Source organism: Cupressus sempervirens, chromosome 1, assembly GCF_028749045.1.
Source record: "Cupressus sempervirens isolate cs-2001-9-10 chromosome 1, ASM2874904v1, whole genome shotgun sequence".
NCBI lineage: Eukaryota > Viridiplantae > Streptophyta > Pinopsida > Cupressales > Cupressaceae > Cupressus > Cupressus sempervirens.
In genome coordinates this window covers 684,585,149-684,651,331 of record NC_143118.1, presented here as the reverse complement: position 1 = coordinate 684,651,331, position 66,183 = coordinate 684,585,149, and the positions used below count along the sequence as shown (strand labels likewise).

At 32.2% G+C, this 66,183-nt stretch overlaps 1 pseudogene; it reads right to left on the bottom strand.

Annotated features, from left to right (window-relative positions):
- Nucleotides 1-29,413: 29,413 nt before the first annotated feature.
- Nucleotides 29,414-42,313, bottom strand: LOC149579770 (scopoletin glucosyltransferase-like; annotated as a pseudogene).
- Between the last annotated feature and the right edge of the window lie 23,870 nt (nucleotides 42,314-66,183).

Genomic DNA, 66,183 nt, shown 5'->3' with positions numbered 1-66,183 from the left:
TATACATTTTAAGCTCAACTAATATCTAGTGTAAATAGTCATAATAGTATATTTTATTATAATATTAAAGTGGTCATTATTGTTAAAGTTTATATATAATTAAATTAAATATTTATTTAGATATAAAATATCTTAATATGATATTATAGTTGATGATGTTTTAAATCTTAATTATAAGAATAGTCTTGTTTTTGAAGTAGTTGATAGCAGCTAAAAAAAGGGAGGGTTGGTCCTACAGTACAAAAAGGTTGAGAATTTAGTCAGAGGTTACCTCCTAGTTATATAACCTATACCAACTTTAAACATCAAAAACTATAATATGTTTAGAGCTAAATTGTCATTAGCCACGGTCCTTAAACTACCATGCATAAGAAACTGAATAATACACCAACAACATTTAAAAACATTACTATTGTTGGTCCAAGTAATCGACATAGTCCAAAAATCCCCATGGGGTGTAAAGTTCAAAAACATAATCATAAAAATAGCTATAAAACACAACAGAGTCTAGGCTAGATGCCCTCTTCCTTCTCCTAGTTACCATTCTTCTACTCCTCGAGTGCTTTCCTTGCCACATCCTTCTATTCCACTTTCATTGGTTTGTCTAGGATGGTTTTTAGCTAGTCCTCTGCCAGAAACCCAAAGATGGAATGGGTTGTATCAGTTATCTTTCCCAGGTCCTTTTCCTTTTTGTTAGCTAGTAGGAAGTAGAGGGTTGTGGTCGTAGAGTGCATCACCTTGGTGGAGAACTCAACTAGGGTTTTAAATCTGTGGTAGATAGTGGTATGGTTATTTTCTAAGTCCATCAATGCCTTCTCAAACTTCTCCACCTGCATCTTAGTGTGGCTATGTTTACACTTCTTCCTAGTTCCCTTGGGGGTTTCCTTCCTAGGAGAGGTGATGTCTTCCCCCCACTACAAGCTGAGGTAGCTTCCAGGGTATTAGAGACATGGGATGGGTTGATAGAGCTGGGGGTAGGTTTAATATCCTAGTGGAGTCTTTTCTTTTTTACAGGTTTCTCCTCACTATTGAAGGAGTTAGGCTGAAGTCGTACATCAGGGAGGTCTTAAATTTCTCCAACTCAAGATGCATGTTGATTCTCCTAGCACCATGCTTGCCCTTCTTAGTGTCTAAATCTAACTCAATAATGCTAACTTTAACCTCAGGGCTAATTTTGACCTCGGTGTCATGGGATTTCTTGGACCTCTTAAGAGTAGAGCTAGGGCTGGGCTCTAGGGAAGTCTAAGGGATTATAGAGGTGAGGGCATTAATCAGGAAAGGGGGATTCAAAGCCAACTATTGGATGAAGATTTTATTCATGAGGCCCTCGTGGATGAAGTAGAAGGGTTTTCCCTCTTCGTGTTTTCTTCTATCCTTACAAATGTTATCCTCCAGTGAATGTAGTAACAAAAACAAAAAGGAGATAAGTTTGTGGTTTCTGAAATGATTCAGGATAGGAAAGTTATAATAATAAAGTACTTGGCAATGCTCCTCCAAGGTAATGTATCTGATAATCACATAGTAGATGACATCCTACGGCTTAGGCAGGGCAATCTGAACAAACCTATGACATATCTCTTTGATTCCTCTTTGAATTTGAAGAATTTTTGAAAGCTCGCTTCCTCATTAAACTTAGCTTTCCTTCATGATTTCTTTCCATCCAACAAAAAATACCCTGCCCTTGCAATACTTTCTTCAAAAATTTCAAAGCTTATACCATCAATAGTAACTTTTCTATCCTTCTAGGTTTGAAAGATCTACATCAAGATGACCTCGTTGTTTTTAACCATGCCCTCCATATAAGGTAGAATGCCTCCCTCCTGCAAGTAGACCATCACCACTACACTGCTACTAATACATTCCTCCACACCCACTAGTTCAATATGGTTGTTGGTGCCCATGTCATTGCCCAGGTCCACAACCAAGTCTTCCGATGACATATCCTTGCACCAAGTTTTGGAGTTGCAAAATGTAATATGCAAGGACACAATGGAGAAAATGAAAAAGGCAATGCATAGTCATGATGAATCCGCAAAGTTTCCCAAAAATAAAAAATCTCCCAACGCAGTACATGTGGGTAGACCCTTTCCATTTGCAAACAATCATCACTAGCTATAGCAATTGTGGGACTTATCCAACCTATCTTTATGATCATTACAAGATCATTATTTAAATCTCACTGAATCCCCCCTACATCCTTTTATGGTAGTGATCAATATTCAAGGCAGTCAAGACATAATTGTCATAAATGTTAATCAACATCCAAGCATGCCAAGAAAACCCTTTATGAAGTGCCACATTCCTGTGAACACATGTAAAAAGGAAGACCTAGCACTTAGTTTGATAATTCATTTTTCATTATTGAATGTGCACTCCATTTCCATCACAATGAGAATTGATGGTGGAAACAAACTAGCATCATCCCATTCTACTAATCGTGTGACACCATGACCAATTTTACCAAGGTCATCTACCATAGTTTTTCCTTCCCTGTACATATGTGCCACGTGGATATTGTGATAATCTTCCATCATCTTTCATATTTCATTGGTTAGGATTTTAATCGACCAATTGGAATTACCCTCTCCCTTAGCAGCTTTGATGATTAGCATAGTATTCCCCTTTATGACCAACTTAGTGACTCCTTGAGCTTTTGCAATTCTCAAACCCCAGAGAAGTGCAAGCACCTCAATTTTATTATTAGAGCCTCCACCACACTTACCCAAATAAGTGGCCACAAAAATTTCCATGTTATTCCGAAGGATACCCCCATAGCGGTGCTACCCATCAAGGCTGACCCATCAAAATTTAGCTTGATCCAAGACTCAATGGGGGTGCTAAATTGTCTCCTTTCTTGCCTAGATTTTGGAATTGTGAAACTGTGCCATCATTGGGCCCACACTCCAAGCCAAGGCCCAGTTTATATTTGTTTCACTTGCAGGATGAGAGGGAGGTTTCCAATGCCAGATCCCACTGCATTCTTTTAGTAGCTTGATAGCTTGTTGAGCCACCCCCAAGATAGTGGTGGCTTGTTCCTTGAAAATCCTATCATTCCTCTCCTTGCATATTTTTCATGAGAGATAAGGTGCAAGAAGTGACCATAGGTTTTTGAGGTAAGGGTGGATAGCCAAACCATCCCAATGGACAAATTGCTTCATTATCCATACACCAATTGTCCCCCCATATAGAAAGAACCTCACTCTAGACATCCATGGCAAAGGGGCAGTCGATGAGAAGGTGTGAAATAGATTCAACATGTTTGACTCATAAAATGTAGCTATTGGCAATTTGGCAACCCCGATGCTGAAGGTTTTCAATAGTGAGGCTCGACCCATGTAGAACAGACCACCAAAAGAAGTTTATTTTTGCTTGTATCCAAGGGTGCCAAGCTTTTCACCAATATGCATGTGCCCCTTTCCTTGCTAGACTACAAAGATAAGTAGACTTGATCGTGAACTCCCCCAAGGGTGTGAGTTTCCAAACCAAGGAGTCCTCAATCGGGATGAGGGGAATCCTATAGGTGTGTAAGAGATCCTGCAATTCTGAAGCTAAACTCAATTCCCTTGGCTGAAGATTTTGGAAAGTAATCCATTATTTTTCAAGGGTGATAAAGTGTCAAGTCTGAGGGCCATATATTGTAGTGCACATCTCATGCAAAGGAGGAAACATATTTTTCCTAAGGGGGTTATCATGGATCCATTGATCTTCCTAGAAGTCAATTGAATTACCATTCCCCATGATCCAGTGACACCCCTTTCTTAGGATCTTTTGGGTGTTAACAATATTGTTCCAAATCTTAGAGTCTGAGGTAAGAGCCTATGCCCATGTAAATTGGTGGGAAGACAATCCCCCAAATTATTTTGCTATTATAATGTTACTCCACCTACCCTCTAAATTTACCAGCTTCTAGCCAATTTTGGTTAATAGGGCCTTGTTCAAGTGTCAAATTCTTCTTACATTCGATCATCCATGAGCTTTAGGTCTACAAACTTTCTGCCAACTAACCAAGCTCATTCTAGCCTTTTCTTCAATTCTAGACCATAGAAAGTTACACTAAATTTTCTCAATGATGTCTCTAAATCTGCCTGGAAGTTTGAAAATAGATAGAAAATACACTAGGATGCCTTGTAGGGAGGTTGAGAGGAGTTGTAGTTTCCCAACATTGCTCAATATTTTTCCTTTCCATCCCACTAGCTTCCTTTGTAACCATTCCATGAGATGATTCCATAAATGATTAGGGACCTCTTTATTAGTGAGTAGTAGACCAATATAGGTGTCTAGGAGGGTTACCTCCTGGCAACCAAGGATACCACTAACCCTTTCCCACAAACTATTACAAGTGTTAAAAAAAAAAAACTTTACTTTTTTGGTAGTTTATACATTGGCTAGAGACTAGTGCATACCTATTTAAGGTGACTTTCCATTCTTTAGCTTCATGGATAGAGGAGACACCAAATAGGAAAGTATCATCAACAAATTGTTGTAAGACTTGAGGGAGGCACCATGATGCAGGCTTGATGCCCTTAAGTCTACCAGAATTAGATAAAGAGACTAGATTTCTTCTTATTACTTCCACAACAAAAATAAAGAGATAGGCGGATAGGGGGTCACCTTGACGAAGACCTTGAGAGGAAGAGAAGAAGATTCCTAGGGCTCCATTAACAATCATCGAGAAAGTAATAGAAGTCACAACATTCTTTATAATGTTTAGAACCTTCCAATTGAAGCCAAGTTTGATAAGAATAAAAAATAGGAAGTCATGTCTGATCTTATCTTAGGCTTTAGATATATCTTGTTTAAGGGTCATGCTTGGGTTTTTAGATTTATCCATAGAATGTATCACCTCTTGGATAGTTATGACTACATCAAGGATCTGTCTCCCAGGCACAAATCCATTCTAATAAGAACTAATAAATTTTTCTAGAAGAGGTTTGAAGAAATTCACCATAACTTTACCAAAGATCTTGTAGATAGTGTTATAAAGACTAATAGGTATAAAGTCATCCATCCTTCAAGGATCATTAGTCTTATGGATGAGAACAATGAAGGTTTGATTGAGTTCCTTAAAAACATTCCCATTCTGAAAAAGCCCCCAATAGCATGAATAACTTCATACTTAACTATGTCCCTTAATTCTTGGAAGAAGGTAGGGGGAACCCATCAAGGCTGGGGGTTTTGTACTAGTTGATGATGCAGAGGAATTTTAGAACCTTTAGAAAATCAAATGCACGACTTAAGGCTTCACATGCATGAATGCAAATTTCAGCAAATGCATAGAAATTTAATAAAATGAGGGTCAACACATGAAGATGTTGCCCATTCAAATCTGCATTACAACTGGGTTTTCCTGTAACCTGATATGAGACAATGATATAGAAATAAATTAATGCATGAAATTATAGAGGATCCTCCAATGGCTGACAAATACCATTGGAGGATCTTTAGAAAACCCCCATGCAAAGACCACTCTCAAAACAACAGAGAGATCCAGCTGATAGGAAATGAACAATAAGAAAATATTAAACTATTAAGATCTGATTTTCAGATTTTTTCCAAGATGTTGATCTAAATACAAATAGAAAAATGTATGTAGAATACTACACAATCACATCCATACAACACTAGAAACTTAAGAAAATCATAGGAAAACTCATGAACTTCATTCTATTCACTTTCTCCCAAAAAAAATCTCTCTCCAAAAATCTCTCTTCAAAAATCTCCCTTACAATATGCACTCTTTCTCTTTTTGAAAAACCTTCTAATGTAACTCCCAAAAATCCATCATAGCTTTCTTGTGGCAGTTACATTTTGAATGCCTACACATGGTGCTTTAGGAATATTCACCTTCTAATGTAACTCCCAAAAATCCATCATAGCTTTCTTGTGGTGGTTACATTTTGAATGCCTACACATGGTGCTTTAGGAATATTCATCATTTTCTTCATTTTGATTTTTCCCATAAACATTTTCAAAAATTAGAAACCTTTAACACACCCAAAATAATCTAAAATAAACTCATACTAAGTCCTAAGTGGATAATGTTGGGTAGGCTTATAAGAATGCCACCTAAACATTTCCACCACACAAAAAAAAGGACATTTATTTTAAAACATAAAACTCTAAACTCACACACAAACATTTCAAATTTTAGATTTTAAACTCAAAACTTTTTGATATTTGCTTTGTGCCTTGCATTTTAGTCATATTGTAGGTTGTTTTCCTGTCGCAGACGTGCTCCTGCACCATACTCCCAAATTTCAAAAGTTTCCAAGTCCCTTGGAAACACCTGCAAAACAAAGCATTAGAAAAACATATGGATCCCTTCATCTTGACTTTTGGTTTATACTTTTCCTCCATTAGAATACTTGGCCTTTCTTGAACTTGTATCAGTTGAATTTTCTCGTTCTCCTTCATCTTTACCTTTGGTTTTTTTTCCATTGGTAAGATAAAAATTATTTGCTGCTCACTATGCATCCATTTCATCATATTCTGAATTTGTATGGCTGCTGCATACACTTGTAACTTCATCACATTCTGAATTTTTATTATTGCTGCATACACTTTAATTTTTATTCTGAATTTTATGTCCCAAAAATAATTTGTTGCCCTGTCATAAATATATTTAGCCTCATCTTCTTTGTCCATAACATCATCCGATACCTCTTCTTTGGAAATTTCTTCATGCTGAGTCTCCATACTACCACCATTCCTTTGCCATTCTCCCATGATGGCTGTAAACTCTTCCCATAAATCAGATTCTTCTTCAGAACTTGCTGCTACACAATCTTTATCTCCATCCTCATGGCATTGCTCTTGACATTTCACTACACCATGCATTTTGAAGGCTTCATTATTTTCCTCCAAACTCTCTTTCATAGGAGTACCTTTCAGCATTGTACTCATCTCTATTTTCAAAGGACATATTACTGTTCCAACCATAACTTTATCACACTCAAATCCCATAGGACTCTCCTCTTTATTCTTCTCATCAACATTTACTTGTTGCACTGCTTCTTGCTACAATTTATCTTCTTTCTGCTCTTCATGTTCTTTCCCTTCCAAAGGACAACTCACATCTATCATTGTTGAGATTTCTATACCAACTTCACATACATCTGCACTCTTTATGGCTTCCTTCTCTGTAGTTTCATTTTCCTCTACCAAAACTTCTTTCACTTCCTCTTTCACTTCATCATGCATTGGAAATGCTATCCTGTCAATAAGACCTATACTTCTTGATCCCTTCCATGTTGTAGCATCCTTCAATGGAAATAAAAGCATCTTCGTCCCATTCTTGTTGACGGTATATGTGTTTTCTCTACAATCATATATGGTTGACCTGTCATATTGCCATGCTCTTCCCAAAATCAAGTGACAATATTTTAAAGGCATAATATCACATTCAATGGTATCAAAATATGGTCCAATATTAAAAGAAACATATGAATTTTCAAACACATCAATCCACTGTTCATCTCCTAACCCATATGCTCTGTAAGGTAAATCATGAGGTACTCTTGGAAGATTCAATTTCTAAACCATTTCTACTAAGATTATATTTTCAAAGGAACCGCTGTCAACTATAACTTTGCATACCTTATTCTTGCACTTGCACTTTGTTCAGAATATAGAATGTCTTTGGCTATAGCTTTGTCTTTCTGCTTCTTCTTATTCCATTATGATGTAGAGCTACACTTTGGAAATCTTTCGTGGATATACTCAACTCGAAGGGTTGCTTCAAAGGCTCAAACTCATCAATCTGGAAACCTTCACAATCTGCACATTGTATTTTGCTACAGTAACATAATCTACCAAAATTAGGAAGCTTCAAATTTAAGGAATCTTGACATGCATGCAATAGTTTCAACTTCAGATATTTCTCTTTCAAATGATAGTGATTTACTTCCTTTGATTCATCCAAGTGATTTAATAACAAATCAATCCAAAAATCTTTTGGATCCCTTCTCCTTCAGCATTCATAAACAAATATGTGATTTGATTCTTTCCTCCATGGAACCCCATATAACTTCAAAATCAAATACCAAATCACCTTTCCCTACCCAGATCTCTTTCTGGGCTCTGATACCAAAAATGATGCAGAGGAATTTTAGAACCTTTAGAAAATCAAATGCATAACTTAAGGCTTCACATGCATGAATGCAAATTTCATCAAATGCATAGAAATTTAATAAAATGAGGGTCAACACATGAAGATGTTGCCCATTCAAATCTGCATTACAACTGGGTTTTCCTATAACCTGATATGAGACAACGATATAGAAATAAATAAATGCATGAAATTATAGAGGATCCTCCAATGGCTGACAAAGACCATTGGAGGATCTTTAGAAAACCCCCATGCAAAGACCACTCTCAAAACAACAGAGAGATCCGGCTGATAGGAAATGAACAATAAGAAAATATTAAACTATTAAGATCTGATTTTCAGATTTCTTCCAAGATGTTGATCTAAATACAAATAGAAAAATGTATGTAGAATACTACACAATCACATCCATACAACACTAGAAACTTAAGAAAATCATAGAAAAACTCAAGAACTTCATTCTATTCACTTTCTCCCAAAAAAAATCTCTCTCCAAAAATCTCTCTTCAAAAATCTCCCTTACAATATGCACTCTTTCTCTTTTTGAAAAACCTTCTATTGTAACTCCCAAAAATCCATCATAGCTTTCTTGTGGCGGTTACATTTTGAATGCCTACACATGGTGCTTTAGGAATATTTACCTTCTAATGTAACTCCCAAAAATCCATCATAGCTTTCTTGTGGCGGTTACATTTTGAATGCCTACACATGGTGCTTTTGGAATATTCATCATTTTCTTCCTTTTGATTTTTCCCATAAACATTTTCAAAAATTAGAAACCTTTAACACACCCAAAATAATCTAAAATAAACTCATACTAAGTCCTAAGTGGATAATGTTGGGTAGGCTTATAAGAATGCCACCTAAACATTTCCACCACACAAAAAAAAGGACATTTATTTTAAAACATAAAACTCTAAACTCACACACAAACATTTCAAATTTTAGATTTTAAACTCAAAACTTTTTGATATTTGCTTTGCGCCTTGCATTTTAGTCATATTGTAGGTTGTCTTCCTGTCGCAGACGTGCTCCTGCACTAGTTCATACTAAAGACAACCACTCTGACTTCTTCCTCTTTAACCTTACACGTAATCCACTCATTCATTTGGTCAATAATCACAAGTTGAAAGGTCGATAGAATATCACTTTGTAGGTTACTATCAACCTGAGCCAGTGGGGGAATTGTACATTTCCTAGAAATAGGAGTTGGCTATTTCTTCTATTTGTTCCATTTTAGTGACCTCCTAGTTATTATCATCCTCTAACATGTTTATAGTGTTTCTCTTTTTTCTCCTTGAGGCCAATCTATGGAAGAACATTTTGTTTTTGTCTCCCTCCTCCAACCATTAGAGCCTAGATCTTTGTTTCTAGAAGACTTCCTCCTTATTTAGAAGGGAGTTCCATCTCTATTAGCACTCCCTCTCCTCCTGCTATTGCACCACCTGAGTTCCACTTTGCGTGATTTGATTTTGGAGCTCAACCAACTTCTTGTTTGTATCGTTCTTTCCTTTGGCTAAGCTCCCAAATGAAAATTTGCAGCATTCCTTAAACTCCTTATGAATTCTCTCCAGTTTTTTGGCAGTTCAAAACATGGTTGTACCTTCCAATGTGTCATTCCACCAATGTGCAACATAGTCTCTAAAATAATTATGCAAGTACCACATAATCTCATATCTAAAAGGCCTCCATCTAGTTAAATATTGTGTCAAGGAGAAAAGTAGCATGGAATGGTCTAAGATGGTCCTAGGGTAAGAATTTAGTTTAGTATGCTAAAGAATGTTCCATCCAATGGGCCTTATCAAGCCTGACCTAGATCAAGTGTTTCCCAAGTCTATTGTTAGACTAGGTGAAGGCTAAACCCTAGAGATCAATATCTATCAGATCATTTCTTCTCAAGAAATCATCCAAATCCTACATACTATTTGAGAAATCCTCCAATCCCCCCATCTTCTTTTAGGGGTATAAAGGGGTGTTGAAATCTTCCATACATAAGATATTTCTTGGTCTTATGGACTCAACCATAGTTGTGGTCTCATCCCAAATAACAAGCCTACCATTACGAGTATTTGGGGCATAAAATTTTAAAATAGTCTAGCTGTAGTTCGATTGTTGAATTTGGTGGCAACAAAAAGGGTATTGAGAGAGATAACCACTCCCAATGCCTTATCAGGATTCCACACCATGATAATCCCTCCAAAAGCACCATTAGCCTCACAATAAGTGTAGCTAGCACTTGGCCAAACATAACTAGCCACCCCCAAGAAGACCAGCAAGGTCATTTTAACTTCTTGCAAAAGATTCAATTGAGACTTGAATATAATGAAATTTTGTTTGATTTCATATTATTTCCTATGGCTATTCAGCCCTCTCACATTCCAGGATATGACCTTCATCTTTTATAGCTCTAGGTTTCCTTTAGGTTTCTCTATTTTCCCTAAGAAATCTCCATTTCTATTTCCATTTGACAGATGATCTTGGTCAGTGGTCAGCTAACCCTCTTGGTTGATCCAACATCAACTTTATTCCCTGCTTTGTTCTTTCTCTTTGGGACTGTCCATTCAACATCCTTGTTAAAAATATTAAGTTTTGAGCCCTTCAAAATTAGTGAAAGAACTTCAACAATTCCTAGCAGGGAAACCACAAGGATTCCGTTTTCAAAGGGTGAACTAGCTCCCACAGTCAAGGTTGGGCTACATGCATTCCCTTCTCCCGTCAAAGCCATTCCATTGCCTAGTAAACCCTCATCCGACTATAGAATTTCTAGGGTGTGAAAGTCAAAATTCTCACCCTCTTCATGCATAGCTGTCTCAAATACCTTAGACAACTTACCTATTATCTTCTCTCCTTTCCTCTCAACCTAGGATTTCATAGGGGTTCTAGTTTCCCTATCAATATTGAGGATTTCATTTATCTGAGAATCCCCTGATCCAAGTGGTTCCATGCTTTTCAAGGTTTTTCGAATAGCATCTATTTCATTTGTTTTCGAGGTTTCAGCCACCCCAACACCTAGGGCTGAGACCTTATTCTTGAGTTTCTTACTTGTTACACAATCAAAAAAAAAGATCGCCAAAGTTGTTACACTTCTAGTAGAAGGGGGCACCATTTTCATAAGCAAGAGATTGTGAGTAGGTACCCTAGTTAGATTTTAGGTCCACCATAGTGGGAAGGGGTTTATTCATTACCACATTAACATGGATCTTGGCAATGCCAAGCTTAGTCTTTGAGCTAGTGATCAAGTCCACTTTTATGAACTACCGAAAGGAGTTAACAAACCATCTAAAAACACGCTTATCCTAGAACTCCAAGGGTAGCCCAAAGAGGTGTATCTAGAGTGGGGTGGATCTATAAATATCACATTCTATGTTTAAACTAGGTTTCCCCTTGGCCATCATCAGGTGGTGTTTTCCAAAGCTCTAGGATCCATCCATGATTGAATCCCAGTCCAACTCAGTAGTGAACCTAAATAAGAAGAGGGCACCCACCGTTGTAGAGATGGAAATAGATCCCATTAGTTTCCATTTTGTGGAGCACCACTTTCAGACAATGTCAAGACAAACTTGCCAATGAGGCTAAGGGTAAAATCCAGGGAGATCAAATTCACCACAGAGTCGGGAAGTGAAATTTAGGGTCTAGTGGGTCCTAAGGAGAACATGGGTTTTGCATTAGAAACCATAGGAATCTTGGAACCAACAATAGCCCTAAGCCAACTTGGCTTTGGGATCATCGGTTAAGTGACAACATTTGAGGGGATGCTTAGGGGTTTGGTGCCCAAATAGGTGTAGTCATTGGGGATGGGACTAGGTTCCACCAGGATAGCAACATCCTCCTGCAAAAGAAGGTGACTATTTTGAGATTTCATCACCAGCTCCAAGTCTGAGCAAGTAGGTGCAAGATCTAGAGGGGGGGGGGAGGGATCCCTCCCTCCCAAGATTGAGAGGGCATGGAAGTAGGATGAGGGTATGGGTTCATAGTTGTAGGCGACAAGAAAGGCAGGAAAGTTGTAGAGCCATCACTAAAATATGTAAATCATCTAAGAATTGTCTTGTTAAGTAATTTATTGTAAATAATTAAAGATGAATAAAATTTTATGTAAAAAAAAATAAATATTAATTATTTCTTAGATATTCAATGGGGGAGATGAGAGGGATGGATTTCTACTTACTATTGGTTGTCATTCTCCTAAGTTTTTTCTCGTATCAGTATTTAGGAATTCTGTCACTACTTTAAGTATTAATATTGAAATGTTATAGAGGGGGGGAAGAACTTGTGATTTTGTAATGAACATGATAATAAATTTTTATCACTTTTGGCAAAAATTATTGGTAGAGGATCTAACGATTTACAAATTTGAAGCCAATAGACTATTCTCCACAAAAAAATTTAACCAGATCGATCAAACAATTTGGCAGTCTTACGTCACAAAGTGCAAAGAAATGATGCCAAGAAAGTGAAACTAACAATGGAAAAGATCTTCATTATGGTGAAAGGCACTAGGATTTGAGGCACCTTCTATATGGAAGGAGAGGTGGCATGAGTTTTGGAAGGAGCAAACATTTCCCAAATTTGTGGAGAATAATGTTTCTACAAAAATATAGATGTCTAAAGAAGCAACTGTGAGAAGTACAAAATGTTCAAATATGAGTGGCAGAAATCATATTCAATATGCATTATGAACACAACTTTTATATTCTCATTCATTCATAGAAAAGTAAATACTTCTCTATTTGTAGGTTTGTAAGTTTTGGACTAGTAGTTTTTTTGTATTACTAATTAGTCGAGGGGACTTAAACATCACACATAAAGACTTGATTACTATACTAAAAGTGATAAATAGTCAAAGTTGACTTACTTTCTCCAAACTTAATTTTTCCTTAGTATGTGATATTTATGGATGACCCTAATTTGTAAGCATGTTGTCATAAACAAAAGAATATATAATACTAAAGTTTAGATCAACATCAAAAGTAATAGTCACAGACACAATTTGACGGCAAAAGATCTGAGTAGAATAGATTACTTTGTTCATTTTTTAAAATAATGTTTAATATAATATAAGATATTAGAATAAGAAAAGTGTAGTGGAGTCATTGTTGGCATGAAGGCTGCATTATTTGGGAATGGGCTAGCTCCTTCTGATCTAGACTTTTGGTTTCGTGGAACCTATATTTGATTTAGATTGTACCAAAATGTTCTTTTTTGTAACACTAAATCCACTAAAGTATTTGAGAAACCTTGGATGAATATATGTCCTAAACATTGTTTTTTAGGCATTTTTTTTTCAAGCTTTTTTAAAAAGTAAATTAAGAGACAAAGGTTTCAACAATATTATTCATTGGATTTAGGACATTGATAGTAGTAAAGGCTAACCAATTGAATTCCTAGGTTTTAAATTTGAAGCACATTTTGTAGAAAACTAATTAAAAGAAATTTTTTTCATTAAGTATACTCTAAGACAAATTAATACACCACGATTGCAATATATTAGCTATTGCTTTATTAGCTGCATTGCTTTAACAATGGTTGAAAAATTTAACCACCCAATTTCTTCTCTTTTTTTGGCATAATGCCATAAACATTTAGTTGGTAATTTGCATTAATATGTTTTAATATATTCATAGATAGTTTAATCTTATATGGTATCAAGCAACTTCTTTTACATTTGTAAAAACTCTTGTGCAGTCATCTCCTACTTTATATGTGGATGCACACACTTCATTATATTAATCATATTGTTATATTAATTATTTCTATCCACACATTCATCCCTATGCATTAACACTGAAAGTAAACATTTTAGTAACATTCGTAGAGTGTGATATTAACTTTTAGCAAAAAACTAACGTTTCCTTCTACAAAATCATGTCAATATAAATTTAAAGCAAAAAAAGAAAAGGACAAAATGAGATTTAGGGTTTTCTATTTAAAGAAAATGAGTAATCCTAATAGGAAGGCTCAAACCCTTATTCTTGTGATAGAGAAAGTGAAAGGTCCATTAATGAATGTCCACCTATTCAAACTACACCAATGGCATCAATGGCAATTTTTAATTGTCCATAATAACCCTTGGTATCCAATTAAACAAACTGCACTCATCAATCATCGATCTTTGATTATATGAAATATTACAACATGATATAAGTGAGAAATTTTTATAGGTGATTAGATCGATAAGATTCAAAGTTTGAAACTAAGAAAGATAAAGCTATTTTATATGAAAGACATGTCAAAAACTCATAATGAGCTTAGATTCTTATTTTTCATGTAGATTTTGATGTTAAGTAACATCATTTAACAAGGGGTGCAAGCGCCAAATTTCTTGCCTTTATGTTTGTTTTGATTGGAGAAATGTTATTTTTTTGAACAATGAAGGTGGATAATATGACTATTCAATTGAGCTTTCGGTAAATAAATAGTAATCTTTGAAACTTTCAAGTTTTAAGTAATGTCCAAATTAACTACTAAATGTCAAGCTGGTTGAAACAAGGAAGAAAGGGGAGTGAGTGAAGAGAGGGGGAGGGATTGGAAAAAATAGGTAGATTTATTTGATTGGTGGCAATCATATATGCTTTTGGCCAAGCCATATCCTCTCCTTACCAACAATAACCAATATTTAAAAAAAAAAAAAAACATAAAATCTAAGTTCAAAATACATATTAGTCATAACATTGATTTTGCAAAAAATTGAATCTAATATATATATATATATATAGACACACACACACACACAAATAATATTATTCATCAATATAAATATAAATATTTATTAATTAAATACATATTCTTGATTTATTTTAGTTTTATTTTATCATTAATTTATTTTTATTAGGTATGCATATTTTTAATAATAGATATATAGAAACTTTTAAATTAATATAATTATCATTATTATTCAAATTAATATATTTTAATTTTAATAAACATAAAATATAAAATATTTTTATATTTTAAATCAATTTAAACTACATGTGGGGAGTGATTTTAGTATTCTGTAATTACATTTGAAAGAGCTTAGTTACTAGTTTTAAAATAGAACACATAAATATCATGTAATCGAATGATATTTTATGGTGGATGAGAGAGATGCATATTTAAAGATATTAGATTTTTCTTGAAAATAAATTAAAATATTTCTTAAAATGGAATTCAAAGTGACAAATTTTTCATTTTTATTTGGTGGAAATATGTTCATTTTGCCAATTTGTCATGTTATTACTCCACGACGGTTGTCTCTCTTTGCACTTATCTAGGAATGCAAATATGTGCACCAATGGCTAAATTGATATGTGGAGAGTGAGATTGCTTTATTTTTACTTTTTTTAAACTCACCTGGTGGCTATTGCTCCAACTCCTAAGCCTTCAAAGTAGATACCACATACATTAGTCCAATACATGTCTAAAACAAAGTGAAGAAAACCCAAAACTACAAATAATAAGACTAAAAAATAAATTTTGTACTTTTCAAGTATATGACCTTCGACAAACAATAAAGTACCTACACTAGGAAGACACAAAAAAGAGATGAGACTTACATTGAAAAACGTAAAAGAAAATTAAAACAAATAAACATAAAATAAATAAATTTTAAAATAGAAGTAAAAAAATTGATCTATAAGAAAAGAAAAACTAAATTAGAAAAATAAATAAAAACTCAACAAGTTACTAAATTTAAACACTAAGAAAAATACATTTAAAAAATCTAACTTATCAACAACATTTAATTAAGAAAACTAAATCTAATTAATTAACCTAAATCTAACTAATTAAAAATAATCTAATTAAACAAAAGCTTATTTAAAAGCTGACTAAAAGACAAATGTTAACTAAGAAAAAGAAACCTAAGCACTTAAATTAACGTAAGCCTTAAAAGGCTACAAAAGTCATATTTTTGTGTTTTAACATGAGCCCTAACCTTATTGAATGAAATCCCCTTAAAATGGGTGTCCATAACTTTTATTGAAGTACATGCTAATGTACCTATTGCCCTTAAGTATACTATCACTGATTGATTTTTTTTTACTCTTGCGATCCCTTTGACTATTTTTTTGGGATAATCCTAGACTACTCCCATAAAGTATGACATAGTCTCATTTAATAACATTAACTTACATCATCATCATTGTTATTAATGATACTATTTAATGTGAAAAGAGGCAAATTCACTAATTTTTTTGAACAAAAATAATTTATTGCATTGCCTTTTTCTTCAAAGGCCAATATGATTTTTTTTAAAGAAAATTTTAATTTTTAAAATACATTCATATCAATAGTAAACTTGAAAACATTAGGAAATCTTCAATTTTTTGAAAAATATTATGCTCCCAACTAATACCATGGAATCTAATGATTCCATTAGTTACCTGCCACAGGCGGGAACTAATGAGAAAAAGCTATTTTTTGGTTTATTTTACCACTTCAAATAATATTGTCAGCATTGAATATTTTTTTGCTTCCTCCAAAGAATTTATTATGTTTTCTTCCCAAATTCAGATAGAAATCTCATGTTACTTGTAACAATGGACAAAACTAGCCACACAATGAAATATTAGAAAAATATACAACCTCATAAACAAAAATTTCACCATTTCATAAAATTGGCACATGCATGATAACATGATGAACTTTAGGACAAGAGAACATGCCCTATATATACACAACACTATTTATTTCCTCCCACTATGTAATGTCCCCATTTTAGCAATTGACCAAGTGTGTGTGCATTAGCCTTGTTCTACATGGTCCCGAGGGCTAACGAAGGGTTTAATGGGATCTTGGAGTGTTTTGGCCTAGTCATGTCTAGTTTGGGCCAAAACGAAGTTGATTTACTCAGTTTCAGGCATACTTACTATTTTTAGCAAGTTGGCAGGACACAGTGCAGGTCAATTTTGGTGATTGGATTTGATACACCTTGGTGAGAGCTTTTTTATGAGCTATCACTCGCATTATTCGGAGTTCGATTGCTAATACATTTTAATGCCTGAAGTTTTATTAAAGTAATGTCTAATTTAATTGTAAAATATTAAAGTGTTACTTTAATATTTATTTTATGGTGATGTGTACCCAAGGGAGACATAAGGGGTATTTTAATATATGTTTTATATTACACATATTTTATCCCACATTGCCCATATGAGTTGAGCGGACCCGTGGGAATAGAATAAAAGGAAGCATCTGTGGCTTCATTAGACAGGTTGAATATGAGAAGAAATTGTTGTGTGAGTTGCAGCTCCGTTCTTGGCATTTGAGGACGTCTATCCTCTCTTTTAACATTCTAGACGTCATTCCCTTGGGGTTTGGCCTTTGGAATTCTTTGTTATTGGCTTCATTATCAGGCAGTTTAGTTGCATTTTCGGCTACAGGCAGATTTGGTATTTTGCTCATATCTTCTTCACTACTTGTCCGACGCTTATGCCGCTTTGAGGGAATGGTATTACGAAGGTAGTGGATTGATTGAAGGACAAAGTATTGTAGCAGCAAGTTCGAAAGCATGGGATGGAGTATTATGTCAATACTGCTGAAGTAATTAGTGAGTTGTTAAATCTGCCATGTATTTGGTTTTATGAATTCTGAAAAGAACATTTTATTAGCAGCAATTCATTTCCACTTTGCATATTATTGTAGTTTCTTTCTTTTTTATGTTGTAAGATACCAATTCCATGCACAAAACACAACAAAAAATAAATGTTTGATTTTCGGAGTTATAAGGGGTTTAAAACATTAAACGGAGAAATAAGAGGTTGAATGCAAACTGTTTGACATTATTCTTTTCAGCAATTTGGTTTAGTTTTTGGGACATTCAGGGGTGCCCATTACACACTACATGTGCCTCCTTTCACTGGAAGTTACAAAACCTCTACGCACCCTTCTTGCTACAAATTTTCATCTCTACAAGTCACAAGGTATTGGCTTCTCCTCATTATTATTTTCCATCAACTATTTCTACAAGGATGAATCCTTGATCAAATTTTGTTTATTTTTAACTATCTTGTGGTACACCAGTTGTCAGAATGATACTTTATAGTCTGAACTATATGAACTATTTCTTATGTCTTTTCAATCTAGAACAATATATGATATAGATAACATATTAAAAATGATAAACTACCAAGAACATAACATGATTTCTTAAATTGATTTGAAAGTTGTGATTAAAAATTTAAAATATTTTCATTTGCATGTTGAATAAGTTGTTTCTATACTCCTAAAAACATGATTTTCATTTATGAATTCATTAGAAAGGAGACCTAACATTTCAAATGGAATCTCCTTCATTTTTTCTAGAATTAAAACTAGTATTATGTTGTGTGATTTTCTAAACAATAGATGATAATTTTTTTTTTGCTTTTCTACGACCATATTCTCACCTTTATGAATGGTAGTTGGGGCTAGTTAATATCACTAAACTTTAGGATGGATTTGATTTGGACATTTGTTTTTTTTTTAATTTAATTTTTTCCACCAAGGATCTTTGTAAAATTAATATTTGAATCATAAAGACAGTGTAAGAATTATTTATAGGATAGGAAATTGATTTTGATAGATGCAAAATACATGCAAGTGAAAGTTTTAATATCTTTTCAAAAAAATCAACTTTGTGGATTACTTGAGGTCATGTGGTATTCCAATGTAGATATATAACTTGAAAAACATATGCTATGAATATTTCTCATATAGTATAAATCCACATGTTTATAGTATTTTATCTAATATTAATAACTTTATCATTGGTTAAATAATTTTAGCTTTTGATAGCATGTATAAGATAATTAGCATTAATCAAAAATAATATTTAATAAATTTTCATTACTTTAATAATAATTTGATATTATTTCATAATGAAGACTAATTGTTAGATTTAGTTTTCCATTTCTGAATGGTTCTATTATTACTTATTATTATCTTTATTTTTTCATAAAGATGGAAAAATTAATTAACTACTATTCTTTAAAAGCTTTTTAAATCTATAATAGGAGAACATGATGAATATATCAATGATCATTTTTAAAAAAAAACTGTAATAGAGAAGAAAATAGATTGGATTTTCTATTAAAGATTGAATCTGTTGACAATTTGTTAAAATGGACCACTAATGGATGATTGCATAAGAATTATGTTAGGAGATATTGCATAATGATAAATTCATGTGTAAAATATTAATCTTCTTCTTAAAAAACCCAGTAATTAATATAATAAATTTGTAGTTCACTAATTCTAGCTAATATAAGTAAATGGTTAAATTTGCATATTTTTACCATCATTCAATTAGTTTTGGAGAGTGCTTGATTACATAAAGATAAATTGAAAAGTAGCATAAAATTTTACTTATTCCTTATGCTGACACATGTTTTTCTCAAAACATTTTATTTAAAACTGTTCAATGTAGAATTTTAGCTGATCTTACTAGAAATGTAGAATCCTATACCACTTAGTGTTGAACCTCTTTTTCACATTAGAAGCGACTCATTCATTGATATTTTTCCCTTATTGGTGGAAGATTTTCTAATTTCATATGCTAGAAAGGTTGAATTTATTAAATCTAGCACTATGTTGTATTATAATTTATATGAAATTACATGTTCTCTTAAGAAAAATCAAACATTCATTCATATCAATTATTTAAACTCTCAAAATTCATTGTCATCATGTCCAAAAGAGGGCAAATTAAGCATGAGAGCTAGATATATTTAAGTTCTTTAAAGTCAAAATTCAATGTGCATATGTAATTGACCATGAACCTGACTTTTTCATTTTAAAAATACTTTGTACAATCAATTTTCATGCAAAGATTAGCATGGGAAATATTTATTTGCATTCATTTCTTTTGTACATCATATATATGTATGTGTGTGTGTGTGTGTGTATGTGTGTGTGTGTGTGTGTGTGTGTGTGTGTGTGTGTGTGTGAGTGTATATATACCTATGTCACCTTTTTATGAAGGAAAATGCTAACACAAGTATAACTATTCATCTTCAATGACTTAAAAATCGTAGTATTATTTAGAAATTGATAATGAAGTAAACTAATGAAATGTGTAGAAATCAATGAATTTTAGAATTATCATTTTTAATAATTATTTGGACTAAGAATTGATATATTCTTCAAAATTTTAAAGACAACATTTAACTTGTAGAAAAATGTTCAAAATTAGGGGTCTAGTTCCCACCACAAAATAATGTGGAAATTAACTTATTTGCCTTCAATCTTAGATTATTTTATAGATAACATATATAGATAGAAAAATATAAAAATAAATAAAGCTTTGGACCTATATTTTATCTTTTATAATGATTCAAAATTAACTCATTTGAAATCAATAGTTTTCATCTCCAACCACATTTTTAAAAACAAATCTTTTCTAACGAAAAGAAAAATTATACATTCTTGAAGAAGACTCTCTCCTCTAGAATTTCATGTGTTTTTAATTTTTTTTTTATATGATTTAATTATTTTTTCCTTTCTCAAACTTGACATCTTCTCAAGTGTTAAAATACATACTTGTAGAATTTTTTAATTATAATATACTACATCTACTCAAAACACTATAAACTTTATATGAGAATATTCTTGATTTTGAACTTTATAAATTAGTGTTTATATGTTATTAAAAAAATCATAAAAAATAGTAAGATTTATTGAAATGTTAGTTTTTTGAAATAATTTTATTTCTTTAGTAATTGGATACAAACTAGTATAAAACATGCATTTAATTGACATTTCCAATTGGAAAAGTGTGAGACTATATATAACTTATCTAGAGTGAACTTGTCTAGATCATATGTTAAAAAAAAGAAATTTAGTAGAAATACTCAAATTCATTCATTCTGATAAGTCAGCCTAAAAGGTGACACAACTTTGTACTTTTACCTATATAAATCTATACATACATACATATAGATATATGTATGTATGTATGTATGTATGTATGTGCATACATACATACATAACATGGATGACAAAGTGAGAGAGGGAGGGGGGGAGGTTGGTAAGGAAAGAGAGAGAAATATATAATTATTTATATAAAACATTGAGGACAAATAGAGAGAGGTGTGGTAAGGAAAGAGGGACAAATAGATAATGATTTATACAAAATCAATAAAATTGAGCAAGTTGGAAGAGATTTATCACTTACATTACTTCTCCATAAAACTGTTGGTGTTGAATCTATCATTGTCTAATATTCTAACAAGCAACTTAGAAGCACCTTGTGAAAGCTTGAAAATTAATTTCTCATTCTATTATGTATTATTGTCTTCCTCTACAATATGTTTACTATGTAAACCCTTATGAAAAGTATTTCCATGATGTCCATCACATTTTTTGTGATTCTTGGCCAGCATCAAAAGTCAAACTTTCACAAAAATTTGGTATGTATTTATATTGAAAATAAGATATCACATTTGGGACTTCACTTTGCCCAAATGGATTTACCCTTTTCAAAATCATATAAATAATATAATATATTTATTAAATGTGACCTTAGATGTGATTATTACCATGAAAACACAAAGTTCTACTGGAGTTTATTAAAAAAAATGTAGAAAATAAGATCATCAATCTATAACCTCACAAAGTTCACACCATCAATCAAATGGATTTACCCTTTTGTTAAGACATATAAATCATACAATATACTTATTGGATGAAATTTTTCTCTAGTGATCCTAAACATAATGATCCATCTTATCTACAAATTAAAACAATTGAGGTCTAGGTCATTAATATATTTGATAAGACATAATGAAATTCCTTGGTAAAAAAATCTCATAATATTTGAGATTTGCATGAAAATGGGTTCTCATATCATAGCTACAAACATGAAAATTAAAAGGAGATGTTTAATGAATTTTTATACTAAAATTAGCATCATGCAATGAGAAAACAAAATATAAAAATGTCAAGTAAACATATATGTAAAATAGAGGAGGAAAAGCATATATTTTGCACATAAACTATTTTTCAAGAGTTGAGTGCAAGTGCAAAGTATGTATTTTTTTCCCTAAATTTATTAGCAAAAATACTTCCTAACAATTAGGAAATAAGAACCTATATTGAAAATAAATTAACATATCTACTTTGACTAAGAGCAAGGGTTACCCACAAACAATAATTTCCTGGCTAAAATCTATAACATTAGATTTCATATATCAATAAATAGATTAAATGAACAAATGATAAAATTGTAAATTGGTTCATTCCATCAACTAAATCCCAAAATTTGATTTCGCTTCATGCCCAAATAAATAATGAAAGAACACCTAATATATAATTTAGTTGATTTGATCAAACTACTTGCAGATATAATAAAACTACTTACATTTTTTTTGTAAAAGATGTTGATAAGCTAATATAGTTTTTTAATTAAAGTACTCAAGTAAAGCTAAAAAAATAATTCTTGATGTTATTATTTCAATCTCCCACTGAAGCATGACAATAAGCTGAGTATGTCACTTCAATAAGAAGAAATACCTTAATCCTTTGTAAGATTTTCAAAATAGTTTTAATTTGTTCTAAAATTAACATGAAAAAAAAGACAAATACCTATAAAATCCAACAAGTCCTTATTAGATTTACCTCAATCATAGTAAATTTTTTTTGAGAAAAGGCAAGAGAACTAGAATTTAGAGAAGATTTAGCTATTCTACATAAATTGTTAAAAGAAAAGGATTGTTCGAAAATGCATTGAAGTTGTACACAACAACTATTGCAAATGCACATGAGAAAAGTATTTATCGAGGATATTTGTATGATTGTAAGAAATCTTTAGATCTCATTCTTAAAGTTTTGTGAAACCAAAGGTTGAATAGATACAAAGTAAACACAAAAATGATGGAACTGAAAAATATCTAAAATAACAATAGAAAAAATGATAAGGATGAAGATTTTTTTCACTTTTATGTGTCTTCTCAGATATCCTCACATAAGTAGAGTCACCTAGAAGATTATAAGGATTGAAAAAACTTTCATTTCTACTATTAATGAGAATTTGATATAAAAAGGAGCTTTGATATCACCTAACACAATCTCCATGGTTTTGATCATGTGTATTCATAGACGATGGGATTAAAACATTGAATTTAAATAAAAACATGGTAACAAACAAATTTATGCAAGACATTATTACAAAACCTTAAATTAGTATTTAACTCTATTTGCAATTAACATGTCAATTCAAAGATAATGAAAGGGAAACAAAGACACACATCAATAGGAAATGATTCATACCATTAGCCCACACTAGAACACAACGCAAGTAAAATATTTTACTATATTACACAATCTACCATTTGATTTAAAATTAAATTATCAAATAAAATATAAAAAATATTTATAATCTAATTTGAAAAAATTTATAATGACAAGTATATTTTGTTTATTAAATATACATTTAATATTATATAATTATATTAATATATGTGGGTATATATATATATAATCTATATATCATATGACCATTTACTATTAACTGTCATGTTCAAACCACTTTAAAGTTTAAACAATGAGTTTATATTTTACTTTTTTTAATGATTATGTAATTTGATGCAGGTTGTGATTTGACATTAATGCAAAGAAAGTACAAGATGTGCATAACATATGATGGCATGGCATAGAGGCATCCAACCATGAAATAACTAAGTGGATTGAAAATATAGGGTTTAGGAAATTGATTATTAGATGGAAAGGTGCTAGCTCTTGAAGTCAGTGCTTAAAGTAACATCTAAATATATATTTCTATGCCAATATTAATTGAAATAGTGATTATTTAGTAGATGATTATTAAGATTGTTAGTAATTGTGAAGTGATAAATGAAAAATAACTAATTGTATAGGTATAGTGAAAGCTTTTGGTTGAGATTGTATGTACTAACTATATTGTTTGTCCTTGCCCTTATTCATGTAATTTTAGGACTATTTTTGCTTTCATAATGCATATCAACTATTTGAGAAGTTTAGAACATGTCTTCGTTCATTTTTAAATAGTATTAATTTAAAATTTGTGTTTTAAGGGAGAAGAAATTCATTTTAGGTCCCAAGAGGTGCATGCATAGGCATATTGTGATTGTTTTGTGAGTAATTATGTATTAATAGATGTTTAGATACATGTTTTATTTATATGTTTATTTTATATTTTATTGAGGAAACTTAATGTCCAAGCTTATTTGATTAATTTTAGTTGAATTAATATTATTATAGGTATTAGGCTAATTATGATCCTTGTCATGAATCAAAATCTCTATAAAGTTGAGACCATCTTCTCCTTTATTGGCTAGTTCACCCACAATTCTATTTCCTTCTCTATATATATGTTTAAATTCTAGATCTAAGAATGAACAAAGAAGATCTAAGCTATGTTCTCAAATAGATTAAAGTTTCTATTATGGAGTTCTACTAGTTCTTGCAAAATATTGATGAGAATATGAGAATATCCTATTTCTATGCTTTTAATATCAAGGTCTTTACATATTTTCAAGCTTTCTATTAATGTTGTGATTTTAGTTTTATTTTTAGTAGATTCATTTAAGAAATTTGCAAATTTAGCTACAATTCTTCCTTCCCAATCATGAATAATATCTACAATACTAGAGACCCCTAAGCTTGCTCTAGATGCTCCATAAAAAAATAGTTTTTACAAATCCTTCTTAGGGTATTGGGTTTATATCTCTCTCAAGTTGGATGGTTTTCCTTAGATAAATATTTGTGCCTTATTGTTCTTTTTTATTTTTATTTCTTATCTTCATTTCTAATGTGAAAGTTCAACAAGGAGTGGCTCCTTTTAGAACTTTAGTCTAAAAAGGGGATCTCAACAAGAAAACTCTAAAGCACCATCATTGTAAAATTTAAATTTTATATTTCCTTGCTTTGTGTTGGGTTTTTGTATGCCAAATGATATTGAGTTATCAAACTTGTAGGTTCTCTTGCGAAAAAAGAAACAATGTCATTAGTATGGTTTTGAAATTTGAACATAACTAACTAAAAATATAGTATTCTTCAAATGAATAGAAGAGACCTAGAATAAAATGGACTTAGATCACTAGGTCTAAAATAAATGAAATGATAGATATGAATGAAATGAACATGAACATGAATCACATATATGTAATTGCAACTTTCTACAAATGGAATAAAACATTGAATTACATTTTTCTTCAAATAGACTTAGGTGACATGTACATGGAAAAATAATTTTCCTAAAATGGAATTGAAAAAACCTAAAGTAAAATGAATTACATTGAACTAAAAAATGGAATAAGACCAAACCTAGACCGAAATGAAGTACATTGAATTGCAATACAAAATATAATAGTCTTTAACTTGGATTGATTACAATTTTCTTCTGATGGAGGTCTAGAATGAAATGAGCTTGGGTCAAGTTAAAAATTACAAGTGTCCTCAAAAGACAAATTTGAGGTCTTTGCTTAGGCATTTTCTGAAGCATTTTCTTTTTAAAAGATAAACACTCCTTTGGTAGTCTTTCAAAGTTTGGAACGGGATGAGAAATCTAAGGAACATGGTTCATTTAGTTATGAATGCAAATCCACACCAAAAAATTAAGTGGCATATATATAATCAGACCCTCTCTTGTATTGATTTTCTTCTAGCCTCTCATGGCCTAGAACAAACCTGGTCAAAAAGGACTTGGGACAACTACTAGTAAATGCAACCCCCCCAAAAAAGTTTAATTTTTCCTTTTATGAGACAAACCATAAAATTAAATTCACAGGAAAGGGTTTTTGATGACTCACTACTTTCATCTGATTTATATGACTTGATTGTATTCTATTTCAACACATGAGATATTTAGGGTGCATTACAAAAGAAGTGACAATAAATATGAGTTCAATTACATGTCCTTGCATCAACAACTAAAATCCTATTTAAACCAATACAATCAGTCTTATTAGTTTTTGACAAACATTACAAGATTGAAGATTTTTCTCAGCCTTTTTTCACTCTCTACAATTCTACATCTAAAGCCATGCTCTTATAGGTTCTCCCATTCCCTGTTCATGACACCAAATTAATGGGACTTTAAAAGTACATCCTACCTTCTTGTAAAATTGATGCAGAATAGTAGAGATAATCTCTTGAAGTTCCTAAATTTTTTTGGCTAGGTCTACTCAATTTTTGTTTCAAAAGTTGCAACTTTGAAGCAACAAACAAAAACAAATAAGATCTTAGTCAGAACTTTTCAATATTTCGATAGTAATTTGTCCTATGTGAAGATCACATTGAAGTTGCAAGTTTTTAGGGTAGATCTAATCGAATGTTGTTTCAAGAGTTTGCTTCAAATTTTATATAAATTCAAGCTTTATATGAAAAAATTTATTGGAAAACAAAAGCTTATTAATTTAAGTATTATATAACAAACTTTATTGAAAAAAAAAAAATTGTTATTTCATATTTTTAAAAATTATAGAACAAAACTTTATTGAAAAACAAAAGCTAACTAATTTAAACTCATTTTATTTGAAATAAATATTTAATAATTTTTTAAAATAATTCAAAGAATGGATAAGTTTTCTTGAAACAATAAAATAAATAACGAAAATAACTATTAAATTATAAAAATCTAATCTAATTTTAAAATGAAATCAAAACTCAATTTTATTTAGTATTAAAAATATTTTAAAGACATCAATTTTCCACAATCCATCATGTATAGCAATAGTTTTGGAAGAGATTTTGTTGGAGTTTTTGCATCAACGTTTTGGATCACACTCGGTGATCCATCATTAGGAAAAAAGAGAGCTGAAGGATGGGTAAGAACATAGATTACCTTCCAAAAATGTTGATGCAAAAACCCAGCACAATCTCTTCCAAAGAAACTATTGCTATATATTAGAAATATTATAGAATTTTGAATTTTTAAAAATAATTTTTTTTTAAATAAACTTAATCATTTAAGTAACTATAGAAAACTTTAATTCCTAATGCTCACTTAAATTATTTTTTATACACAGTGAATATAGGTTTAACGCTAAATGACAGAATTGTTTGTATATAAGGTAAATAAAATAGATTATAAAAAAATGAAAAGAGAGTATCCTTCAATGTAGACAAACAGGGCAAGTACTGTCAGGAAGTTAAAGAAGCATGGCGCATTCACATAACATGGGCGTAGGCATGAGCATCTAGCCAACAAAATTCCTGGCTAGATAGTCACTACCATCTTGGAATATCATGACTTCCTTGAAATTCACTACTTGCATGTTTGGAGTCATCATCAGTCATATTTTTGGAATTATGCTCTCATTACTGACATCAAATTCGTCATGCACGATGAAAGCTTATCATCTTTGGTAGCAAAATATCAATAATTTTACAACATAATCCACCTTTACAACTATAATTTAATTTCTACAATGTTTTTGGGAATACGAAGATAAGTGGGTTTGAAAAGCCCCATGTTGTGGTAGTTTCATTTCTACCACTAGAAAAGTTTAATATATTTTATACGTGTTTGGATGTTCCTATGCAGAAAGTGCTAACTATAGTCTGATCACTTTAGTCCTATTCCTACTCTCTTATGTGAAAAGATCTAATATTTTGTATGGATATGTTTGAATTTTTTTTATTAATCGAGTTTAAAAATAAATAACAATATGAAAAGATTCCATCGTTACCTCACCTACACTTGAATATGCTAACAGTATATTTTTTTCAAGGCATTTGATTACGATAAGGGAGGAGAGAAACATGAGCAAGGCCAACAAACAAAAATATTATTTATGCAAAAGGATGATTAACTCATTATTCTTAAATAGTTATTGGTTGCCCTTATATTAAAATTAATCTACCCTCTATCTATTTTGTTGCTACGTCTTATTTTTCCACCCTTATCCACCTCATTTTATGAATTTTTCATTGCCTTCATAATACGTACCTCTTTGGTCTCATGCACAATATATTATAAGCTTTGGCAGCTACCCTTTATTTTATTTAATACTTTCCTCATTATTGGTGGCTTACTTTTTATCTATGGCTATTCCTCCTTTTTATGTCCTTTATTCACCATTTCACATCCACTTCTATACCATATGTTTTGACTCAATAAAAGACGTGTCTTTTCATTCATTTAGTAATTACATTAGTAACTAATAAGTTATCTCATAACCATGTTAATGAGTCACCTTAATTCCTTACCTTTCTTCAAGATGCATGATATGTGGGGCCTTAAAGTAAGACACTATACTGTAAGACTGATGACAGTCATATTTGGGATCATCATTCGTAACTGTGCTATATTAATATTAGTAATAAATTCATCGGTGTCTTAAATGTCTTTGTATTTGTGTTCTAGAATCAAAATTATTATCTTTCTTCTATCAAGTATTTATGTTGGTAATGTTCGAATTATGATTTAAGTAGTGAGTTTGTGATCATTAAGACATATCATCTCTTTAACTTTGTCACTACTAAGGAGCCATAAACATTTAAAATGATGCAAAAATGATGAAAACAATCCAAAAGATCTGTACCATCCATTTGTCGAGTCAAAAATTAGACTGTTTCAAAAAAAAACTTTAAAAAGTTTTGGAATTAGGCCAGTGATTTTAATGGAATCCTAGGTTCGTGTGAATAAATACCTAATTTTATCCTATCCCAATCCTAGAAAATTAAGAAAGGCTAGAGATGTGTCCATCACATTCCAAACAAAGCACCCTAAGTAGATACACTATTTAAAAGAAACAAGAGGAACAACAAATAAGAAAAAATGTCAAAGAGCCTTATGCTAAAAAAACATTGTCAATTGAAAGCTCTGCACTTATGTATCCAAAACATAAATATCCACATTTCGAGAGAAAAACAGATCCAGCAAAATTCTATATGTTAATAGAGAAACCCATTTAAACAAAAATCACAATCCATGTCATGTTGGGGAATCAAATTGTCATTCAGTTGTTTGATAGATGGCCTTTATAAGCATTTTATACCATTTCCCAAAGATTTCTGCTGCATGGATGAAACCTCCAAACATATTGCCACTATTTCATGCCATTTCCTAAAAATTTTATCGAAATGATTTGCATAGACACATTTTATGCTTCCACAATTATTTATCCTCAGAAAACCACAAAATCTAACAAACCATTCATTTTATATTTAGCTTCCCAAAGTTTGCAAGGGTAAAAGATGGTACATAGAAAAAGGTACGGTCTGTACAAGGCAGGGCCAGGGACTCATTAATAGTGCTGCATAAAATTTAGGCTAAACAAATTAGAGACAACGTAACGGATAACTAAAACCAGACTACGGTAGAGAAGCATTATTTATAAAAGTGATAGAAGTCTTACTCGAGATTTCTAATCAAGAGTTAGATTCACTCTCGTTTTCTTTTGTTGATCCGGTATTCAACTTGTGCATTGCACTCACAAAAGCTCTCAAATCTGTGGCAGAAGATCCTTCCAGCTTGACAGCATCTGAAGCCATCAACTTCAATTTCTCTACGCTCTCTCTCATCTCTTCTCGTTCGTCTCCATGCAGAGCCATTGTGAGAGCTTTATTTATACTTTCCTCTTTCGGAATCTCGCCTTTATTCTGGCAAAACTGGATTCCAACGCCCAACTCAGCAAAAAGCTTAGAATTGAAGTGCTGATATCCAGACATGGGCCATGCAAGAATTGGCACACCGAGAGAAATGCTCTCCAGTGAAGAATCCATCCATAGTGGCTTCATAGTTGCCAGAAACGTGACGACGAAGCCCCGTTTCATGTTGCGACGTGCGAAACGGGTTTCCCGTCACGCAACGGTTGTTTCTGTGTGGAAAATATAAATTAAAAAACTATTAATAATTTCTGTGTTGTGTGACAATAATGTTATAAATAAAAAAACTATTAATATATTTTATAGTGCACATAGGGAATTTAACAGTCCGTGAAGTAGTAGTTTTCTTTTTGTTAAACTAGTTTTAGTGGTTTTAGTTTTAGTATTGTTTTAGTTTGTGTTTCAGTCTTGTTAACAAAGTAGCAGTTTTAATTTTGTTAATATTTAGAAACTTGGAGTGTTATTAATCAAGTTTCTTTTTAAAAGTTTTAAGATTTTATAAAATCTAGAGAATTACTTTAGTAACAGTCAATTATTAGTTTTTTTGTGCAATTGAATTAATAATTTATTAATACAATTTAAAATAGAATTAAGAATCAATTTCTAAGAAATAAATTAGTTTGGTTATATATATATATATATAACGTTTCTTTTACACAACTTTTCAAAATTTTCGTTTCTCGTCATGTTTACGTTGCGGTTAGGTTTCTTGTTTCTCGTTTCTGGTAACAGAGTGGCTTATGAAGGCACCCACCAAGGGATGAGAAAGAATTACCAGTTGGGGTGCCCAACCCCGTATGATTAACCCTCTCTCTTTCGTTCGCTCTCCAAAGCCCTCTGGCAGAAATGTGCTAATTTGATCAGTTATTGAATCTGAACTTGAAGACGCTGGTTCCTTCTTTGGGGGTACTTTAATAGTCCGAACAAATGGCTGTTCATTGGCTTCCAGACCTCTGGCCAAGGCATGTGTTTGCTCTTCTGGCAAGGTAACAAAGCTTCCAAATGAAACATAAATTACAGAGCGCGAGCTATGCGAATCCAACCAGGAAACCAACTCTTCTTCATTCATGTCCGCCATTTTCCCTCGCGTCATATTATTTCCCGTTCCTCTAGATAAAAAATGGGGATTTACAGGGCCTATTGCCCATACTGGTTTAGCGGTCAAAGTTTTCAAGTGCTAGACATACAAAGGCTCGAGCTCATGGAAAGTATTGATCAACATTCCCGATCCTTTGCCAATATCTATGTAACACTGACGAGCAAAACCCATAAAGGGGGTTTGTGTTGAAGAAAACAGGGGATACCTCATTTTTACCCTATCTGACGGTGCGCGGCATATTGAAGTTCATCACGAGGCTCTTGTTAATTATTGTTAGTTGGACAGCTGTTATTTCTGACCCGGAAATAGCAGTAGTATTTATGGGTAGCTTGGATAGCTGTTCGTCCTTATCTATGAATAGCGGTTGTATTTATGGGTGGTTTGGACAGCTGTTTGTCCACTTGCCAAAAATTAGTAAATGGTTATTATTTTACTAATTTTAGTGATTCCTTTTGGACACTTTGCAACCAATTCTATTATTGGCTGTCGAGTTGTCTTAATCTCAGCCGTTGGTTAGATTTAATCTCAGTCGTTGGTTTACTAACAGGAGTAGTGTAGAAAGGGGTCATTGGGTCATTTGGGGAAGAAGCTTTGTGAAGCAGTTTGCAGTGTTAGCAAACAGTCTTGCAGTGTTAGCAAAGGCGCAGTGTTAGCGCAGGGATAGCAGTGGGGAATATCAGTGGGATAAATTAGGAGGTTGTCGGAGTTCTGCCAGTGAGGCAAGGAATTTTGTATCTCTTGATTTGCTGAAGTTTAATATAATTCCTCATCTGTAGAATTGGTTTTCCCTTAGGGATTTTTCCAAGGACAATTTGTGCGAAAATATTGTGTTCATTGTGTTGCGCATTTCTTTCCGTATTTTATAGGTGAAATTGCAGTTGTGTTATTCTTCGATATTAGTTGGGAATTTATTTTCAGCAGTTTAATAATCATTTGTGATAAGAGATTAATAATCAGTGACTGCAATAGTTTGATTTTTCACAGCTCTCTTCCTCCTCGTCTTTCTCCAAGTTGTTGTCACGCATTGAACACAAAAGTAAATACATCAGACTCGTTGCGGAGGCTCCGCAGGTGTTGAACAGAAAACTGCCAATGTTGAATTTTTGGGCGGTGTCGACAGCCCACCCCATAAATATATCGTAGACAATACAAACAAGAGGTGCTACTGTTTGGTGGTGAAATTGGTGCTCCACCCAAATGTCGAAAGGGTGAGGCCGTGGGAAGCGAGGAGCTTTGCGAGGTCCAGAAAAGGGATGAAGTGGCCCAGGCCTGGGAATGGCACTGCCACTACATGAGGCTTCTCACTTCTACTCATCTTTTGGACACCAAAACGAATCTACCCAACCGAGTTCGTCCTCCTCTACTTATTCGATCGGATCTCTTCATTGAAAAATTGAAACATTTGAAGTAGTGTATTCCCAAAGCAAAAGAAAATGCTTTCCTACGTACTCCCGGGCCCCACTCTCTTTCGCCACGCCTGACGGTTGAAATTGGCGTATAACATTTCGCATCTTTAATTTCACGAGTTCCTCAATCAATGGTGAGATGGCCTGAACCTTGTTTCCTCCAACAAAGTCAAAATTGGTGGCGGTAGAAAAATGCCAATCCCAACCGATGGGACGGTGGTGAATAATAATAGGAATATTCCATAGAATGAGAAGAGCATCCTACCTGGACTCCACCACCAAACACAAAGTAAAAGTGAAAATATTATTGAAAAAGGCTGACGGTTAGCCTACCACTCCATATTCATGATAATTAATTGTACAAATTGTATTCTTGAAATAAGGACACAAGCATAAAATTTCCTATCTATAGTGTGATGTCGGTGAAAAGCAAATACATATGTTCAGAAGAAATATGTTTCAATATAAAAATTAATATAATACTTGATAAAGAAATTATATTTGACAATAGAACCAAACCAAATAATGAGCGAAATCCCACTCAATTGTACATGTCTGTTTGGCAATGGGAATACAAGTGGAATAGGTATATGTAAATTCTTAAAATTTTAAATTCTTAGTTTGGATGCACCAAATTAGAATTGGAATATGAAATAAAATAAGAATATGTATTCCAATTTTAGCCCAAAAATGAGGTTTTGCAATTCCATCCAAATAGGTGGAATTAAAATATGTATTCCTATTCCAGTTTTATTTATTTTAGAAAACATAAATTTTTGGGTCCGCAAATTCCCCATCAAATTCTGGCTGAACGAAACAAAGAATAAGAATATGTACCCTCATTTTCTATTCCGAGATAGCTATTCCTATTCCCGCAGCCCAATGGGCCTGAAGAGTTAGGGTAAAGTTAGAATCTCTTAAACCAGAGAGTAGAAAAGTCATAAATAACACTAACACTAACTTAGAAAAGTCATTTGGAGAAAATGTTCCCAAATGCTAGCACAATTAAGATTGTATTCACAATAGCCAAGAAGACATAGTAGAAGCATGTAAGCCTAAAAAGAACTAATAATAAGAACGACTAAACAAAAAAACACTAGCATCTTGAGGGCAAGGCCAACCCTATGAACCAACAATATTTTAAATTGATTTTATTAGTTTAACTTATTTAAATTTTTAGTCAATAAATACAATATGTGAATAATATTTGTGATTGCTTTAACTAGTTTGACTATATATTTTTAATCTTTTTTTACAACTTAGTATTTTAATAAAAAATAATTGTGATAGTTTTGTTAACTTAAATTACTTTTCTTCTAGAATCAGATATACTAAGTATAATTTATATCATCAACTATTGTAAAATGTTTTGGATTTTTTAAAATTTTGAGAATGGTAGACATATAGTTATTAGTAAGAAAAAGATCTAAAACTTTTAATGATTGCTAATTTACATTTCTTTGAGTGGACTAAACTCTTTTTTATTTTTCAATGTGAAACATTTTCTAGCAATTTCATTCCCTATGGTTTGTTTATGTGCAATTGATGTATCATAATTTTCCTTGCATCTGCTATTTAGAAGTACATAAGTTTTTTTTTTCACAATCTTGTGAAATATTTTGTTCTCTTGCTTGAGTTTATCCAACCAGAATAGAAAAATTTATGGAGGTTTAAAAATAATAATTCCTTAAAGTCCTTTTTACAGAAAAGATTGTTTTTCTCCCTATTTTGGTCAGTTCACTTTAGCATTTCCAAATTCTGTGTAATGGTGTTATTTTCTATCTTATATGGTGGTGTTATTTTCCCAAACACCAATTTTATTTTGAGTAACATGCTAAAATAATTCCATGTATCCTTAGGCTTTTAAGAATTCCATGTACCATTAGGCTTTTAAACAAGTCCTAGAGAGTAGCCAATTACAAGCACAATTCTTTTCTATATCCTGTAGTAACCCTAGAGAGAAATGACAAACCTAAACAATAATCTTAGCCCTTCAACTATAATTGTTCTTCAAAATCTGATAAAGACATGGTCTTACAAACCCTACTTGTGTCTTTTCTTATACAAAAATAAAAATTGAAAGCAATGATAGCCTTCCAGATTCTTGTGTAGAAAAAAGGAGAAGAGAAGAAAAAAATGAACATTTTCTTAATTATCTTTTTGAGAAAGTGACTTATGTTACTGAATGTAATTAATGTTAGCTTTTGGAAAAGATATGATTTTATCACACTTTTGTAAAATGTTAGAGTTGGTTAGAAAAAAATATGAATAACCCCAATACTCTAACCTAAGTAGTTACCAACCCAAATGGTTAGTTACAGGAGGAGTTTATAAATACAAATCTTTCGCAATGTAAAGAGAGGGATAATATTACAGAGAGGGGATACTATGGAAGAATTTTAGATTAGATTTTTGGATTTACACCATGCATAAAAGATTTTTAAATCTTTTTTGTTTGCAAAGGGATAGTGAAGAATGCATTTAGTAGCAAGTCTTGAATATATTTATGAGTTATTATTACTAGTTTTTTATTTATCAAGTTACTAATCTCTTTAAGTTGTGGTGAAAACTAATGTTTCTCTAGCCTATGTAGTTGATGAGATAAAATGATTTCATTTATGTTATCTTGATCTGAATATTTGGGAATAATATATCATTTCCTATGTCAGAATACTCTACCTTTCTTTATCTACTATTCAATTTTTTTCTAAACATCATTTTGCAATTATTATCCATTGTGAAATCCTATTTGGTATTCATATGTCTATCATCGTTGTTTCTTTTGTCCATCTTGTTCTAGTTTCAATGTCTTCTCCTTTATGTACTTTTAGGTAAAATATACACCAAAATAAAAGTATGGCTATTATATGAGGAAACTTCCCAAGTCAAACATTGAGGAAGAATGTGAGAAATTGTTTTTGATATTAGAAGTAGTAAAAAATGGGTGACTAGCCTAGAAGGAACATTAGCAAAGTGAAAAGATCACTATCAACCTCTTCATGAGATTCGATTCAACCTCTCTCTAGAGCTTTGTTGGTTTGGAATTCAACTTATACACATCAATTATAGAAGCTTTGAAATTGGTGACAAAATATCTTTCTCCTCTGGCAACATCTATAGCCATCTACCTTACTTTATCTATGTGCTCTCTAGATCTCTTCCTCATTTCTTTCTCACCAGAACCATTCTCACAACCTCCTTTACCCTTTCCTTTCTGGCATCCCCTCTCTGTGTTCACAAAAATGATTTCATATGCCCAAATTTGTAAATAAATTTGAATTCACATGTTTGATCTCTGGACATGGTCCATACAAGAATTGAAACACCACAAGAAATGCTTCTGAGTGCAGAATTCCATCTACAGTGACTGATGAAGGCACCTACTAAGGGATGAGGAAGAATTACCAATTGAGGCACCCAACTAGGTATGATTAACCCTCTTTCTTTTGTTCACTCTAAAAAGGGGATGAGGTCCTCTATTTGTGGCTCACTAGTTCATAGCTCTATATCAAAAGTATTTCAAATAGAGTTGAAGGATGATTTGTGCCAACTATCTCGATCATGTTAAAAAGTTTACCAAGCTTTGATTTTAAAAGAAATAATAATAATTCTTGAACATACAATGTAAATGAAAAAAAAGAAAATTTTCAAGTAAAATGAAATAATTTTTTTTAAATATGTAAATTTAGATAATTGTATAAATATAAATAAACACAATTGCATGTATTCATAATTTTTTATTAAGTTGAAATCAAATTCAACCATAAATTTTAAATTTATTTAAATTAAAATAAAATATATCTATTTATAACACATGTATATGTATATTAAAATAAAGTGTCCAAAAAAGTTTCTAAAAGATGAGACCAATACTTGTACACTAATACTATTTTTTTAATGTACTATTATAATATCACAAAATTTGTTGCTTTTAAATTTGGGAAAAAATTTAATTCAATTTTAAGTAATATTTATCAACAATAACAACTTTAAAATAACATAAATTTGACGTATCACAATTATTAAGAAACACAACTTAGAGAAGAGACTAACTAATAAAGGGTTCAATAAGTGTGATAGTTTTTTCGTAGACACCCCCAATTACTACTCATAAAAGAGCCACAAAAATGAACACATGTCATAATCGATCACTTTTTTACCTTTTTGGTTGGTGATTGGCCAATTTGTGCGCCACTATTGAGACATTTCATAAGAACTATGTGACATTTAACCACAAGTACTAGTGTTTTCTGAGTGAGTAACCATTGGTGGATGAATATAAAGCTTCAAACATTTTGACATCACACTTTTTAACAACTTTGTACTTCACACAATTCGTGTAGAGAGATCCATAAATACCCAAAAGCTAAAATCGTAAGTAAGATCTTCATTTAGAAATGAAAGTATATTAAAAAACTAACAAAATCCAGTTTATAATTTAAGATCATGAAGATAACCCACAACCTCAAAATTGACCACTATAAATAAGATTGAACCATGTCTCTTCTTTTACCTATGCTTATAGTGATTGCTCTCCACAATGACATAGGAGTGATATGCACATTTTGTAAGCGGAATTGTGCATAAGATCCATGTTATGAGGGCTTAAATATCATACACTAAGCTTAATTCTTAAGCTAAAAGTATTAAATAATCAAAGTTGAGTTTCATTTTCTAAGCTTAATTCTGTCCTTAGTTAGTGATGTTTAAGGATGACCATTTTTCACATGTATTTTGTTAAAAATAATTAGAAAAGTTTGAGTGCAAATTTGAAAACAAGTGGTATGTTTAGCCAATATGAAATAAGAGACGCAACCGTCAAAGTTTCTGCCTATAATGTAATTTGTAGAGGTAAATTACTATGAGATGATGACCTATTTAAGATCAAATGAGAAAACTCCATCACAATGTTGTAGGAACCATATTGATTTTAAGTTAATAAATTTTTTTTAGTTTGCATATTAAGTGGAAACTGCTTAGTAAAAGTGTGAAATGGTTAAATATGATGCAAGGTAGCTTAAAGACAACAAAATTAAAAATACACCCATAAATAAATCTACAAAGACATTTAATTTCAGTAGTGTGTTCATTAAGAGTAAAGAATATCATTCATCTAGACTTTGATTATAGTTTTGTTGCAGTATTTTTCATTTCTCAATCACACACATTGCCAATGCAAATTCACATCAAAATATCTTCTCTCTCCAATTAAAAATAATTGTTTGATTTAAGATAGTGGAAAATTAGAGGCATATATAAATGTAATAGGAATGACTAAAAAACTTAACGGTCCATTTGGTAGCTAGAACTATAATGTAATTGGCATTCAGAATTCTAAAAAAATTCAAATCCATTGTTTTGGTCTACACAATCAAAATTGGAATTGGGAAAAAGTAGAATCCAGTAGCTATTTGATTAAAGGCCATAAGCATGGAAACTTTGGGGCAAAGAATGCACATTCATTTGAACACATAGGCATACATATTTTTATCTACTTCTATTATCCAACATCAACATATCTCTTATAGATACCCAAGGAAGATGCCCAAACACAAACAATGCAAAAAATGCACTTAACTGTTTGACAGAATGCCTTTGAAACACATGAATCTTGAGGTGTTTAACCAATCTTTTACACCCTTCTAGCCTGCAGAATTTAGAATGGTGGTGAACAATAAGAAGGCATGTTAGTTGTTTGCTAAAGTGTTTTTGGACCAGTCTCACCATATACAAAACACATGGATTGTCAAAAAAAATTCTTTCTCTCATTCCTTTAGCCATGACATCTAATGGAAGCATAGACAAGGCATGTGAAATATTTAACCAAATGTTTTCAAGTCAATAAAAGCCACATATATAAAGTTTTGAAATGATAGTATTGGCAAGCACACAAAATATTTGATAATACACTAGTGCATAGTTTAGAGTGCATAATATGCCTAGTGCAAAGTTTGAAGTGCCTTACTTGTAGATGTAATGCAGAATTATCATGAGGTGTAGGAGGGAGATTTCCTTGTGTTCAAGTACAATTCAAAATTATGTTTTATAGTGAAGATATTTGATAGAATAGGGTGTCAAAAAAATCAAAGAGAAAATGGGAAGTCTCTTTCCATGGTAATTCATCCATGAACTATGGACATTCTTAGAGGAATGCCAAAATGGAGTCAAATGGTGCATTTAAAGCTAATAAACCCTCTTGTGCAGTGGATGTATGATATAATCATGGGCATAGTTTAAATCAAAGAACAAAAAGGAAGTCCTCATTCCTTTACAATTCATGTTCTCATAAGTACATGTAAATGGATTGTGGTGGCCTTTTTCAAATCAAATAAGCTGGCCTCTTGTACAAATGGGTATGAAATCATGGAAGGAGGATAATTTTGTTAAGGAAGAGAATGATGAGGCAAATGGTGCTATTGATGAAGATGATAATGTTAATAAAGAAAATGGTGTGTTTGTAAGTGAGGCTAATAAAGATGATGCTGATGATGACAATGATAATGACAATGGCTACTTTCGAGAAGACTTTCAAAGGATTATCAAAAGAAAGGCATATAATGATAAAAATCAGCATCAACAAGATCAATGATGTTGTTCTCCTCTAAGGTCATGGTTTTCAAATTATCTTGTTGTAAAAATGACTTATGTCATTTCTTGTATCTCATAAGTTAGGATCTTAGCTCTCTTTTGGTTAAGGTTAAGCTTTAGAAGTCAAAATTTGCATGAGTTAGAGTGGAAGTTGGTTTTCAAATGCGTTCCAAATTCCAAACTCTAAATTTTTGTGTGGTTACAAACCCAAAAGCTTAGTTAAGCTAGAATGGCTATAAATTGATGAATCTCAATGTAATAGGGGACTTTTTTGGATTTTGGAATAAGAGAACACTTATGTTTTCAATGATAAGACAATTTTTGGAAAGTATGTACAAAGGTTGTCTTTGTAGTTAGTTTCTTCTTATGTTCTTGGTGCAAGGAAATAAATGAACGTGCATTTTGTATTCTCTTTTCTTCAAACTCTAAATTTTTTGAGTGTTGATTCTGGTTTTAATTAATGTTTTCACGATATGGTGTCGATGTTAGTGAATGATCGAATCATCTCTAAGCTAATGCTAGCCTTCAAGTGTAGTTCTTGATCGTTCTTATTAGTGGTTTAAGTTGTTCAAGAAAGCTGTGAAGTCGTTTGGTGTATTTGTCGTCAGTAACTTTCTCTCTAACCTTTAAGTTTTAATTCATTTATGTTGAAAAATAAAAAATTTATCTTATGAGGGAGTTGCCCCTCTCAAATGCAGAGGAAGATTGTAATCTAGTGATGATCAGTTTCAATCTCTCCAACTATTGGCATAGTTGTCACTATTCACAGGGCGAATAGGGTTAGTTTTAGAAGTAACTATCACAGTGACAAATTTGTTTACCAACAATAATATAACATAGTTACATTTTAGCATATTTAAGATTTCTAATTATTATGAAAAAATATTTTTAAAATAAAATAATTGTAAAATCAAAATAAAATAATTTAAAATTATTATTAATAAAATTATATTAATTTAATTTAATTTTTTTATATAATATTATGAAAATTTTATGTATCATTTAGATTTACTTTCTTGTTTTGTCTATTATACATTATAAACATATATTAGTCAATTGTGTTTAATTTGAAAGATGCAATCATGATGTTGGAAAATTTACATTTTATTACAAGTAAGTAAAGAACACTTATATAAGTATTTTAATTATTGAAAAATCTAACTCCAACTAAATACAACAACAAAGAAAACTTACAAAAGAATTAAATTAAATATGTATATCTTGTCAAATTATTTAATTTAAAAATTAACGTAAAGGTTTAATATTAAATAAACTAATAATATTTTCATTAAAATGGTAAAATAATTTTTTTCAAATAATATATTATCTAAAATATAATAAAAGAAAAATAACCTTTTAAATGAATTTACTTAAAAGTCTTTACAATAATATTTTTTACCTACAATCAAGATTTTTCTATTAAAATAAAAGACAAAGTTAAACTTAAATTCTAACACCCACACTTTGTACAGGGCACGACTACTATTACTATCATCACTAGTTGTAATAGAAAAACAATTAAAGTGCAAGGCAAATATTATTTTAGGGACTAATATAATCATGTTTTTTAAAATTTAATTTAAATAAATTTATAACTTTAAAATTTAAAACTTCTAACTAAATTTATTGAAAGAGTTTTTCTTTTTTCCTTGTAGTATATAATTTTAAATTTAGATAAAATAAGTTTTATTATTATTTTTATTACAATCTATCATTAGTTTTTCTTTTAATGTTAATTTTTAAATTGAATAATTTGAAAGAGTATGATAAATAAATTAGTTAATTTTCAAGTCTTTTTATTGGTGTAGTTATATTCATGATAGAATTGAGTCAGATCTCTAAATAGTTAAAAAGTAAGATAAGAATGTCTTGCTATTTGCTTAAAGGAGCATTTGGTAAAGATAAGAACTTGGAAGGATCATTTGGTAAAGATAAGAATGTAAAAAAAGACTGACAGTAAATTAAAAAATTCTTTAACAAACTTTGACATTTAGTTATTAATAAGTGTAAATTATTCTAAAAATATAAGTGATATAATCTAAAAATGTTTCTAACTATTTAAAAATATATAATCTTGTTAATAGTTAAATATTTATAAATATATTTGTCAATTATTTTAAGTTTCTATACATAAATAAATAGTTTGTGATTTTATAGATTTGTATTATCTATATTTAAAAATCTATATAAAGATACAAAATACATTTAGAATTTTTTTTATAAAAATATAAACAATAACACACACACACACACACACACACACACACACACATATATATAAGTTGTCACTATATTAATACATTGCACTTTTCTATTTATTTAGTTTTCACACATCATATATATAATCTTTAAAAGTCTAAAACTGTTTAAATAAAATATTAAGTTTTAAAAGTATATAGAAATATAACATGAAGAAGAAGAAAATAGATAAAGTGTTGTAATTTTTTTTCATTTTAATACATAAATGAAAACATAATTAAATTTTGTCAATGTTATATATTGTTATATAAAACTATTTTTGTAAAAACTATCTTACATATATTTATTTTATTTCTAGATTGATTTGATTTAAAAATGAACTTGTAGATATCCTCCAAATTGTCACGTTTGTGATCTATTATGAAATTCAAACTTAGAAATTATATAAATATAAAATGAAATATAGATAATACATTGTGATTAAAATAAAATATTTTTTTATAAATTATAAATTGTAAACTATCTAAAATATAAATTTAATATTAAGAAAAAATCATTTAAAATTATGGAAAAATATACAAGAAAAATTATAAAGCTAAGTAAATAAATAAAAGAACACATTGAATTATTATAAATTAATTTCATTCGTAAAATAATGTTCATTGAAAAATATTACTTAAATAAATTACTTAAAATACAAAATAATTACTCACAAAAACAAATAAAAATAAAAATAAAAGAACATGTTAATTCCAAAAACAATACCTTGCACTTTTGGCAACACGTGCATTGTATGCATATATTCTGACAGTATTTATTTTTCAAGTGCAGGTACATGATGGCCATGACTATATGCATAGGGCATGACAACCATCCCCTCGGTAAAAATATGTTGCACGGTACCGGTGCCTCCAGTGCCGGCAACTCTTCCAAAAGAGCAAAGCCACGAATACCTAGCCTAACCAGCTTAGGAAACCCCCCACCCTTGCCAAACTTCTTTGGTAGCGCTCTGCATCTCTGATCATTATGCAAGACCAATTATTGCAAGTTGGCAATGTTTGGCTGACACAAATAATCACTGCACTGCTGCAATACTAGAACTCTAAGATTTACCATACCACATATCTAGTTTGGCACAGAGAAACATCCAAGAGTAAGTTCTTCGAGGTCTTTCATGACATTCATTTTCTCTGAGTATGCTGCAAGAATGCCATCCTCACCTGTGGAAGTTTTATTCCACACTCCAATAATCCTCGTTTTCACCAGTAGCTCAAGGACACCATCTTTGACACTTCGCCACCCACCTACGTCTTGTAAAGAAAAAAACATCTCCTGGAGATTGATCAAATTGCTAACGTCTTTAACGGCCATCCTTAAACATCACATACTAAGGGAAGAGTTAAGCTTGTGAAAAATAAGTTAACTTTGACTATTTAACACTTTTGGTCTAGGAATTAAGCTTAGTGTGTGATGTTTAAGCCGTTCCATCTTGAACATTCTAAGAATTTATTCTCTTCAGTAGAGAGCCAGATGTATTCTGATCTCAGTGTCCTCAGCCTCAAGAGATTTGATATTCCTTTGGGCATATGACTATGAAGGTCTCTTGAGCAGCGTCTTCTATCGAGATGGGAAAGAGATGTGAGGTCACCTATCCACTCAGGCAGGCATAAAATGGGAGTACATCCAGAAACATCTAAGAAACTGATGGCACCTGAATTAACTAAGACAGTCTGGCACCTCAGTCATCTTTGTTTGAGACAAATTCAAAAACTTGAGAAGCTTTAGCTTCCCAAAACATTTTGGCAAGGCAGAGACGGAAGTCCCTCTGAAGTTGAGAACCTGGAGTAATCTCAGGCGATCAAACAAGTGTTCTGAAATACTTGTAATATCTGGATTATCAGATAGTGAAAGAGTTCGAAGAAATTGCTGAAGGTGAAGAGGACTTTCTGAAACTGTATCATTGGTTATACCTTTCTTGCCCAGTAGAAACCGGTGGCAGGTTATTTCTTGTAAGGGAAGACGAAATTCGCACTTGTTTTCTTTACTAACATTAATAGCCAAATCATGTAACAAATCATGCACGGTGTAACAAGAATAAACTGTGCTTAATTCCACCAAACATAGATTGACAAGTTGGTTCAAGCTCAATCTCCCATTGGTGCTTAATTCCACCAACTCTAGATTGACAAGTGCTCAACTGAACACTCATCAATAATATCTTGTGCATCGAAAACAATATCTCTCACCTCTTCCATCCATGATTTCACAGAGACTTTCTTCACATTTTGGTCATCTGCATTGTAGTGCCTACCCCTAAGTCGCATTTTAGTCTTCATTGCCAAACTCTTTTAGGCCAGTTTTATACTTGATGTTTAGTAGCATTACTTTCAGATTATTAGATGTTGTTTTACACTCAATTTATTAAATGATGAGATGACTTGGTACTCTATATTTCATGCATGTATGATGATTATTCAATGTTTTCAATTATCAATGATGATTAGTTATATGGTTTATTATCACACGTGCTTTCTTATGGATACTTACCCCATACTGCATGTGTATGGTGTGCGTGTTTATTTTCTTTATGTATGGTGTTTCTGATGTGGTTAAGGAAGGGAGTCGTAGTCACCTGCTAGTCGGGATCTACACGATGCACCACTTCCTGCCATTGTCTGTTTAGCTTAAAATATTGTGTCTGTACATGCATGAATTTTATGCAGGTTGCAGGTACCGGGTATCGACTTCCCTGAATTGCCAGGATGAGCGTACCCTATCGCATTATCTCAATGGTAAGAGAGAGGAGATAAACTCTTAAGTCCAAATTCTAAACCCTTTAGCCAATTGTCCTAATTGATAATTAGGACAAGTATCTGAGTTAAGTACCCTCCGAATGCATCAAATGATGTTATTTCGTGATTATAACCCTTTTTGTTTGATTTAGTATGTGTTCTTCTATGATGGGTTTTCATATGTTGCTTTATGAGTCCTTGATGTATTTTCTATTAATTAAGTTTAATTAAAAGGATTAATTAATGATATAATTTAATAGAAAATTATTATGATATTTTAATATTTAATTATATTTAATTAATTGAGAAATTAATTAAATAAAAAGTATTAAATTTGGAAATAAAAGTTTTAAGTATAATTTTAGAATGTGATAATATTTATTTAATTTAATAATAATATATATTTAGAGTTCATTTTTAAATAAATGCTAAATATTATTATTAATTGAATTAATAAATATTTTATCAATTAAAGTTTCTTAAATAAATTAAAAGTGGAAAAGATATTAAATTATTAAAGGTTTCTAGATCGCATGATCTAAGCATGAGTTTAAATATAAAAGAAATTAATTAAAACGATTAATTAATGATTTAATTTAATAGAATATTATTATGACATTTTAATATTTAATTATTTTTTTATTTAAATTGAGAAATTAATTAAATGAAAGGAATTAAATTTGGAGATAAAAGCTTTAAGTCTAAATTTAGAACGTGATAATATTTAGTTAATTTAATAATAATATATTTAGAGTTCATTTTTAAATAAATGCTAAATATTATTATTATTTGAGTTAATAAATATTTTTATCAATTTAGTTTCTAAAATAATTTAAAAAGTGAAAATATAATTATTTAATAAAAGATTATAGTTCGCATGACTTATGCATAAGATTAAATAAAAGAAATTTATTAAAAGATAAAATAAGTGAAAATAATAATGTTACTTTAATTTCATAAAGTGCGCATGAGATTTAAAAGTAATAAAGATTAAAAATAGAAGTCAAGTGGAATATTACATAAAGTTATTTATTAATTCAACTTAATGTGCATGAAAGTTGAATGCAAAAAGAATAAGAAAAGATAATAAAAGTTAATTTGGAGTTAACTGAGTTGTGCATAGAGTCTTCTTGGGTAAACGCACAATTAGTGCCCCGAATTGAGGAGAAATGACTTATCACAACTTTGGGGGTTCATTTTTGGGAGATACGAAGTTGGACGGGAAATTTTGGGGAGACATCTTTTGGAAGCGATTTTCAGAAGGCAAATACCAAAGAAAGATTTTGGGAAGAAGGTTATTGAGAGGAGCGAATTCTCTTGCAGTGGGGATTTCATAATAGCATCAGGATCAGGTAGGGTCTTGTGTTGTTGATTATCGATTAAATATGCAATTATCCTTTTCTGTCTTCTTCGTGTTTGGGATTTGTAAATCCGAATTCTCTGTGATGAAAGTTTTAAACTTTCAATATTGTGAATTTATTAATTGTTCGTCAATAATTTCTGTATCCATGGAGACTAGATGAATTATTAGAACCCTTGTTTTCTTGATTTAGAAATTAAGATTTATTTAGGTAAGGATTTTGAATGTAAAACTGAAAGTTCTAAGTTATATATATATATATATATATATATATATATATATATATATATATATATATATATATATATATATATATATATATATTCCTTGGAGGATATTGTCTTAATGAAAATTAAATCAAACTAAATTTAAAATAAACATTATTTATTATATATATATATATATTTATTGTTTTAATAAAATTAAATAAATCTTATTTAAAATAAGATTAATTATTTAATACTTTTATTAAAATCGAAAATGGAGATTTGTTTTAAATTATAATTAAAAAAAAAAAAAAAACGTTTTAAAAAGAATTACTTTATTTAATATTGTTATTAGATAATTTTAAATTATTAAATTTTAAATTATATTGAAATTTTATTATTATTTATTAATAATTTTATAAATAAATAAATTATTAATAAATATAATATGATTCTTTATGTATCATTAATTAATCTTAGTTATAGTTTGACTTAATTAAGATTAATTAAATTGAATATTTGTGTAAGCAAGTTTAATATTATAACATCGATTTTAATGGAAGCTCAGATTATTGTAATCAACAAGGATTATTAATAATTTAATTATTACCTTAGATTTTTTTAGGACTTTGACTTAAGATCAATTAAGGGTAATTAGGTGTTTCATTTGGAGTTAGGAACGGGTTACTTTGTAAAGGTGAACTATGGGTTCTATCTGTTTAAAACATACGTTCAACTGGAAATAGAAACCTCAATAGTATATTATCAATTAAATTGAACTATAAAACTTTTTATTTGAAAATAAACACTGAAAACTGAAACCTTATTGTTTAACTCAACTGTATATTTCAAATCAAAACCAATTGTGAGACTATGATGTTTTCTATATATTGTTTATGTTTGAGTGTTATGGGGTTGGTTTAGCGTTGACCAGTTTAGGTTGTCCCTAGAGGCTCGGGGTTGTGAATGTGAAGTTATGATGATTTGTTCTCGATCTTTTCAAACCAACCAAGGTAATGTGATAGTATGCTCTATGATGGATGTATTTATTGTTTGTTATTGCTTTCCAATTTCCTTGTGTGAAGCTGAGGTGTATGTATTTGAGATATTTGACTTAACCATTTTCGAGTCTCGATCAGTTATATTTGATAACCATTTTTGAGTCTCGATCAGTTATACTTGGTTTGCTTTTCGGTCGCTTGAGAGGACTGAAGTGTTTGTTATGTTCTTGATGATGTCATGTTTTGACTTGACCATTTTGGAGTCTTCGATCAGTATTGTAATTTACTATTGGGATACTTTCTGGTTGCTCATTGGAGAACCATTGGATTTTGTGACTTATCATTGATGCCTTCAGTTACTGATAGAGAACTGTCGTGATCATATGATTACTATTTGATATTATTGGTTGCTCATGAAGAAATGATGTAATTTTGTGGCTTATCTTTTATGATATTTTTTAGTTGCTTGTATAGGACTGAGGTGATTTTATTATGATTCTTGATTTGTAATTTCATGAGCCTAGGGTAGGTTATCTATGTGTAGTGTCGAGAAGTGGCTTGCAATGGGGATCGGGGCCCTAAGAGGCTGCTTGGAGTAACCCATTGTAAGTTGTTTTAATAAGTGAAAACATTTACACTAAATAAGGGAAAATGAACCTAATAAGATAATTGTATGTTCTCTCCCATGCCTTGAGTGCTAGTACAGACTAGGATGGGGTAGAGAGAACACTTGGTTACGACATTGCATTCCATAGTATGCCTCGTCAGTACGAGAGGATACTAATGGCCACAGGGATCAGTAGGGACCCGGGATTCCTAAGGGATTGCTCGGGTAACTTCTACGTGACTTTTGCGATGACACTTTCCCGCTTGCATATTAGGTTTCCTACGTGTCTTGTGGTACCTCTGGGATTTAGATGTCGATCTTTTTAGGAACCCTTGAGTTAGCATACTTATAGGATTTCCTAGACTTAGAGAGTATTTATGATTATAGGTTTTGTTATCCTATTTGGGACTTGAGACTATCTCCTCAGCGCGGTGGGAGTGGACCATTTAGGTTCCACGCGGTCGGGTGGTAGTGCTTTTACTCTTACCATTGAGATCCGTACCGTGGTCACCGTGGCTGGAGTTTTCGTGATTGGCATTTACCTACACTATGTTCTTGGATTAGTATGATGGATGGTTAGATTTTATGATAGATGTTTTATCATTATGGATGTATGGATGTATCATGTATGGTGAATAGTTTCATATATTTTTACTGTACCTTGTATCATGGATTTGAGGATGTTGTATCTTGATCTTTACATATGTATATTCTTTTAAACTTTTCATACCCTGTGACATGTACAGTGGATGATGGAGCATTTCGAATTAATTTGCCAAGGAGCATTTGGAACAAATTTATATTATGGACATTGGAGTTTCTGATTATTCTTTTATATGTATGTGACAGTTAAACTTAGAATTAATTAAATTTAAACGTGACTCAACGTCTTGGGATCTTTAAGAATTGTAACTTGCAATGTATGGTTGTCGATGATTACATGTTATTGTTTCCGCTACTATGTGTTTGATGTGTATGCTATTCATTCTTACTTTAAAAAAAAAAAAAAAAAATGTTTAGCAAACTTAGTGAAACTTTAGGTTAATTCTTTTGGATCCCTTGGCGGGGCGTTACATGCATCTTGTAGAGCAGCAGATAAGAGGCAAAACTTCTTCTGCAGCCATTTGAATTCCTCTCTGAAGCTGAGCTGCAGCGATGCCTCATTCAAAACTTGCTCCGCTGCAATCTCGCCAAGCTTTTCAAGCACACCTTTGGCAAGTGCGGTAGCCATCTCTAATTTGTTGCAGGCTTTGGATTTAGAGAAGAAAACTGAACAGGATTGCAATTCAAGCTTTGCTGAATGTGAGTAGAAAAGCCTGACAATTCTCAAAATTTATAACAAGAAGATCAGGCCTCTACCCAGTCGAATCTAAAGATAAAGTTTAAAGTTTGGGAAAGAAATGTATATCACTTACGCCATATGCGGACTGCGTTAAACAATTATTGGTGCTTCGGCAAAAGCAGACCACAAGTGTGCTCTAAATGTTTTGTCTGTATCCCAACATTATCGAACATCTTTGTTGCTTCTGTGTTGCAGTGTATAAACAGGATAAATTTATGTATTTTGCCATTTAATTGGAACTGATGAGCCTGCTTGTTAATTTTTTCTTTTCCATATTTTATCCTTCATTTGACATGATGAGCTAGATTGATGTAGAAACATTTAAAAGATCCATGATCTAAAATCCTTGGATCATACTCGAGCAGACAACAAATTACCAACTGCACGAAAATGAATTAAATCAGTGCCAGTTACTTTGGTACAATGAGTGATATGGTGTCGGGCACATAACTAATCCCATCTCCTAGACATCAGAAATCATCTCGTGGTATTTTACCCAGGGTAAACTAGCAATCGCACCCGAAGGTGCGATGGGTACGCCGAAGAAACATAATTTAAAAAATCTATCGTGCCATGTGTGATTAAGAGATCAGAAACATTGTGAATACATTTTCAATGCATGACACTACTAATGTATGGTACTACTTAAACCATATCAATGTGAATACCAATATTTAAAATTGTGCCGACCAGATTTTGCTCACAGGATTCTAAAGCATATACTGATGCTCACATTCAAATCAAAGCTGGAAAAATGGTTAGTATTTTATAAATATCGGAATACATTATAGAAACTTTGAATTGAAATTGTAGCAGAATGTTCTTTAGATAAGGATTTTTTTTCTGTGTTTACCCAGTGACAATTATTTGGAGAGGTTGTTGGTTCGATCATTTCAAATCAGTACAGATGTCCAATTATATGTCATTGGACACCCCAATGGTCTATTGCATGATTTTATGTTAGATAGAATGTACATGTTGTTTGGATCCATGTGGGTAACTATTGTTGAAGAATTGTCTGTAGTTGTTCACGATGTGACAATGTTAAATAAGTGCTCTGTGGCCCCCACCTTTGCACAACTTGATGATTCCGTAGGGTATTTGATCTAATGCAAGTTGTAAATGATAGCTACAACCATAGTAGTTTTAGGTGTTGCAAATCAATAGTATTTTCCTATGCATGTGAAGCAATTATTCTAATCATGTTGGCCTAATTCCTTGTAGGAGAGTGATGTACTAAGCTTTTGTTGCAATTTATTTACTATTTTTTTCTAAATTACAATAGACACCATTTGAGGACAATTGCAATTCATATTTTAAGAACGCTCTACCTTGAAGAGGAAATGTTCTTGTAATTGGGATGGAAAACAATGTCCAATGATATATTAAACACTTCTCCTTATCTACCAATACACATTCTTATATCTTAACATTCTATCCACATGACATGTGATAAGCTATTGAAATTGGTGAAATACTGCATGCAATTCATTATGTGTTGTTAACCCTAGAAACACACACACACACACACACACACACACACTTAGGAAAGCTTCCCAAGTGCAATTCCTTTTAGGTGCGTATTAAGGTGAATAATATTAAATCTTACAAATAGAAAAAGCTAGAATAGTGTTTATCAAAGACTTATTTGAAAATTATGTAATCTTATGAACAAAAAATTTAAAATAATATAATATAATGCAATTGACATTGTTTTGAGTATGAGTTAGATTTTTCCATTTGAAGAATGATGTTGGTGGATGGTTTATAATTCATATGTTGAGTCTCCTTATTAGTAACTATGCAATGATATATTTTGAATGTGTGCATACTTAATATATTGTACTTGATCTTCGGTTGATATACATTTCTTAGAACAATAGTACAATTTACTTTAGAGAAAAATATCTTACCAAAAGCTAGTGTTTACTTTTTCTCTCCTAGATAACTAAACACCCATCTTATGATAGTTAGAATTTAAAAAGAAATTATGCATTAAAATTATTTTATTGATAAGTTGTTTATAAATATAAATAAGTAAAGAAATTTAGAAGGATTTTTCTTTTTGGTTTTTTTATTGTTTTGAATCTTCTATTCACCAAGATTGGAAAAAGGAGATTCTTGAGGTATCTCTCCCTACACTGTTTGATTTAGCTCTTCATTTCTACATATCTATTAAGACTTTTCAAAATTATAGTTCCCAGGAGTCTAACTAATCATCAATGTCTTCATAGCCAACACTAGAAAACATCCACAACTCTTTCCAAGAAATTCCATCTCCCAAACCCAAATTGAATATTATTGTACACAATAAATATATATCAAATGTATCTATACAAAAAACACTTGGGTGGTTACCCTGAAAATCATGCATGCTAGCGCTACCACCTTTTGCACGTTGTAGGGCAAGATTCCCGATGTGGGTGTTACTTAGGAAAAAGAGGCCAAGGAACCTTTTTAGTTACTTAATGAGAAATGGGAAGACATTTTTCAGTCAAAGAGGCTTGGTAGGAGCTAGTTTTCCCTATGGTGGGTTTTTTTTGCTTGGATAGCTTGTGGGGCTTCAATACTTTTAATATGATGTTTATGTTCAAAAACTTGAACCCTCTATGGCTTAATATTTAGTTTACTATGTTATGATGTGTTGGAAATAATCAAGACTAGCTAGGTTACTAAGAGGGGAGGGGTGAATCAATAACCTCAAAAACTTTAAATCAATTGAGCACTTAACCATATAAATCATTCACCATTCATTCATCTAATCTACTGCATGCATGAGAAAATATAAACATTCATAACACATGAACACAATATTTTGGTGACCTAGAAACCTTCCAAATAGAAAGTAAACTGGGGTGGGGATGATACCCACAAAACTTCACTACTATAGTATAAAGTTGGCCTGTTAGGGCTTACATTGACCACTACTGATGATCTACCCTATTAAGAGCAATTTGGATTGCTAGGTCCACCTTGTTAGAGGTTTTACAAACATACAATGAAGTATGCACTCTATTAGGAGATTTGTACAAAGATTCTTAAGTCTATCCTATTAAAGGATTTAGAAAATTGATTCACTAGTTAGGATGAAACAGTAGATCTGACTTACAACTTAATTGTTGAATAGATCTTGAAGTACAAATCACCTCTTGTGACTGATATGTCTTTGCTGCTCCTTAATGACCTTGCTAAAAACTTCTGCTATGCTACTGATTCACATTCACTCTTCTCAAAACATTACATGTCCATCCCTTAACATACTCATGATAATACATTGCAAATGATACAATACATTACATATATACCATTTCAATATTTACAATTGCAATGTTGGCTATAACATAAGTAAACAAAACATTACTAAGTCAGCCAAATAGTAGAAAACTCAACCTCTTCAAGTCGACTTGGTGACCTTCTGATACTTGACATCCATAGCATTACTCAGCATTGTCATGCACTCGATAGAAGTAGAAACTCCGTCCATACTAATCCCACAACATAGCTTTGAACTCAGTAACCATTGGAGACTCGGTAGATGTATTGTTACTTGGTAAATACTGAATCCTTTTTTTACCTTGCTGTCACTTAGTAAATACTACAAATCCATCACTCGGTAGAAACTGGCTTCATATCATGCAAACTGATGACTCGATAGACACTATGAAGCTCGGTGACCATTACCTGTTCAGTGAACACTGTAAGCTTGGTAAACACTGTTGAACTACACATTCACTTGGTAGCTTCAAGAATACTCAATGTGAACTATTTAACTAGTGAACTTACAAGGTAACCATTGAATGCTTGGTATAAACTATGGTCTGAGTGATGGTCTTGATAGCTATTCATAATCAAATAAGTGTTGTCACTAATGAAAAATACAACATAATGCCAACAATCTCCCCCTTTGGCATTAGTGACAAAAATACTTATGAGCCAAAACTTATGTACACTGACATTCTGATTTTTGATTTTTTTAAAATTGATCTTTGTAAAGCTGTTGTATATACATATCTTACATATCTCCCCCATAGATATGGAATAATATATACATAGCTTTATCTATACATATATCAATCTATTTCCTCCCTTATTTCTCAACAAGTCTCTTAGTATCTCTTTACTCCCATGTGATCTTACTATCTTCATAGTCCCCCTTTTTGACAATAATGCCAAAGGGTATATGCAATATATTCAATATATTCAAATAGAGACATCAAAATGTGAGAAAAATTTGGAGTGGAGCTTAAGAATAAGAGACAATGGCTTATCCGAATTATCTTGCAAAATCTTGTAGGTAGAGAGTGCCACTTGAACTTCTGAAAAAAGTTCAATCATGTGATCTACATTGAAAAGTTGTTATCTTTGACCAATGTTTTTGAATATGTAATATGTTTTTGCATTGGGTCCATAAATGGAAGGATCATATTCTAGATATCAATTAGTGTAGACCTAATCTTGGCTTCCTCTCTAAGTATCTCTGCCTACATTTCTGACAAAAATTTCACCTTCATGTGATGTGTTGAGGTTGAACTAGGGTCAAACTAAAACCTTTGAGCACGAGCCTTCATATCCACATCAATCTTACTCAATTTCTCCTTTATATCCTTGGTATACTTGGTAACATCACAAAGCTTGCCAAAAAGTGATGTTACATTTGTGAAAGATTGTTCAAGATTTCTCAAAATTGTTAATAACTCTACTTGATTTATTGCAATGTGCTCAAGCACCTTATTGTAAAATTTCTTTTTTGGCTTCTCAATGAGCTTCTCTTGGCTAGAAGTGTCCTTATTGAACTTATTCATAGCCTCTTCCAATTGTCACAAAATGTGTTGAGATGAATCAACTTCAACACCTATAGCCTCAATAATTATGTTTTTGGCATTCTCAATTATTGTAAATTCTCTATCTCTCTCTTCTCTAAGCTGCTTCTACCTTGCTTTTTTCTCTAAAAGCTAACTGACCAATCTCATTTCAATAGCTGTGACAGTGTCCAGATCTATCTTAAGAATAAAAATTTCTTTGTCTAAGTATATGTCTTCATCAATTGCCTTGCCAGTAAGTAGAAGTTTTAGAGGAGTCTTTGGTTTTACTTCTATGCTTACTTCCTTGGACTTAGAAATGGAAACAATAGTTGAAGTAGTTGGACTAGTAGTAAAATCTTAAATTGGTCCAACCAGAGGAAAATTGAGAGAGGTACTAGTTGTATCCAAAATTGATGTGCTTCCCAAAAATGATGTACCAATAGGTAATGTAAAAAATGAAATATTTACAACTAAAGAGCTAACTAAAAAAAAAATTGGTGTAGTTAAAGCTATAGTTGAGAAAATTGTAGAACAAACTGGAAAACTTATTGAACATGTTACAGTAGAAGTTGACATAATTGGAGAATTGGCAGCTGTGCACACTATTGAGGTAGATTGCTTGGGTGCTGATGAAGAGAGCTACAACTCGGTAGATGAAGTGACTGACACTTACATTGAAGATACTTGGAGCTGTGAGGTGGTAGGTGCAGATGATAATTCTGATGTAGTTGCAATCATTCTTGTTCAAGCTAACTCCAACCCTGATGATGTTGCTAGCTTAGCTGGAGAGTGAGGAAGGGAAGCAATGACTTCTTCTGCAATTTTCATTGGATCATCTTCTTCATCTACTTCCTCCTTGTCTTCCTCTTCAGCTTCTTCCTCTTTCTCTTCATCATCAACCCTTAGTGCCTGATAGTCTTCAACATCAACAGTAGCACATGGAGTGTTATCATCTTCTTCATCATCACTATCACCATCATCGTCGTTGATCTCAACTAGACCATCACTAGGATTGTGTAGATGATAGATGTTTTTCCACATGTTTGTTGCATCTCCAAAAACATGCTTTATGTCTTTGATTAAAATCAAACATGTGTGGAATCTGATCATCATTTTACCTTTATTGTTCTTCATGGTTGTCTTTACTTCTGCATCAGTAAGATTTGGTAATAATTTCCTCAACGATTATTCATTAATATCCTTAGTTGTCTACACAGCAGATTCCCACCTTGGTTGCAATCTCACTAATAATTCTTTTGAGATTTGGGGAGCAATCTAGTTTGGGGAATACTTCCATTTTCCCATTTTGGTGAGTACCAGCTACTCAATCTGCATCTTCTTGGCATTAGTTCTTGTTTCAAACTTTAGAGCCTTGAAGTTTGTGATACCAGCTCCTTCTTCCATATATTTTAGTCTTTCCTAGAAGGTAAGTGGGGGCTTTCTTAGCACAACTTCACCTTTTCCTTTGCCTCTCCTAGTGAAAACATCTGTGGAGGCCTTTGGTGGCTTGGTAATAATTACCCTACCTTTTTTCTTTACTGGCTTTGCCTCCTTCTCGGCTTCTTGCTCTTCTCCTTCTTCTTCTTCTTCTTCTTCATCCTCTCCTTTTCCCTTGGTAAGCATTAGAGGACCAGTGGCAGTTTTCATCTTAGCTATTTTCCTCTTGCCTTTGTTGATTGCTTGAGGTAGCTTGATTTGCAATTCAATTTTGTCTTTTGCCTCATCATATATGCCAAAAATTGGTTGCTTAGGGTCTACAGGTTCATTTAACAATGCTTCAATAATATCCTTGGTTTCATCAATATTGACCTCATAAGGGAGAGGTTTCACCCATGCAACTTGGGGCCTAACTGCCTGAATGTATACTTTATCATAGTCAACAATGAAACACACATCATCTTTATAATCCTCAACAAGTTTAGGAGGAATCCTAAACCTGTTGTTCATCCTTTCCTAATTTTCAAAATAATTGTCCATAATACTATCAAAATTTACAACCATTTCTGCAATATACTCATTTATCTGATACAAAATAGGAACATCCTTCCTCCACACGATAAAAGAAAAGGCACGTCAACAAAGAACCAAATTTACAAGGATTTTTCTTTGATGTTCGGATGTTGTCCATATTCTTGTTTAATTGCTTTAGTAGTAACTCTAACAAGTCAAATTCCCTATTTTTCTTTACAACATTAAATGCTATTTTTTGTAGATAAAAGAAAAGGCATGTCAACAAAGAACCAAATTTAAAAGGATTGTTCTTTGATGTTTGGATGTTGTCCATATTCTTGTTTAATTGCTTTAGTAGTAACTCTAACAAGTCAAATTCCATGTTTTTCTTTACAACTTTAAATGCTAAGTCCACTGCTTCACATGGCATGTTGTTTAAATGACTGGAGCTATAAATATTGTGGGCAATTACATGAATACCAAATCTTAACTCCACATCAGAAACAGTGCTAATTTTCAAGCCTCTACCGTCCCACTCGACTAGGGTTTTCTTTTGGAGTTCATTCTGACCTAGGGTTTTGGTAGATATTTCTTTGCTTAGTATGGAAAGGCTAGTAATCTTGTCAATCATATTTTTGGTTATCAACATGGGTTGCTCTAACCATAATTGACCATTGTGTACAAGACTAAGAATATACCTAATCCATTTTATCTGAAAACTCCTTGGCAGGTGTGTGATATGTGTCAACCCTTTTGTTTCAAGATGCTTATGCTCGGATTTCAATGAGCTATCAACACACATTTCCTCAAAAGTACTATCCATTTCTAGGGTTCCCATCTCTTGAATAGAACACTTAAAATGAGTGTGGATGTCATTAATTAACAATACCTTTGGTGGAATTTGAGATTGCACACCATTAGGGTCGAGTGCCTCCACCATTGCTAGAACTAGCTTGAAATTCGGCACTTTCAATTCCACACCCTTAACCAACATTTCTAAACCTCTTTTTGCCTTTCTGTTGCTGGTGCTTCCGGATGCCATTGTTGCTTGGTAGGTGATGGAAATTTTTGACAAATTCTTTTCTACAAATTCGCTCAAAATCTCTTGTAATTGCTTGAGTGCACTTGGAAATCTCTTTGCTTTGTGAATATTGAAGATGCAATGAAAAATGAAGTTGAATTCTGCCCCTTTTGATGAAAATTCACCATTAATGCTAGGTACCATACTGACATAGTGCGTGACAAACTATCATCCACTCACTAGCTTAGTAGAAACTTGTGAGTCAGTGATCAAATAAAACTTTCATTACTCCCGACCTAGCTCGATTGAGTTTGTGACTAACCTTGCTCGGTATGAATTGAACTCATGTGATCCTTTTGTACCTAAAATACTAATTTGGATCTTCTACTTTCTTTGATTTGGAACTATTTAAGATTTAGCTTGAAGATGCAGTTCCAATCCCTCCTTTGAAGAATCTAATTGGAAATGTTGGAATCACCCACTTCTTGAGTCACATTGCTATCATTTGGACTGTTCTACTTGGTAGATTTAAGAATCCACTATTGTCTCATCTGCTTCTTGATGTTATCAGCTTTAGCTTTCTTCTCATTTTCAACTCTTCCTATGTTCATGTAGTTTTTAGCTATATGATCAATTTCAATGCATGTATAACATCTTACTATTGAATCTCTTTTTCTTAAGTAATGCATTGTGCAGTCTATGCCAATGTGTCCATATTCTCCACAATAGTGACATCTGCACCAAGTATTGTAATCCCAACCAAATATTGTTTTGACAATTTGTTTAGCTAGATTGAATGGTTTGGATCTGCATTTAGATGCCTTGTGACCTTGTTTCTTGCATTTGTGACACTTACCTTCAAATTTTGGTTTCTCATTGCATTCATTAGCTTTATGACTATGTTTACTGTAATTGTAACATTTTCCATTAAACTTTTCCTTTCCATTTCTCCAACATTTGTTTGATGTATGGCCTAACTTACCACAGTGATTACAAGTAGGTTTTTGATTCCTTTGGGCACCTTTCTTGGAAGATTCACCTTCTTCTTTGTAGCCAAGTCTAGCTTTACCTCTTTCCCTATAGAGATTATGCTCACTTTGTTGATTCAATTGATCCATATCTTCTTGTGATTTCATCATCCTTTCATTTAGTTTCTTTTTGGAAATTAGATCACTTGACAATCTTTCATTGATCTATCTTTCAGTGATTAAATCATTCCTTAAGCTTTCATTATTAGATCTCAGATTCATGATTTCTTCATTTGCATTGGAGAGCTGATTGATAAGACTTTTTTGCTAAAGGGTTTGGTTTTAATTTGCATTGTTCCTTGCCTCCAAATCTTCACTTTCCTTATTCCTTTGTTCCAAGATTTTACACATTCTTATTGATTGAACTTCTTGTTATCTTTTCAATTTTCTTACCTCTTCTTATAGAGAGCCATTCTTTGATAGGAGTTCTTTGATTGCTTGATTTTCTTCATCTGAGCTACTTGATGGGAAAAAGTCTTCAATATTTTCTTCAACATAGTGATGGTCATTCATTTGTCTTGCAAGTTCCTTCCTTCTTTTCAAGGATTGGGAAAGATGCTCTTTCACCTCCTTGAGTTGAGCTATGGCCATTTCCAGATCTAGCTTCTCATTCTCAATAGCTTTGTCAAGTTTGAATATCTCCATTGCCCTTGATCTTTGCTCAAGCTGTCAAACTTTATCTTGAGAACCACAAAGCTCTGATACCAATTGTTGGAAATAATCAAGACTAGCTAGGTTACTAAGAGGGGAGGGGTGAATCAGTAACCTCAAAAACTTTAAATCAATTAAGCACTTAACCATATAAATCATTCACCATTCATTCATCTAATCTACTACATGCATGAGAAAAGATAAATATTCATAACACATGAACATAGTAGTTTGGTGACCCAGAAACCTTCCAAATAGCAAGTAAAACTGGGGTGGGGATGATACCGACAAAACTTCACTACTGCAGTATAAAGTTGGCCTGTTAGGGCTTACATTGACCACTTCTGATGATCTACCCTATTAAGAGCAATTTGGACTACTAGGTCCACCTTGTTAGAGGTTTTAAAAACATACAATGAAGTATGCACTCTATTAGGAGATTTGTACAAACACTGTTAAGTCTACCTTTTTAAAGGATTTAGAAAATTGATTCTCCTATCAAGATCAAACAGTAGATCTGACTTACAACAAAATTGCTGAATAGATCTTGAAGTATAGATCGCCTTTTATGACTGATATGTCTTTGCTACTCCTTAATGACCTTGCTGAAAACTTCTGCTATGCTACTTATTTGCATTCACTCTTCTAAAAACATTACATGTCCATCCCTTAACATACTCATGATAATACATTGCAAATGATATAATGCATTACATATATACCATTTTAATATTTACAATTGCAAGGTTGGCTAAAACATAAGTAAACAAAACATTATTGAGTTGGCCAAACAATAGAAAACTCAGGCTCTTCAAGCTGACTTGGTGACCTTCTGATACTTGGCATCCATAGCATTACTCAGCATCGACATGCACTCGGTAGAAGTAGAAGCTTGGTCCATACTAATCACACAATGTAGCTTGGAACTCGGTATCCATTGGAGACTTGGTAGATGTAGTGTTACTTAGTAAATATTGAATACTTTCTTTACCTTGTTGTCACTCAGTAAACACTACACATCCATCATTTGGTAGAAATTGACTTCATATCACGCAAAGTGATGACTCGATAAACACTATGAAGCTTAGTGACCATTACCTATTCGGTGAACACTGTAAGCTTAGTAAACACTATTGAATTGCACATCCACTCGGTAGCTTCAAGAATACTCGGTGTGAACTGCTTAACTGCTAAACTTACAAGGTAACCATTGAATGCTCGGTATAAACTGTGGACTGAGTGATGAGCTTGGTAGCCATTTAGAATCAAATAAGTGTTGTCGCTAATGACGAATAAAATATAATGCCAACAATGATGAACTCTCACACTTTATATTGGATTCTATTTGTTGTGCATGCTAGAACTCAGAAGCTTAAATCTTTCCATAGGTTAGTTTTTGATAGAAGCAAGTTACTATGGCCCCCTCTTCTTTCTGGCATCTAGAAGTTATTGATCCTTTGTTAATGTGCTTCTAGAGTGTTGTTTGTACCATAGACCAAGACCCTCTTCCTACCATTTTTATTAAAAATACTTAGGTGTTTGTATTTTAAGAAATGATTTTTCTTTAGTTGGTGGGTGTAAAATTGAGAAGATTGGTTCATCTTGTTTAATTTTTCATTTGTACTCCTCAGAACCTTTCTTTGCATCTTGTTAGGTGGTTGACTTAGCTGTTTGTTTATTTGGAAAATGATTTTTTTAAGTTGGTGGGTGTAGATCGAGAAGATTGGTTTAGTTTGTTTAATTTTTCATTTACACTCCTTCGAATCTTGCTTTGCATCTTGTTAATTTGCACCAATTCAGGAGGGCATAGAATAGTTATCCAAGATTTAAAGGTGAGACCATTTGTGTTTTTTGGAAAATGATTTTTTTTAGTTGGTACGTGTGGATCAAGAATATCATTTTAGTTTGTTAAATTTTTCATTTGCACCCCTCATAACCTTGCTTTGCATCTTATTAGGTGTTTATTTTTTGAGATTTTTTTTTAAAAAGTTGGTGGGTGTGGATCGAAAAAATTCATTTAGTTTGTTTAATTTTTCATTTGTACTCCTCAAAAACTTTCTTTGCATCTTGTTAGGTGTTTGGTTTTTTGGAAAATGGTTTTTTTTTTTTTTTTCAAGCTGGTGGGTGTGGATTCATAGGATCAGTTCAATTTGGTTAATTTTTCATTTACACTCCTCATAAGCTTGCTTTCTTGCTTTGCATCTTGTTAATTAATAATTATCAAACATTTGATATGTGGTTTCTACAACCTGCTGGCAGGTTGCAAAAATAAGTGCAAGAAAAATGATTGCAAAGAACAATAAATAATTAGATGAGATGTGTATGAATAGCAGAGATAAGAAGTGTTCAAAGGAAGAGACATGTTTGAAACAAAATTATTGAAAAGGATTTTAATAATTTGGGAATCTAAATCGTCGACTGAGTTGAATGGATTAAAATAAAATAGAGAACATATGAGTATTGACATTTGAAAAGGATTAAATTTTGGTATTATTGATAGAGAAATATAAATATTGTTCTGTAGTTGAATGTACTTCAATTAAAATTGAAGTTTTTAAATTTTAATCTATGTTTTTTATAAGTTATATTATATTAGAAATTAATTTTTGTAAGCTATTTTAGCGTCCTCATTTGAAACCATAGTTCAATTTCTATAAGATGAAAGATTGTGTATGGGTCCCTAATACGAGACATGGATTTTTTTTTTAATAAAAATATGATCAACCTTAAAAGCATTATTTTTAACAAAAATATTATCAAACTTAAGGCATTATTAATAATGTAGAGAACTAGTAGTAGCAACATTTAAACAAAGCAATTTAGGTACAACTTGAGTAGTTACTTATTCATTGGTGAGCATATACTTTCCTTAACCAGCTGGCTAGATAGCTATCTTTCATTTAATTCTAAAATTTATTTTCCAAGAATTTACATATAAAAACATTAGAAAGTAAATCTCAAAAATTGTTTGAATGGAAAAGATAGTAGGAGCATAGTTGAAGATTCCCAATATCATAAGTCTGATTTGTTGAAAATGACAAAAATATTACTACAAAAATGTGTTCAATACAGAGCCCTTAATCTTCTAATAAGGGTTTATAAGTGTAGAGTAGCATCAGGAATTGTAAGAAGAAAAATGTAGTGGATCTCAACATTATTATCAGAGTTCAAAAAGGTTTCAAGCAACTGGGCATAGTCAACTGTTTGATATTCTTCATTCACTGCATCTTCACCAAGAATATTTGCAGCTACTTCTTTGATGTGACCAAAACACTTGTTGTCATGTCCATTATATATTTCAACCGAAGTGCAAAATGAAAATAGCATGCCCACTAACATCTAATCTTCATTCCAACTTGGAAGTGTAGAATGAAAATAATTGTTCGTAGACAATCCACTAAAATTGGCAACTCACTTCTAGATATACTCTTTTAAAAAATTTCTCACCTAATTAACTAATAATTAAAATTTATTTAATATTAATTTAGTTTTAGTTTGAGATATTCTATGAATAAATTAAATACATTAAGGGAAATTGTTTAACACATACCTATTTTGGGACCTGCCAATTTTTGATAAATAAGATCCACGTCCATTCAACCAATCAATTTTTATAAAGAGGATACATGAGATAAAATAACTAATAGATTATAACTCCGTCAAATACTCAAAAGTGGATTCAAAATTCACTCCTATTTTAAAACAAAGGTTGTAAATAGAGTACCTGCTCCAGTAAAGCAACAACAAAGGCCGTAAGATGAACGTGGGATTTCTCCACCTGCACTCCGAGGAGAGAAAAGGGATGTGCCTAAGAATTATTTTTAGTCATATCTAAACTCCAACAATACAACACGATCTTAATACAACACGATCTTAATTCTAATTTAAATAAGTATTGCAAGAATAATTACACCTAATAACCTGAGACACATTTCCAATATTTACAAAATACATCACGACATATGATTGCCATTTATATCTTGGATTTTCCTTAAAAAACAGATTAAAGTACAACACAAACAAATAAAGTATGAACATGTTTTATGTTTTTATTTTCTCCTTACATGCATAAATTAAAATGGAAGACATCTCCGATTGAATCCTTCCGTAATGAATGAACTTTGAACATATAATTTGGAAAGTTGGAAAAAGTAGCCTAAAATTTCAGGACAAAATGGCAATTCAGGAGATACATATTTTGGACCCAGGTTGGCCGCCTGGCACAATGGGCCTACCCACCCAATTTTGTCATATGTAGAAATAAGCACTTACGGACTATTTGTCATCTAGAGTATTGATAAATTAGCAGAGGAAAAAATTTAAAATTCCACACCTCAATCTATGGATCGATTCAACAAATCGACGACCGTCTGTTGTTTACAAGCTCCAAATTGACCAGTAGAAAATTGGAAAACCAGTAACGGTATCAATGCCAAAGTGGAGAGGGAGAATCCGTGCACTTTTGTTATGGCAAAGAGACGGGTGGTTCTCTATATAGGACATTGAGGCAGTAAACCGTCCTACATAATTCCATTGTCAAGCGGCAATCAACTCTGTGTCAAGTGCCAACCAACTTTGTGGAAACTGACATTTTCCACCCGACATTGCTACGGTAAATCAATGGTTATTGCAGCATGGTGTGGCAGCAGATCTATAGCATAGTGAGCATTTTGGTGGCGGGTGTACCTGCTGTGTTCAAGACTGTCCTCATGGTCGACGGTCCATGGTTCTGGCGATATCCCACCAAACACGGCGACGAAAAACAATGGAAAAACTGGATGAATTAATTGAAAAGTAATGGACGGATGGATTTATTTTGGTAGTCTTGCATTTGGCTTAATGAACATGTGTAGTGAGTTATCCTAAAGGTAGTTTGAAAAGTAGTAACACTATAGTTAAATGAATATTTGTTTTTTATATTTCCCAAATGTTATGGGCTTTCAAACGAGGTTTTGAAGTAATATAAATGTATATTAAATTAAGTAGAATAGATTTTGTAATTTAAGACTAGTGTAATTTATCTAAGAAAGACATTTGAACGCAATTGTTCATGACACATAGTAGAAACTTAAAATTGCAATTATGGAAATGGCCAATAGCTTAGAGATATAGTCATATCACAACCATCTAAAATACATTGTGTTAAAAGAATTTATGTATTAACAGTTCTTACTTCAAAGGATAATGGAACTTTATGAGTGCCTTAAGTTAGATTTTAGATCTAATAATTTTTTAATATACATAATTGTTTTTCTATATTTATTTTTAAAATATATAAATATAATTTTATAAATAGATTTTTACAATTAGAATTTTAAAGTAAGGTTGTATAGGTATTTTGAGAATTTATGTAATTATTTTATAAATACATTTCAAAAAAGTGCAGATTTTTGTATCTAAAAAAAAAGATTTTAGATCTAATGAGTTTTGATATACATTATTTATAATTCTTTATTTTTAGTATATATCTCAATCAATATTTTTCAATCATTCTTAAAATTTATATGAATCTTCTAATCATATCTAACTTCAAACACAAAGTTTTATTTTAATTTAATTTTAATTATTGTTAAACTCTAAATCAATATCTATCTCTAATTTGAATATATATATATATATATATATATTAAAGATGAATGAAAATATAAATATAAATTATAAATTACAGCCACACATGAGTCTTCCCTTTATATAAGAATATATATATGATGAATGAAAATCTAAATAAAAATTAAAAATTACAGCCACACTGTTAGTTATCTTGATTCTCGAGGGGACAGTTTCATTACATCACCTAAAACTGAGTGTGGTTTCTTCGAAGAATTGATTGACATAAATTTTGCCCACATTACAAAAACTTTGACCCTTTTTATTTTTATTTTTTGGGCATAAGAACAAGACTTAAATAATCCACTTCAAAAGTTTCCCAAGACTTTAGTTGCTATTCAAAATATGTGCAACATTAGAATGGCATGGTTGAGATTTTTATGTTTGTGTGCAGTTGCAATGATGATAATATCAGCGGGTGCTGTCGATGGGAGCATCATCACCATCAGGTGAGGGAGAGTGGGATTATTATCAGGGTGAGCCAGATTGGGAGAAGATGATCAATGACGTGTGCAACAATTCCATGCATCTGCGGAGGTGCATTTCATCGCTCTTCTCCAATGTTTCCCACGTAGATTTGTCTCAGCTCTCTCTCACCGCACTTGAATTGACCGAACAGGAAGCGACAGTTGCATCTTGGTACATGAAGATCTCGAGAGGAGAAAACAGGGAGAGGAGGCTTTCGATTGGTGCTTAGAGCTGCTGAAGAGGAGCAAATTTATAAGATTCATGATTCACACAAGGAGCTGCTCAGCCTTATCTCTTATAATCATCACAATAATCACACGTTTGATCACGCTCATCACTTCTACGCTTCCAGGGTGGAATACATAGAAGGTTTTCACGACATCCATGGTATAGTCCTTCAGTGATTTAATTCAAGTGCTGAAGAAGATGAAGTAGTAGAGGTCATGGGATATTAATCCCAATCCTGCAATCACAGAGCTTTTTAAAATTTCTCCCTTTTGCCGTCATAAAATACATGAATTGTTTGATAATATCCCTTGAAATAAGATGTTGATGCAACCATACCAACCTGAACGCTTTTCTAATAATAACTGACATACTTTCCATCTAGAGAGACCTGCACGTACTTATAGTCTTCAAAGAGGGGCATATAGGATTTCCCAAAGGGAAGGCTCTCTAAGATGTGTGTCAGACACAGGCTGGGCCGACCTTGGAACTACAACTGAACCTTTTCCCCTTCCCCCTCCAAAATACCTTTGTTACTCAGACCTTGTCAAATGCACCATGTAGAAAAAATGACCACAAACCCTGCTAATACCAATGACAAGGCGGTGGAGTGATGGCCACAATAAACGACACTCTGTGATGACACCACGCGATTCGTGGCCACCGCTGCATATAGGAAACATCACATTGGCCACTGAAAACACAGTGATCATTTTTGTACCGAGGAAATGGAAGGCCAGGATTGTAAAAGTCGTCTTGCACAAACCTTGAACATTCCCAGCTATCGATGGAAAACGTGAGCCGGTTTTCTTCAGAGATGGTATGCCTTCGGCATAAAAATGAGCTGGATTGAGCATATCATCAATTGTATGAAAATGATTGGTTTTGATTAAGAGAATTCTTCTATAATAGGTGATTATGAGTTGTGTGAAAATGATTGGTGTTGACTAAGATCAATTTTAATAGAAGTGACAATTTTTTGTTTTTGCTTGAAGTTCAAGGATTCTAAATTTGTTTTCTTGGTCACACAAGAGAAAATTTGGGAATGTGAAATCACTCTGCTAGGGTTTTGCATGCTGAATGACAATTTTTTTATTCCACTTCTGGTTCTGTCATATTGCATTTATTGCGGGATCATTAGGGGTTTTTATTATGGCTCCGGCCAGCTTTAGCCTAGTAATTTCTACTGGTATTGGACAACTTGTGACAGATGCTCATGGAGCCTCCTCTAAACAAGCAGGAAAGAAAATTTCTCCCGAAGGTGTTTCATGAGGTAAGCCTTCCTTCCTTGACCTAGTTCTCAAAATTGAAGAGTTTGATGATGCATGCAAATGGCTAGAGCACCCTACCTTCATTGGGTATTTAGTGGGTCACACTCCTCTTGAAAGTACGCTCAGAGAATGGATTGCCAAGAGCTAGACTCCTCATGGAGTCTGATCTCATAGCATCCAAAGCCTTATAAAGAGCTTCTTCTTGTTCCTCTTTGCAAACCCTTCCCAAGTCGATGCGATTTTTAACCACAGGTCATGCTCAGTTAGATCCTCATTACTAGTTTTCCAATGGTGGTCTCATGATTTCTTGGTGTCAAATGACAAAAAGTTGAAAGTCCCTATCTAGGTCAAGTTTTTGGGTCTTCTAGTCACCTATTGGAAGTTTATCCCTATTATTGTGCAAACCGTTGGTCAAGTAATCTAGGTCAAGCTAGAGAAATTCTTCATTGCTAGTCCCCATACGAGAGTTTGTGTTGAGGTTGACCTCTCCCGCAACCTTAAGGATTTTGTAGACATTCAGGTTGGTGCACACATCTTCTCTCAGAAGGTGCTTTACCTCAACTTGTTGAACACTTGTTATAGGTGTCAGTCGGTTGATCACAAGATCAAGGATTGCCATCTAGTAGTGCCTCACAAGCCAGCTCCTATTAAAGAATTGTAGGTCAAGTTTTCCAAAAACACCAAAAAGGATGAGTGGACAACCATCACATGCAAGGATAAGACATCCTTTTCACCCAAACAACACGGGTCCTCTTCTTCATAGCCTTTGGTGGAGATTGTTCATGTTTCTACCCGAGCAATGCTTGTTTCTCTGATGGTTCAACAACCAGTTTCAAACCTTGGATCCTAGGGGACAAATGCATTTGTTAACACTCCTCGACCCACTTGGGTCTGCACTCCTCAAGTGGCT